The sequence below is a fragment of the Argiope bruennichi genome, chromosome X2 (genome assembly GCF_947563725.1).
Source record: "Argiope bruennichi chromosome X2, qqArgBrue1.1, whole genome shotgun sequence".
Classification (NCBI taxonomy): Eukaryota; Metazoa; Arthropoda; class Arachnida; order Araneae; family Araneidae; genus Argiope; species Argiope bruennichi.
The window spans coordinates 73,560,528-73,632,616 of NC_079163.1; the positions used below are offsets into that span (position 1 = coordinate 73,560,528).

A 72,089-nucleotide genomic window follows, 5' to 3' on the forward strand; every position below is an offset into this window, starting at 1 on the left:
AAAAGAGAAGTCGAGACCCAAACAAAGAACATGTTGATCTTTTGAAACTTATTGTCCCAATCATAACAAATGCAAAGAACTTTCTTCAGTCTGACTTTGACAGCAAAGCCTAAATTGGAATGATATAATTCCTGCAAACGGTTAAGTTAATAACAAAAAAATTATTGGTTAAAGTTTCTGAACGACTTACCAGCAGTAAAACGCCTAGAAATTACCGGCTGTGTGATAATCGTCCATCCCATAACCATTGATTTGTATTGTATTCGAGATGTATCTGAGAATGCCAATAATAAATTACTATCTCCATGAGAAAAAATTAGTCTTTTACGCAGCAAATCAGAAATTGTTGAATTAAGGCATTATGTATATTTCTTCTGGAATTATCTGCAACATTTCCATTGGCTCATCTTGCATCAAAGGTGATTTCTGTTATGCAAGTAATTTTCAATCACATGTACATGTGAACTAATTCTATTATCACCTTGGGCCCCGGTGGTCTGGTGGTAAGATCTCGGCTTCGGAGCCAGAGTTTTTCGGGTTCGAAACCCGATTCCACCGAAGAACCATCGTGTAAGTGTGTCTGGTGCACTTTAAATCCGTCGGTCCCCCCGCTGGTGTGATGTGGAAGTTTGGAGAGGAGGGTGCCAGCTCAGGTGTCATCCTCGTCATCTGACCGCTACTCAAAATTACGAGGTCCGTCCCCAAAATAGCAAAAGAGTTACTTTAAAACGGGACCTTAATGTAACTAAACTCTACCATCACTTTAGTATGAATGAAAACCCTTCATAAGCAGTGGACAACGGAGCCACAAGTGCAGAACTATTTTCTAGGCGACAATAACGAAGCAACATAAACATTTTTTTGGATGAAGCAACGTAACTATTCCCTATATACATAAATATTTATCCGCTATTGATTGGTCGGATTCCCTTATCTTGAATACATATATATAATCGAATAGATAAAAAAAAAATTGTATATTTTTGCTGACTTTTTTTTATTCTATAAAATTTTTTTAATATATTGAGTGTTAGGGATTTTATCGACTATTGCGTCTAAATCTTGTTAATGTAATAATGTTCAGTCAATCAAATTTTATATTAAATAAGAATGAAAATATATTTTAAAAAGATATATCATTTTTCTTTTTTTCTTAAAGTTTAGAAAAATGAAACTTTTTCAATAAAATGCAAAAATGGTCTCAACAAAACTCTGTAATAATATCTCAAACTCTCTAATAAAGGAGTTATCCCCCCTTCATAAAAATGTAAATCTTGGGAAAAGCGGTCAACGCCACGAGTACACAGATTTTTATTTTCAGAGACCCGCACATGAGAATTCTGTACTTCGAATGTAAAGTATGCATTTTAAACCGGAAATTTGACACACAAACTACAATTTGATTATCAAGATCACATACAAAATTTCATAGTGCAGACCGACAGACGGCCATCCCCTTGACGGATTCAAAATTTGATAGGGATTTATATTTCAAATGTTTCGATTGATTTTGTCAAAGTGGCACTAGTCAGAATTTCGGATTGTGGTGTTGGAAGAGGAATTAGCCAATTTTAATTATCACTAATAAATTAAAATAATAGGCAAAAATTAATACAAATAAAAATCTGTGTAGAATTTGGATAATTGTATATCGTTGTTGTTTTTACTTATGGCACTTAACCAAGATTTTAAGCCGAGTTTGTGCTTCCGAGGGTAAAGACCCTTGAGCACCCAAGGGCAGAAATCTGACTTCTAGCTCATATGAAGACACAAACATTCGCTTGCAAAATCCCTTTTTAGAGGGGAGCTCTTTCATACACCTCATAGATAGAACACAGGATAAAGAACAACCAGGACTCGACCCCGGGACGCCAAAATCACGGGGAAGCGCTCCACCCCTAGGCCTGGATGATGGTGGATAATTATGTATAGTTTAAGTGTTTCATATAGTTTGTCGTTAATTTGAATTCGTGTTTTTTTTTTTTTTTTTTTTTTGTATTTCATAATTTGAACTATGATTTTTATATTGCCTTTTTATTATAATTAGTAATTGTTAAATTTAATAATGCTTAAGAATGGTTGAAACATGAAATTTCAAGGCGGGAGTAAATTACACTTGCATGTAAGACCACTCACCGTCAAACAGCCAAATGTAAGAAAGGCCAGTTTCAAGCAGAAACTCATGCATGCATCGTCAGTTAAAAGTGATGTGTTCCTCCTCTACGCCAGAGAACCCAAGAATAAAAACTTAATTTATTTTTAAGACGTCCTTTTAATACCTCTCTAGTTCTACACTACAGACATAATGTTTTGCAATAAGATTTTTTGAGGGGTTCAAAATTGTTTCATTACTAGAGTGAAATTCATCTTTGCAGAATTAATTGCTATCATACGAAACCTTAAAAGGACTTTTAAAATATTATTTTTGGAAATGTAAAAACATTTTCAGTAAGAAGTTTGATTTAAAACCAAGCAGAACAAACTAAGGAGAAAAGAAATTAGATTTGAAATTTAAGTAATGTAGTGTATTTCACCCATTTTACTACATTTATAATAAATTCATATAAACAAAATATTTTTCCACATGAATTAACAATTCCTGTGTGTTTTACTTTCATTCATCTATGTATTGCAGAATTTAATTATGAATGTGCTATTTCTAATGTGTTAAGTCTTATTTTGCTATTATCAAGTTGATAATTACTTAATATACAGTCCTCGGTGGGTTGGCTCTTTTTGGGTGGAGTTTTCAGCAAACAAAATTAAATGTATCTCAAGAACTACTGCGAATTTGAGAACGAAATTTAATACACATTTTTTTCATTTGAAATTTGATGCACACAAGACTTGCTGAATCGAATTATTAAAAAATCTCGATTTTGGTAATGGAAAAACTGCAAGATAGTAATTAATTAACCATGCTAATTAGTTTGCCTATCTCAACAAACCTATCCCTTTAGGCTATTTCCATCAAAACCAATTTTGTGAAGATGCGATAATAAATAAAGTTATAGAGGTGTATTTTTTTTCTTTTTTTTTTTCGTTGACGACTATGAGAAACTGATCAAACATAAGGCTATCAAAACTTTTAGAAAAACTTATGTAGGTATATTATGTATGTTATTTAGTATATTATAGAGTTAGGTTATTTAGATATATTATGTAACAGAGGAAAGTATGCCTTGTCTGCAGACTCACAGGTCGTAGGAACGCGGCTTGAGAGATAGCCTGCTTACTTCACCAAAAGAAAGCTACAAGAACGTTTCAAAGAATAAATTTTGAACTTCAGTAGGATGGCCACATAAAGAGATTTATTATTTTTTAAAAAACAACTTGTTTAAATTATTAATTAATATCATCTAAATCATTTGTTTATTTAAAAAAATTACAACATTTAAATATTCAATGAATGAAAGCTAAGTGAATCAGTGGTATTTGTTGTATTCCAGAAATTAAAATTGAATTTAAAATACTATGGATGTTCAAAAAACAAAAAAAAGGTACAAAACGACACTGTGGGTATAAATGAAGACTTTATTCAAAGTATACACCAAAGGCCTAAGCACAACGATCCCATTGATTAATGAATCGAAGGATTCCTTGTTCCCAGAATTCCTGTGGCTGTGACGAGACCCAGTGCTTCACAGCGTCCTTGAGTTCACCGTCCAAGGTCCGCTACTTGAATTCCTCGACCACAGAAGGACCATTAACTCCGATGTGTACTGTGAGACACTCCGAAGATTACGCAGGTCCATCAAGAACAAAAGACCGGGCTACTCACGGATGGTGTGGTTGTGCTCCATGATAACGCGCGTCCACATGCCTCCAGGGTCACACATGTGGAATTGGCCAAGTTCAAGTGGGGGCAGCTCAACCATCCTCCCTACAGCCCGAACATGTCTCCCTGCGATTTTCATGTGTTTGGTCCCCTGATAAAACATCTGGAAGGGACGGACGGCGAACGCAAAGCCGCTGTGAAGGGCTGGGTCTCGTCATGGTCACAGGAATTCTGGGAACAAGGAATCCTTCGGCTCGTTAATCAATGGGATCGTTGTGCTCAGACCTATGGTGATACTTTGAATAAGTCTTCATTTTATACCCACAGTGTTTCGTACCTTTTCCAATTGAAACCCCTTGCAAATATATTCGATTCAGAAGACTGAAAATTAGTTGAAATATTTAAGATATAAAGAACCCAATACAAATTTATTTTTTGTTGAGAAAAATCAGTATGAGTTGAAATGTAATCAAACAGGCATCAAGTAGTTTGGTTGTAGTTAGTAGTACCAAGGATGATCTGCACTTATTTGGTGTTGGAAATGAAAAAGTATTTTAATTGGTTCATTTATTTAGATGGCATTAGAATTATTAGATGGAATTATTTATTTAGAAGCATTTAATGTCTTCTAAATAGACAATTTTATTCGGACCATTATCCGATTATTTGAAGGAGTCCGTATTGCTGCAAGATTTACAAAATTGCGTTGTCTTCATTGTGCGAAATGTTGGAATACTGAATATGATTGGCATGTCTTTTCCCTCGCATAAAAACAACAAATTTTAAAAACACAATAACTCTCTAGTACAACTTTTCCTTTCTTAATTTCAGTACAGTAAGAAAAATTTGCCAGCACTGTTCACTTCTGACATAGTCAGTGAAAAAAGCACAACTTTTACAAACGAATGTACAACGAAAAAGTACAAACGAATTTGAGCAGATGAAAAAAAATCTTAAGAATAATATTTTGACATTAAATCGATACTTGATTTTAATTCGTATGAGTATGTTTCTTTTTACACTTTAATGCAAGGTCCTACTGAAAGCAAATGGCGCATTCGAATAAAAGAAACTGTCGGTAACAAATATGATTAATGAGAAATTTCGTGTATCTCACTACTATTATGCATCTCAAAATTATTATCCAAAGTATAAAACCGAAACAGAGCAGAATGAAACCTTCAATTGACCTTAAATTTAAGAAGCAAACTACTACACATGTCATTTTATTAAAAATTAGTTGTCAAAAGCTAAAGCTAAGGCAATATAGCATATGTTTTTTTTAAGTATTTATTCTGGTGAAGTAAACAATATAATTCTATGGCATCATGGGAAGAACAATTATAAATAACTTTTTCAATTTAAACTAAAATTTGCACAATTAATGAGTACACATGTACCAAAGAAAATCGACGTCACTGCTTATGACAATTTGGAATTTTGTGCGTTGAAAGAACGAAAAGATTTTTTTTTTTAATTACATATTTCATCTCAAAGGTCATATTTGCAAACAGAAGCGTATTGAAGTTAAGAGACGAATTCCTGCAATATTTTGCCACTATCTTCCGAAATTTATGATCATTAATAAATGTATAATATTCGTAAATGTGAAAGTTGTGCTGCCCCTTCTTGTTGCAAAAGGAAATGAATTACTCAAACTTGGAATTTCCCAAAATCTACTAATAGTTTTCTGAATCAATATTAAACATTTATCACACAACAGAATTCAATTAACTCAATATCCGTTATGGATTGGTCGAGTTTTGTTATTTTAGTTAACAGAATTCTACAAGCCCAAATATAACTCCATATGAACTGGGTTTCAATAGAAAACAAAAGAAATTTTTAAAAAATCCCATGCTTCCTATCAGAGAAATACTAAAATACAATTTTATTTACAAAATACAAGACATGGTAAAAACTATTTAGAGATAATGTATAATGAGCATAATACAATAAAAATATACATCAAGGATGATCATGTATAATGAGCACAGTATTAAAATTATATTCAATTCTTTCAGTGTTTCCTAATGTCCATTTCCAGATGGAGTTCTTTTCTTTCCTCTCGTATCATTTTTGTACCGGGTACGTAAAACGAATTTAAGTTCATGATTTCTATTAACTGCATAATACACATTTGCTGAATCAGGGAAAACAATTTCTAAAAAAAAAAATTTAAAAAAAAAATGAGCACATAATTGATATATGTATTATTTTAAATTTTGTAACAAACTTATTTCATCAATGAGAATGGTTTCTAAAAAAAGGGAAAAAAGTTTTTAAGATTAAAGACAAAATTAGTCAAATGTGAAAATTCAGTGAATGATATTTCAATTATAACACCTGATTTTTAAACATATTTTTTCAACATTTTCTCAAAGATATGAAATAAAAACAAAACATATTTTCACTTCTCTATAAACAAAATAATTACACTTTTTAAGAAATTATGCATATTAAAGTTCAATTACAATAGAAGATCGGTTGAATTAAATGGAAAAAGAAGAAGAAATAAAGATCGAATGAATCTAATTCTACTTAAGTGAATAAAACTTTATGAAAATATATCTTAGAATAGAAGATACTAACCCCCTCCAGGTACCAATTGAACTAGCATATATTCTTCAGGATCTCCCTCAATTCCATGCTTAAGCATAGCATTGGTTATCACAGTACGGGTGCGATCACTATTATTGAGCTGCAATGAAAAATGCACAAATTAAATAAAATATTTAAATTACTCAAAATCAGCAATTCTAATGTATATCTTGTCTCATTTTTAAGGATTTCTTCAAAGAATTATTTTATAAGAAATAAATAATTTGCTAAAAAAAATAAATTTGAAAACTGATATATTCAAAAGCACCAAATTAGATAAATTAAAAAGGAAACATTCTAATTCAAAATTATGTTGCATTACCATAATACTTTTGTACATGTTTACTCCTCCCATATCACAGCTTTTCTGTTCTAATGAAACTTTAATAATATAAAAATCTTGCAAAGATCCATTCTTTCCATTGCATATGTTAGAATTATGATGCGTAATCGATAAACTTGAGCATGACTTGGACATCTAAAAAAAAATTGGTAAAAATAAATTGCAAAAATATAAAAAATAAAAAAAACGTGCCCCGATTTTTATTAAAAATAAAGAGAACACTAGCAACAAAGAAAGACAACTAAAACTAATTTAATATGAGAATTATCATAGCATAAAATATTACTGTTTCACATTTAATAAAATAAAAATTATGAAGCATTTCAGTTTCGAAATTTATTAGTTAAAAGATTAAACGTTAACAAGAGAGAAAAAACATGTCATTGTTATCTCTATTTTCAAAAATTAAAAAATTTATTTACACTTATCAAAAAGCAGAAGCATTTTCAAATGGAAACAATTATATATCCTGTTGAGAATCATAGTGGAAAAAATTCAAAATTCATCACCTGGACAAATAACGTTTCAACGTCCTTTTATTCCCTCCATATGGTGTATCATTCTCTACAGGCAAGGAGCTGAGATATTTTTTTCCACCTCTTTTGCATGCAAAAAGGATTAATTTAGAAACTATTTGATAATCTTGACTCAAAAACCGATTTGTTTTGGAGTCCCATCACTGTGATTCTCAACAAGTGATATGCTTAAACAATAATGCAAGTGATTGCTGATTAGTAAATGAACTTTTTTTATTCGCCAATTTTCTTCACAAAATAGAATTGAATTTCCGAAACTATACAGGATATCCCAATAAAATGGAACAAGCATATTTTTCATTAATTATTGCAATTAGACATATACTTTCCAATTGCAATGTTTCAACGACGATGGACGATTAATACGACGAATGGACTTTAAGCAATTCAAAAATGCTCTTTTTAAAGATTTATGTTTCTTTCTCATTAAAGCGACATCCGATTGTCCAATTTACTATTCTCAGAAAAGAAGAATTCATTTTACCTGATGTAGGCCCCGATTATAAAATTCTAGACATCCAGCGTGTAGTTATCTAAATAACTGTTATAATAATTCATGGACTTCACAAATGCTGTTCGGGTACGAATTACCAAGTCAAAATATTCTCAGTCGTTTTTAAAATGTGGAGCTGTGAACTGACTATTCGTACACCAGCATGAGGGTGACTTGAAAATATAAGCACAAATGTTGATTTCTGCAACATTTACATAACGCTTTATCTTCCCCGTTCATAAAATACATCATTCTTTCAGAAAGCGTACATTTATGGGGAAATAAATTTATTTTCCTATTCGGCAATTCAGTACTTTTCCGAGATAATTTAAATGTTCAGTTTCCCAAGTTTCTCTTCCCATCCTTATAAAATCGAATTTGCAACTGTGTTCTAATCAAAGTGAGCAATATTATGAGTGATCAACAAATTTCTTTCAAATCATGTGATGTACTATTAGCTAAATATTTGCTTATGGAAAATTTGCTATATTGAATAAACTTTTATTTCTTAAATAAATGGAATATTCGTGATCAGTACTTTTAAATTTAAAAATAAGCATTGTTTATCTGTTTCTATCTATGCAAAATTTGTAGATAGAAACTTGAAACTTTGTGTGTGCATAGACGAATATAAGAGAAACATTTTACTAATTAAAACTTTTTTTTCTGTGGGGGACTTATAAAATTAAAAACTTTTTCGCTTCTGTGGACGTTGATGATAAAATCTTTCCCAAGAATTTTCCACCTTATTTAATGAAACTTTGTAATTGAAAATATATGCCTATGTACAACATTTACAAAAATAAAAGCTTGCTCCACTTTTTGGGAACACTTAGTATATTAGTTAATTAATAACCATTAGATGAAATCTAGCCGAAAATTATACCTTTATTCCATTTTCTTTAACAATAGCAGCTACATTTATTTCATTACTATTTTTATCACAAAGGAATCCATTAGATGATGTTGATGGAGTTGAATCACTTTTCTGATGAGACCATTTGAATACAGAACTAAAAACAATAACCCAACAATTAAATAATTTTACAAAAAGTTAGTTTCTAAAAATTAAGAAATTGAAAGCAATCAGAAATAGGAATATTTTTGTCAATAAATGAACCAATAAAATTCAGGTGACAGCTATTCTCAGAATTCTCTCAATACGATGAAATTATAAAAGGAAATATATAATTGAAAATTAAAATGTTTACATTTTTTTCCGCAATGCAAAAATGAAAAGAGACCTAATTTTCGAAAGCATTTACAAATCCTGAAATCCACTGTATACATAAGGAATTTTTGATATATCCATATTGATACAAATTTTATTCCATCATGAATTTAAAAGAGGAAAAGTGAACTTTAAAACTCAAGATAATTTAAATAAAGTCAAGAAAATATGTTTGAGTTTTAGAAATCAAAGTTTTACAAGGAAATTTTAAGATTAAATTCTAATGATAGATATTATGAAACCAAATTAAATCTCCTTATTAATAGAAATTACAAAAAAATAAGGTAACTATAAATTATTAATATTGCAATATCACACAAAATAAAGTAAACAAATAACAAAGTTAAGGTTACATTTATACTGATCCTGTTTCGAAATAAGAGAATAAAAGCAAAGAAAAATGTTAAATAACAAAGATTTCAAAACATTAATCATTTTACGCTCGAGTCACGGCTGATCATTTGATTTTATAATAAAATAAAATCAGCGGGAGTAGTTCCCTCAACTTTCTCGCATGTTCTCTAATAAATGTAAATTTGTGTTTTAGAGGCGTTTTCTCTCAACCGATTGAAACTAAAATTTGATAAAGAAATACAATCTTTTTAAACATAAAAAGTATATATATCCTGGTATTACGAGGTAATATTAGTGAAGTTTTATACGTCTACGTTGCGTATGATCATGTTTGTCTCCTTCCAGTTGTCAGGTATGGATCTGTTATGATATGGGCAGCTGTATGGTGGTTTTCTGATGGCCCAACTGTAACCCTGAAAGGATGGATCATTGGGTAAAAGTACAGAGAATTTTTAGCTTCCGTGATCCATCTTGTGATGCAAACTTTGTTTCCTGCAGGAGGTGGAATTTTTCAGAATGATAATACTCCAATTCATGCAGCGGGATTTCTCAGTTGTAATTTGATGAACATAAGGATGAACTGAAACACGTACCTTGGCCCACACAGTCCCCCCCCAAACAATCGCAATGAATTATTATGGTCTATTTTTGAGTATTCCATCCGAAATTGATATCCTCAACCGGCATCTATTCCGAAATTTTCAAAATATCTCCCTGAAGAACGGTCCAATAATCCTTTTAACATTATTCAGCACTTGTTTGATTAGATTCCCATGCGAATCCATGCTATATTACTTACAAAAAGGTGGCCCATACGCCTTAATAAATATTTTTGCATTCGTCTGTTTCCAATATTTTAATAATCGCCTACATATGTATATTTCAACAATATACAAAAATATACAGATATAATTAAAATAATAAACGTTTTTTTCCCTCACGAAAATTTTTTTTGGGTCCTTTAAACCACTTTTGAAAAGACCATGGGCATTTTTGAAAAATTTCAATGTCCGAAATGGAAGTGTACCACTACAGAATCAATTTTCAAAAATTAGGTTGTAATGTTTAAAGATTTGGGAACCCCTGAGACAGACTATTTCCTATAGCACACCAGTTCTTGCAATTACCGCTAGGAGAAAAATAGCTGCACTGGTTCAAGACCAATGTGGACGCAACCGCAAAGCAGAAAAGTGGAATCAGGGTTGATATATCGACCTTCTTTTCAATGAGTTAGTCTACAGAATTTTTATTTTGTAATAAATTCATGTGTATTTCAATCCACATACAGGTGAAAGATCAGCATTATTTAATGCAGAAATGATATCTTTATATATATGAACGAGATCTTTTTTGAGATAAACTTTTGTGAAATCGAGAATATAGATGAATCGCGTAATCTTTTCACAGATGTGAATTGAGGTCAATTTCAATCCTTGATTTGAAAAAAAGGATATGTTTTAACATTTCTCTTGTATATATCAAGTGAAATTTATTCGTCTTCAACTTCTTCTAGAACATTAAATACTAAAACATGCTTACTCATCTTTATCTACTTTCAGTACTGGACAAGAAGATTGACTGATGCTATAAGCTTGTTACTCATCTACCATATTAATACTTAAGAGATAGACAAAAATTTTCAAAAATAATATTTGGAATGAGATAGCGCATTGTATTTGGAAGCTTTTATGATATTTTGAGAATTCTTAGCTATTTATTATGAGTCTGAAATAAGTTTTATTTATATTAAAAGAAATCTGTAATGATAGTTTGGATCTTGCAGCCCTAATGGACACAGAAATGGTAAGGAATTGGCTAGCCCTACCAATGAAAGGAAGTGTCCCTTTAAGAAAGGGTTTGCACTGTGGCCAATGACGAAAAATCAATTATTGTATGACAATTCATTTAAATTAATAATGATAGGTTTCTTTTAAACTTTTAGCTAGTCGCAATCCTCTGTATCATTAAATGTTTGCAATATACCTCGCAGAAACAAAATCCATTCTTTGATAAGTTCTTTTAATTCTAATAATATAACTTTTAAAATTACAATGCATAATGCGAATGCAAATGAGTATTCTACAAATGACTATAGAAAATTCTGAAATACATTAAATCAAATAATTCCGATTGCATTTAATCTTTATCTAAATTATAATACATTCAGATCTCCAAATGACCGAGAAGAGAGTCCATGTTGTTCCGAAAGGCAAATTTTAAATTATTACACGACTAAAATCTTATAGGAAACAACACCAATGCATTTGAAACATTACACAACACTCAAAATCTCAAACAAGTAAAGCAGTCACAACATAGCAATTACTTCATTACATGCTAAATTTACAGATCTCAGCAACGCGCTAGCTTGTAATACCCCAACTTTTTTTTCTAGCTAATTTTGATGCAGATTTAACGGTAATCACAATAAAATGTATGAAAACTAATCTGACCAACATATTATTTTATGAAGCCACTAAACTTTGAATTGGAGAAATATTTAAAATTAACCAACACACTGCCAAAAATATACAGATTCTATTATTAGAGTTCAGTTCAAAAATGCTATAATTTATTTCACTAAATTGGACATAAAACAAGTAAACAAACACTGAAAAGTGTGGCATTGCATTACCCTACATTAATTCAGCAAAAATATAAATACTTACTTTTTTACATTATCAAATACATGTTTTTTACTGTGAAAGGTAGTATCTTGAGGTTCAATGGAGCAAGAAAGTTCATAACTGTAAAATACCAGGACTCATATTTAGAACAGTGTACTCATAATTCTTTAAGAAACTACAAACAACATAATTGTAAACGCAACTTTTACTTTGATGTATAATTTTTATATTAAGAATTTGCATTAATTTTATTGATTTTTTTTACAAAACAATGTAAGGTAATAAAATATTAAACAGACAATCGCATCTCAAAGGATAAAGTCACATCAACTGTTTCTAACAACGATAAACTAAAAAAAATAAAAAATTATTAGATCCATAAAGAAACCCCAACTATTTCTCCCAGCACTAGGAACTTTATTTCAAGACAATTTTTAAAAAGTAAGCTTTATTTTAGATCTTTCCTTACCCTGAAATAGTGTACAAGTATATTAAATTTGTTATAAATCTACAATTAGATACAAATTGACCCTTTGCACTCAGTAAAGTAATGAAACGCTTTATTATAATACATGTGATTATAAAGATTCTCTTTAGTTCTTAGAAATTTCAGAAATAGTAGTAGGTTTGTTATAATTTCTAAAAATTATTGTGAAACCTTTTATTATTATATAGCTTTTATAACAACCATTATCAACAAAAAGGTGAAAACGATGCATCCTGCATAATAGTAGTCAGACCAGACATAGGAGAGTAAAGGATTAAATAAAAGTTTTATACTGGCTTGTTCAAATTTCCAATAGATAAATACTTCTGCAGTAATAAAATATGGAAATATATACAGTCTGCATATTATAATCAATGAAATATGTGAATGACCAATTCTTTTTCTTTTTTTATATTTAGATATTGAATCTGATGGGGAGAAATAATTATTAAACTGTACTTATTTAACAAACAAATATTCAAAAAGTTCAAATTTTGGGTAGATATATATCTACAAAATCAGATATAAATCTACAGAAGAAAAAAAAATTATTCTCAAATGAAATTAGAGGATACTTATTCAAAAAAACAATATTGAAGTCTCATCAATATATAGCCATCACAATTTGGTACATACGGCTTACAATGAATCCTTAAAATTAACACAATAAGAATGCCCCTAATTTGAAAAGCTACAAATTCAGAACTTGTTATGCACAAATTAACTTTCATTTCAACTAAATATATTTGGTGTATAAAGGGTGTTAATTCTACAATTTAATTGAAAGAAAATCAACAAAATTGTAAACATTTATTGACATGTTAATAAGGTATAACGAAATATTTCCATGCGAAATGAGTTGAATATAAGTTAATTCCCCGGTTAACAGGTTCATATAAATATTTCACTGGCCATACACTTCGTTATGCCCAATATTCCTTTAAAACGCCAAAAACAGCAGCCCTACCACAAAATGGGATGTTGGAAAGATGCCTTTTTACATATTTTCTTAATATGAAAATTACCAAAATTATGGTTTCATAAATCGAATTCTGAGACCTTTAATAAATTTTAAAAGCTTATGATTTCTTCTTAAAAAAAGAATATTTTAAATTACCTGATGAATTAAAAACGGTTTCAATAATATCAGACACATCACATAACTTTTAAAAGGCGTAAAAAATATTAATTTGACACATAGTAAAAAACATATAACATTTATACCAAGCAATTTTAAAATCCACCATGTACAAATATTAAAGAATATAATATCGATTTATGTTCAATTTTTCACAAAATGTAAATTTCAGGGTATTTTTGAACGTAATTACCTTTCTTTTTCATCAAATATTGGAATAGAGTTGAACAAAAATTGAAATTCTTCGTTTATCTGAATATCATAGCTGTTTGCTGCACTCTGGAGAAGCTTGATTTGAGCTAAAGTTTCGAATTCTTTTCGCTTCTTGTCAAAATTAATCAAACCGTTAGGCAGATAGTCAGGAATAGCAGCATCAATCATAGTCAAATCAGTTAAAAAAGTTCCTAAATATGGGATTGTTCCTTGCATAGTACAAGCCTATACCAGAAAAAAAAATTCAACATATAATAAAACATAATATTTTATACCCACTGAATGCATGGTTTATAAACACTGCAAAAGAAGAAGATTTTTTCTTTGTAAATTATAATAATGCTATTTAACATTATAGAAAATGCAAAGTCAACATAAAAGATCATTTATCGATTTTACTTTTAAGTTTCAGTAAGCAAAAAAGGGCGTTTTGATGCACAATAAAATAGAAAACACTTACATGATCACTTGCCATTTTTTCTGAATTCTTTAAGAACTGTTTACCATTTAACCAAACTGCATTGACGAATTTGGCAGACCCTTCCTAAATGTCAAATTATATTACAAGTATTTTTACTCATTTTAGGCAAAAAAAAAAAAAAATTATACATTGTAAGAAATATAAGAAAGGTATAAAGACAGATATACATCAAACCTGCTTAAGAACATGAAAATTATCATAGCCTGTGCATGAACAGAAAACTGTCTACCTATTTAAAAATTTTATCCCCAAAAATAAGCATCTCTAATTTAAGATTTACAAACCGATTCTTTCATATGAACCTTTAATAATTTCCGATTATGAAATGTGATGAATGATTCCTAAAGGAATACCCCTCAGATTTACTAATACAATATAAACTATGTAATTGAACAAGTAAATAAAATTTACAACAATATACAAAAGATGCATATATTAATTCATTTGACTGCATAAGCAAATGTCTTCAATATTCATTACAAAATGTAAACAACTGTCATTATCTGGCATAATGCTAAATACATTTTTTTTTAAAAACTACCCGTATAAATACATTTCAATATAAAAAAGTCTAATTTTACAAAAGCTTCAAATTCTTATGCTATAAACATTTTTTTTTTTTTTTTTTTGCTTGAGTATAATTCATTTATAAAGCTGGTTTTAGTAAAGAAAAAATTAAATGCAATAACTAAAAATGTTAAATTAGAAAAATATTCCCAAATGAGATTTAATTCAATAACTTTTTCTTTACAAAATGCTCATAAAACAATAACAATTTCTTTCATTTTTTAATCATTTTGTATTATTTATCATAAAAATGAACTTTACCACAGCATTAAAGGAGTTTAAAATGTTATTATATAAATAATATCGCATATACATGATGTGCATTCTAATCATGATTCAATAATCAATTTCTAAGTCCTTAGAGATAAGCATATACTTCAAAGGAATGAATACTATATTTTGCGAAATACTATATTTTGTTTGAATCAATAAATGAAAAGCTGAAAAGACAATAAAAATAATTTAGATCTTGGTCCAATTTAGTAAATTATTCTCGATAAAAAAAAAAAAAAGAGTTTTAAGTTCCTCTTTACTACGATTAAAACTGGACAAGTTGTGAAACTTTGAATATCAACACTTTTAGATGATTTTAAGTGCCACATTCTGCAATGTCAAAAAAGTTCTCACATTGTCACATACAGAGAGAAATTATATAATAATATGCTATTAGACTTAAATTTTTTTTGATTAACTAATACAAGAAAATATTACAAATGCTTTAAAACGACTTAATATTAAAGTGATTGCTTAGAAAAGATATGCATTATTTTATGTAATCCTTTGCAGGGCATAACTTCATGACATTTCCAAATCTTTTTACAGTTTTATTATGATAAACTGATTTTGTAAAATAAGAAAACCTAAAATCTTGCCAGTTAATTAATTAATTTATGAAATTAAGAGATTTAAACCTACATATCAGTAAAGCTAAGTCGGAAATGCTAAGAACATTTACCGTTCAGCATTAAGAGTTAAAATTTCTTAAAACGTTCATAGATAAGTATACTAATCACTTAATCAGAAGGAATTTGTCAATTTTCTTGCTCTTCCTTAACAGAGAGTAATCGGATTTCTAAGAATTAAAAATAAATGCTTAATTAAACTAACTTTTGAACTCCAGTTTGCATTCAATATAATGGCAACATTAAAGGTTACAATAGTAAAAAAAAAAAAAAAAAAATGTTGCTACCTTTTATAATTTAATTAATAACACCATATTCATTTTTCTACAGGGAATAAATTAAAAATCAAAACTACAATCTACAAAATTATTAATAGGAAAATCTTGAATTTCAAGGAAGTCTCAATATAATCAATCAATTGTCGTGTTCCAGAAATTAGATTTGAATTTTAATTAATTGTATACCTTTTAAAAATGCAGAAAATTTAATGTAAACCTTTTCAGTTATAAAGAATCTAAAATAATTTACTTCAAAATACAAAAATTCTCATGAATCGTAATTTACAACCAAATTATTATCATTTTCGATCACTAGGAAACCCTCATGATATTTGTACAAACAGGCACCAAATGCATTGGTTTGTGGATATTTCGTATGCAACATGAAAGAATAATTTTATAGAACTTTGAGATCAACAAAATATGGGGCTATTTTATCAGGGTCATTATTTGATTATTTGGAAGGAATCTGTTCCATTACAGAAATTTAATAAAGTAGTTTTCAGCATGAAGGGCTTCCAGCTTCAGCCATGCAATTTCTCGACCAAAACATTTGAAAACAATATCATTGGATGTCACAGATTGGATATAAATATCTATCATATTTATGCTATCATATTTTTTTAGGGTTATATAAAAATAAAATATATTTGATAAACATATTTTTATAGTATGTAAATTTGATGCGTCAAGTTACAAATGTGCAAGAATTTGTTTTATGGAATTGTTTCTATATTTCAGCCAGGGGAAGTCATTTCGAGTCAATTATAACAAATATCTTCATTCCATAAAGATATTTGTTATAATCATATTTGTAAGTAATATTACTTTTATCATGTTTACCCCACATTTTTTTTTTTTTTTTTTGCATACAAGCTGAATTTTGTTTTACGTTTTTCTGCTGAATATAAACTTGTAAAAAAAAATTCTTAAACATTTTACTTTTGCAAAAGTTATAATTGTTCCTTGAAATAATTTTATACATTATTCCTATTTACACTAAGCAGCTAATTATTCACAGTCAGATTTAGTCATAAAGCAATGGGACTTTTTCTGTTGTATGTGTTATGGTATTGTTTGTGGGCTTTTTTAAAATTGAAAATGACCACATAAAAATTCAGATTTTGTAACTTTTTGAGGATTATATTTACTGATTAAAATAATATAAAATATAATTTTTTTACTTCATATAAAGCCCTTTTCCATTTGGAAATATATGCTTATATCTATTTCCAAACTGCCTAGGAATCAGCTATTAGGCCCTGATTAGAGTGGACACCCTGTATTGCAAACTTAAAAAAAAATTATAAAGAGCATTCTTGGAATATTATTCTGCACTGGATTTTCCATTTCTTAAGATGCACCATTTTGTCAATATCTGCATATTATAAAAATATTCCCTTTTAAATGTGGGAAGAGGCTTTGAATCTAAATTTAAAAAACACATAAAAGTATTTTCATTTTAGTCTTATCAGTCATTGTTAGCAACAAATTTTTAAAAATGGAGGAACTTGCGAAAGGAAAATTTTAATAAGAACCCCCCCCCCCCTTGTTTCTACTTATTCTACTTACAAACATTGATTTCAGTAATCAGAGACAGTAGAAGGTATGCAATCGTTCTTGTTTTCGAAACAATCTGTGCTTGTTTCTTTCGCTAGGCTCTTCCATTTGTATCAAAAATTTATTGTAACTATTCTGAAGAAATAACGCTTTTATCCTTCCTTCATGTATAATTGTTAAAACATTAATAATAATAATAATAATAAATGTTAAAACATTGAGGAAATAAACGATAAATTAATACACATAAGGCATATTTGAAAGATTCATCACTTCTCATTTTCAATGAAAATTAAGTCTAGCATTATATATGAACAATACTTTTTCTACTGCTAATGAAGAGTTAATAGAAAGTAACTTCATTTAAGCAGTTTTTAAATGCATATGCTACAGAATGTGTTATAATAGTTTTACAGAGTGTTTACCAAATAGGGAAAAATCAAGATTCACAGACGTTTTAGTGACCTCATTAAATATTTAATTCGTTACATTCCTAGTAAATTCAATGGCATATTTTATTCAATTAACTGAAACATCATTATAAGAATGTAATTTAAATTTAAAATTACTACAATAGAAAAAAGATGCTTTTCGTAAATGCCAGGCAATTGACCTTAGACTCTTTGTTCATAAGCTATAATATTTTGCAGCTTAATGCAGTTAATTCGAAATCAGAAATCTATATCTAATACTTAAAATCAATTTGAATATCTCTGAATGAGAATCTGCTAAAAACAAACATCCGTTTAAAAATAAGAAATTCGAATGGATTGAAAGTAGGTTATCTCACAATTAATAGTAATGAAGCAATGCACTAGAATGTACAAACAATATACATTTAACCTTTTTTGGCCTTATGGTGCCATTTGGCATTGCCGGAGTAATGTGCTTTAAAGATTTGGATTACAGATTATTTGATGGGTCTTAGATGGCGCCATGTTCTGGATACAAATTAATAAAGAATTAATAATATTAATTAATGATTTAAAAGATTATTTTTTCATTTACGGCATATTGATTACGATTTTTTATATACAAATAATAAATTTGATTTGGGAAGGATTAAAGAAAATAGCCTTCTTTGAAAATCCAAATTATGTTTCAATGGCTTAATTATCAGTTTTCCTATTAGACAAAAGATAAAATTTAAAAACTAAGAAGCATGGTATATTAGTTAAAAATAATAATAATTTGAAACACAAATTTGTAACATTCAAGATTGATTGATAGCCCATATGAAATTTTTAATCTGTAGCAAACGTAAATATTGAAATTTCCGCTTTTTCAGAAGTGTGTAGATCATAGATAATAAGATCAAAGATTTTTTAGTTTCTGGTAATAAGCACAGTATCATGATGATTCGTTCAAAACTAACTTTAAAGAGTAGTTTATGCAACGAGAAATAAAGTTCATTTCTACATTAACATTTTGGTTGACAACTGAAGTTTTAAAAATATCTTTCATTTATCATGAGACAACTAGCAACAAAATAAAAAGAATAGCATTTCAAACAATATTTAAAATGCCACATAAATTAAATGTAAGAATTAGTATCTAATAACAAAACAAGGTAAAGTACCTTGTCTAATGTACAAGGTACTTTAAGACATTTCTGCTAATAAAATGAGAGAAGTTTTCAAAGAATTTTTTTTCGATCATAAAAATTAACAAATTTTTGCAGTACTAAAAGAAAATTTAAAAGCTAGAAATCTAACTTTCAGCATTCCAACTCATTTAGGGTATGTTGTTAAGTTAGTGAACAAAGAAAGCTCTTGTTTTAATGAAGAGACAAATTTTTCATTGCAGTTTAAAGTAAGCAAGCTTGATCTTTTCAAATACATTGCTCGTAAAAATAAAAAGCTTCAGGCCTGTGATTCTTACAGATCATTATTGAATTTTAAGAACTTGAGAATAATTTTCAATATAAAACATACTCAAAGAAATAAACATTTAAACAAATACCTTTATCAAAAGTTCTCTACAATTTGTCTGGTTGTTTTCTTCCGAAAAAATTTTGGCTAATTCAGAAAATATTTCAATTTTCTCCCTGTTGAAGGAAAAAAAGAAAAAATTTTCACATAAGATTGAAAATAAAATAATGATAATTGTTACACATCTGATTCTTCCTGGTGATTTGATATTAACAATCAGAAGTAAATCTTTAAATTTACATCATGAGAAAAAAAAATTCAATAAGAAAATTTATTTCTCAATATACAGAACAAATACAAATCTTTGAATAATAATGCATTTTAAACAGGACTACAGCAAAAATAACTTTGCAGGCATAAGAATTTCAAAAGAATGTAACAGAACAATATTTAAGAATTTACAGAATAACTTATCAGATAGTACATATAAATACTTTAAAACTTATTCAGTCTATAATTCTTTTCAACAAATAACAATATATTAACAATGCTAAAAATCATACCTTGGCACAGAGAGCCAAACTTTTGAGAGTCTATGGATTGAATTACTCTGAAGAGCAGCAGTTATTGCTTTCAAAGACGAAAAGTTTTTTAAAAGCCTAAGTTCCTATAAATAAATAGTAAAAAAAAACAATTTAATAACTGTACTAAGGAAGCAACTTAACAAAGAGCAACTTAATTACAGAATAATAATAAGAAGAAGACTCAAAGACAGAAATTCTATAAATGCCCATGAAAGATATATCATGATTCTATTTCATACACCTTATAAAAATAAAAGTTTCCGTTTTAGATAAAATATTACAGCTAATTACTTAAAGGAAAGGATGTAAATATTCAAACTGAGTTTAATTGACATAATATGACTGAACATTCTCATTTAATACAAAATTTTTAACCATAGTTTTATATTTTTTTCACATACAATAAGTATAATTCTAGCTATCATTTGATAAATATTGAAATATTTTTACTTTATTCCATAAACAAAATAGTTTTTAAGAACAGATAACTGACACAAGATATATTCAAGAATAAAGTTTTCCCGGTTTTTGAGGTACAAAGAAATACAGTTTTATAAAAAGAGAGCAAACAAATTTCATTGGTTCTATCATCAACAAAGTGGATTTTAAATGCATATTACTAAATTACAATTAGATATATATAATTTAATTTTTTAAATTATATCTTTCATCCTTCTGGAAATAAACCCCACAAACTTTATAATTATCTTCCAATGGTCTATGACAAAGTTATCTTTGACTAAAACAAGCGGAATAAATTATTCATTTGTGTTTATATTCTAATGATAGAAATGCAAGAATTTCTAAATAAAGGAATGAAAACTTTATAATTTATCTTCAGAGAAAAATAAAATACAAATAAGAAACTGATTTCTTGCATAAATATTTTCACTAAACAAATACAACTTCTTGACACTAAAACATTACAAACATAACAAAGAATATATTGAGGAAAGAGTCATACTTGAGCAATATTTATCCATTTTGTAACAATTCTGGCACGCATCGTTGGTTTTAAAAGAGGATCTGACAATATCGTACTGATAACCCGCAAGGAAACTGCATTAAATTGATTGATAGTAGCTGTTACAGAAGAAGGTGAAATATTCCATCCAGATAATTTATCTCGTCGGGACCAGAATGCCCCTAAACACTGATATGGTATTAGTTTCTTGAATAGCTCCTATAATTTCAAATATGGGATAATATTAATATCGGTATCAATCCAAGATTAATTTGCATTTTGTGTTTTCAAATATTATTAGATCAAAAACTTTATATCTATATATCAATGTAATATTACATATAATTGAATAATATTATCTAAATATATATAAAAAATTAGAAAAGATTCAAACACAAGTTTTAAAGAATATTTAATGCTACATTCTTAAAATTCATATAATTCTTATTGTATATATGCAAATTATATTTTTTTAAACATTGCTATAAAAATGAAACATTTCAACACAAAACGAATTATTTATAGTTTAAAATATACCACTTTATTGTTTTCAGGTCTCAAAATAAACCATTAGAACGTTTGATATAAGCATGCATGAATTTCTCAAATTTCAACTGATTCTATGCATTAAAATGGTTAATATAAGCATTTTTTCAAGTTAAACAAGAAAAATTTGTAATTAAAAATGTAAATATGTTTGTGATTTTTTTTTTTTTCATATAAGGGTGATTATATAACTCATTTAAAGAAAACGTGTGAAAATCATATAATGAAACTGAATACATTTTATACAATTTTCTTTTCTATACCACACCCATAATTTTATTTTACCATTATTAAATGTAAATCATATGGCAATACACAATGCAATACTCTGTTGGCTCATTAATCCATATATTATATATAAAAGATTGAATTACAATTTTCAACTTGCATACTGTATATGGAAATAAGTTAATTAATGTTAAGATAAGAAAAATAATTTGACTAAAAGGCAAATATGAGAGTATCTTTCTATACAAGCTCAAAACTAGATTTAACAAAATTAAACTAAATCGCATGGTGGGGGATTTTCAGACCCAAATGATATCTATTGTCACTGAGAGCACACGCATATTTATAATATTACAGAGGGAAAGTGATGCCCACCAATTTAGCTGCTGTGAGTAAAGCAACCTATATAGCATTGTGGCATATATTTAAAATTGTATTTTATGGCCTTATATTAATTTTTTACAGAATATTTACTCAAAACAAACACTTCTGGATTCTACAGATAATTTTACTTCCATTAAATCTTCCATAAATCAGTTATTATTAACAATAATAAATCCACATCTTCATAGAAAAATAAAAATATCATTTGAAACATTTTCACGCCTGCACTCAAAAACTATTTTAAGAGTTTCAAATGAGAGTACAGATACATTTATTTCATCAGCTCTTACCTGAAGCTAATTTTCAATTTATATTACTACAACATCTATTAATTGCTAAGCTTTTACATTACAAATGCTGTTTATTCAACTCATCTTAAAATGAGGAAAGCTTAACACTTAGTACTAAATGTGAGATTAAAAAAAAAAAAGTAAATGGAATTTTGTGTTTGCATTTCAGCAGTGAGAGATTTTGTGAGAAAATGCTAATTTCTGGGATGATAAAGAACAAATTTCACTAGTTAATTCTTAATACTGATTTTATTATAACCACAAATATAATAAAAATAAAATAACTGTCTAACTTTGACACATCCACGTCTTTGTGATTTTGTTACACTATTAACTATTACCTTGATATAACTACTTTTCATATATGATTTAAATATTAATCCATTTTTTCAGCGGTAGAACTAAAACAGATTAAATACATATATCATTCTATAATTCTGACTAGGCGCCTAATGAATAGTAAACAAATGAAATTAAGAATTTCTAATTTTAAATGAGGATTCCTAATTTTTCAACATAATTCACGATTTTTGACAATAATCCTTATATCACATTAAAATACTTAATACACAAAAATTATAAATTACTAAAAATATGAAAATATATTTTATAATTTATAGATTTGTAAGTAAACAAATTTTGAATAAACAAAGTTTAATGCCAATCAAAAGAGCATGATCTAAAACATCACTGTTCCAATTTTTTTCTTCCTTTTTCTATTTCCGTAAATTAAGAGACAATACAAAGTTAAGACATGTAGTAATAGCCAGAAAAGTTTCAATTTCGAGAATGAATAATCACCAAGATGGAACGGAAAACACAGCATGTGTTTCAACGTTGGTTTAAATAAAGAGTTTTTATATTTAAAATGAAGTTGAAGGGAAAAGTATAAAAAAAATTATATATATAATAGATTTTATAACTTTTGCAGGTAAAGTTATATTTTAATCACTAGCATTACAAATGGTTTGTCATAACGGTTATAGAAATGTTTTGAGAGATTTTTAATTAACAATAATAATACCACAAGAGTAAAATTCTGTATAATTTATGAACTAATGTAAGAATAAATATAAAACATCATAGCATATCGTTTTATGTGGGTGTTGCGTGTCACCAGACTGAGAAAAAAATCTTTTTTAAAAATGAAATAAAGGCAAAGATGCTTTGATGCATTAATTTCTGTCACTTAATACACTTTCTGCTAAAAAGAAATTACATACAAAAAGTTAAAATTAAAAAAGTACTTGAAAATGATTAAAGTATCTTTTGGTAGAAATTTGAACATGCACATCAATAACTATGCTATTTTTATTTCAATTATAAAGAAATATTCCAGAAAATAATAATCTGTCTTATTTTTCTATTGCAACAAAAATTTTTTGTTTGTAATTGTAAAACTTATCTGGAATTTTTGAATACATTAAAAAATATGCCTCGAGATTACAATTTAATAATTATTATTCATGGAATAAAACGTAATAAAAGTATGCATTTTGAATTATTTATAGTGTTTCGAATTATTCAATTATATTTCATTGCTCCAAACAACAAGCTTTAAAAAGAACACTAACCTTTTTCAGAAGACAGTTACCATATTAATGACTGATATAAAAACTGGAATAATGGAAATAAAAACTTCTTTTATTCGAGTTTTCATTTCTCTCACCTATTTAATATATTTGCATATACTGAAGCAGCCTTTTTCGCTTTTTCACCTATTTTGAACCCTTTTGCTACAACCTTTACACTTAGGGGAAAATTTTAAAGACTAAAAATAGATGATTGTAATTGGAAAATTCGAAAATAAGGCAAATATAAATATCTAGACAATAATATAAATGTAGTTTACATATTTTTAAACAGGAATACCTGAATAACATTTTCCTTGAAATTTTAATTTTTATAAATCACAAACAATAAAGAGAGTTCAGATACTTTCTGGGCAGATAGTAACAAAATCACATATCGAAATTCATTTATTCAAGTCATCGCGTTTTTGAGATATTATGTTTATATACATTCGAATATGCAGACCAACAAAAGGTAAACCCATTGATGGATTTGAGTCCTATACAGATTACAGATGATAAAACTGGGTACTGAATTTTATCCATCTAGCTCTTTACACTTATTATCATTTGTACTCAACATACAAACTTTCTGTCAATGGATTTCGTCCAAATTAGATGAAAATCTACAAATATAAGGGACAGCAAGTAAAACTTCATTTTCAAGCGTTTCTGAGTTATCATTTCACAAATATAATTACAAAAGTGTGTTTTTCAGACTCAGACAGACATGAAACATGGAGATACATCAAAACTCGGGAAAGAATTTTTTTATCACAATAATTTCGATAGCTTTGTATACGAGAAAATAAAAAGACAGGTGTTAACTAAACCTTTTAGAGGGAAAAGTATAAAATTGTCCTTTTGGTAAGGCTGCAAAGAACCAATGAAGGAAAATATTTTTTAAAAATTATAATTCCTGGAAGTGAAATTAGGATAAACTTTAAATAGTGGTTCATAAGCTTCAAGGGAAAATAGGAAGAACCTAATTGTATGAGTTATGCAAGCAGCATGCAGGAGAAATATAAAAATTTATAATATACATTGAGTCTAATAATACATGCACTTCATAAACATTTAGATTACTTTCCAGAAATGATTAATGAACAAAGAAAAATGTCCACTGAAGTATAAAAAAAAATAGAAATGCAATTCCACTCTGTGATGTGACAATGAAGGAAAACAACATCTCTTTCACTCTTGTTAATTATATGACCTATGTGCATGGAAGGATTTTAATACATTTTCAATTCATCTTTATGATAGACATGTAATTTTCAACGAAATCTTTTTAACAAATAAAAATAAAATTTATATAAAAAAATTTACATATCTTAAACATGCAAATCATTTAGCAGATCTAAAAGAGCTCTATGTCTTTTGTTTGAACAAAAAAGCTTACATAATTAGGAAAGTAAATTTATAAACTCAAGTCAATGAGATTTAAAAACAAAACTGATTTTAAAATTGAAAAATTACTTACATTATCAGTATATGTTAACTGCAAAGCAAACTCTTTATCAGGTATGTCAAGGATACTAATATAATTTAATGACAAGTACTTGAATTTAATGTCACTGGTAAAATCTACAGTCTGACTACCAGAAAATCCTAAAAAAGAAGAAAATAATTGTCAATATACCTAAACGCTTTTCAAGAATAAAATTGCAGAAAATGCATAAATTAGACCAAAATTATTCATTCAAAGCATCTTATTTAACTGCACATAAATAAAACAGGCTGATAATTACCTCCACATTCACCTCTCTTGTACTTCACTAATCTATGCTTTGCTCTGAGTTCCAGAGCTCCCCCAGGTACATATTTAGCAGCAATGTCTTTAATTTTTAGAAGACTCAAATACTGAGGAGGTTCATAAAAATCTTCAGGGTACATGTCAAGCCACACCAATAAAACTTTTTCAAGAGTTCTATAAACCATATTCAAGTAAATAATTTGAAATCAGGTGAAATCAAGTGAATAATTTTAAATATACATTGAAATAAAAAATATCAATAATGGAAGTAAGGTTAGAAAAATACGAAACTGTCCATTTTTAAAAATTAATTTATCATATAAAATATTATTGCATAGAGCAAGAGTCAGTTTTACTTCTGATTGCTTAAATTATGTGTAGCAATATGCAATGTTGTGACGGCATAAAATTTTCGCGTAATACTGAATATAGTTAAAATACATTTTGAAAAGCAACATACAGCATTACAGTCATTATTGCAAAGTTGAAAAATATATGTTACAGATTTTATGATTAATCCAATACAGAAAATTCTGAAAATCTACAACTTTATAAGATAAATTTTAATAATTTTGTACTATGAATAAACTGCAACTCAGTAAGCACCAATAATGAGATCACCATATTATATATAATGCAAAGCCTTTCTGACACTTAGTAGTAAGATCTGTCTCATAAATCCTCTAAATTCTGCACTGTTTTTTTCATAAATTAAAGACTTTTCAGCTACTTGCAAACCATATTAGAAAAAAAAAGTGATTTAAAAAACTTTCTAAATTCTTTTATATGATTAATCACATTTACAGACTAATTCATTTAATTTAAATTCACCCAGAAATAAGGACATTTATTATGTATTAACAATATAAATTTACGAAAAGTAAAAGGGTAAAAATTATCAGGCATCTATCAAAAAATTTAATTGCTTTTATGCTACTTAATTATAATAATTATTAATCAAACAACATCTAAGCAGTTGTTATATTGAATGGAAATAATCAAAATATGTTTTAAAACATCACAGAATCCCATCAGCATAGACTAAATTTATACCATATACAAAGACAATTTAAGTCATCGTTCCTATTTGGATTTTAATTTTGGAAAACGTTCCTAACCCTACAAACCATTGATACTCGTTTCTAATTAGAAATCTGCTATTATTTATTAATTTTAAAGGAATAATTGAAGTCAGTATAAAAATGTTATAAAACATTACCATAAAAACTATTTTTAAAAAAACAAATCAAGTAGCAAATCAAAACACGAATTAGCATTATATGAAAATGAGGAATTAACCAATTTTAAACATCAAAAGAAAAAAAATTATTACCAATTTTTTGTGCTAATTTCCTAACAAATAACTAAATAAATATAATTCCTAATTTTATACCTTTTGTGTTGGTCTTTGGTTTCTGAAGAGAGCTCTAAGGTTTCATTGTGCATTTGTTCATACCTAAAATAAAATAAACTTAATTACAAATATCAAACAAGATTTTAATATAATTTTTAGAACAAAACATTTTTTTTTTTTTACTAAGTAGCAAAGTAATTTTGAATAATATCTAAGAAAAAAATATAAATAGATAAATAACAGTGGTTGGAATGCATTTTAAACACTTTTGCCAACTATAGAAATCCTAAGATTCCATAAATTTCATCATTTTAGTTGCTTTAACTCTTTTGATTTAGTGACATTGGGGAAAAAAATAACTTTAAATATTCTCAAAAAGAAATCAAATGATATTAACATCAGATTTAGTTCGTTTAGCTAGTTTGATTCAGAATTCAAACATTGAATCAATTTTCATAATGTAGTACAATTTACATAACAAAATAAACAAAAGAATGTAGAATATTTCCATTTCATTGTTTACATTTATTAAGTAAAAAAAAAGATCACAAGTTTAAAAACATAATTTATACAATTTGCTATCATTTTTAATATCACAGTATTAAATATTACAATACAAAAATGTTTAAATTTATGAGAAAAACAATAAACAGGAAACAAACCTATTTAAAAGAATAGATAATACTTGATTTGGTGATGCAAAGGTCCTGTATGTTGACAAAAATATATTCATATAAGTGGAGTCAAGTTCACCAGTATCAGTTGCAAGACTTTCAACCAATTTTTCAAGGGTTCCAGCCTTGATCATCTTCACACGTATAGTTTCCCATTCTAAATGAGATACTTGTTCGGAGGAATCCTAAAATAAAAACATTGCGACACATTATGTAACTAAATGAATTATTAATGTACCTATTTAAAAAAACTCCAATTTATAAGCTGTAGTCAAAGAAAAAACACAAATCTATGTTAAATATATCTGTGTCTATAATTCCGAGGAATTAAACCTACTGTGTCTTTTTCAGTGGCAGCTTGTCCATCAAACTGAAAAGTAGCAACACTCCTTAAAATTATTTTTAAAAATTACATTTTTATTTCTTATCAAATTTGCTTGATATTCTTTGTATACTTCTTTACTATAATAATTTAATAATTCACAAAAATGTAAAAAAAAAGCAAATAAATAAAAGTATAAAATAAGCAATGAGAAGAATCAACAAGCAAGAGAAACATAGGTTGGGACTGTTCAGTGAGTATCCCATACAAGCAACCAAATCACCCACAGCTAAGAGATTTTATATGAAGACCAAAAGCAGAACTTTCTCCCTTTCAATTTAGAGGCACTAGAATTGCAAAAAGATTAAAACTGGCTTGAAGTGTGGCCAAATAAACACCCCTCCCCCCCCCTTTTTTTTTCTTTTTCATTCACAAAGTTTGCCTTTGTTCTCTCAGTGATATTTTTTTTCCTTCCTCTCAAAGGCTATTTTTGAATTTTGATTTAAATTCTCATTACATCAACAGAAAGAAATCTGGCTTATTAAATTTTCATTTTCTTTTGTTAGAAAATTATTCAGTGAAAAAAAAGTATGCAGGTAATTTTCTAAAATGTCTTGCATACCTTTATTATAGAAATAAAAATTTTATTGACCAATAATTATTGATTCTTAAAGGTAAAATAAAATTAACCATTGCAAATCATTTATTGTTCATTTTATTTTGATAATAATTTTTAAATAAGCCTTATCATGGCGACTGGATGCAGATGAAAATGTGTATAGAAAGGAAAGCTCAGATTCTTTTATTGGCTGAATCATCACTTCAACATGCATATAATTTTCTACTGATAAAACTTCAAGATATTTATATCATATACTGATTATTTAACCTGTTTGAAATGCAAAAAAATTCTTATTTGACTTTGAAATATAAAAAAAGTTTAGGCTACTAATGGCTGAAGCATTTTTTTTAAATTATAGTCTCCTGACAAATATTTTTTTAAGTCATAATATTCAAGCTGGTCATGTTACATATTCTACTATAAAAAGGAAATTACATATTTCATCGCTATTTACAAATTTAACACTTCTTCAAAAGCAACAATACAGATATTGATATAGCTGAAAATGCCTCATTTGCATCAATGCTAAATTTTAAGTAGCTAACTTTTGAAATCCATGAAGTATGGAGGGCAATAATTCAATTTATAATTTATGCTATATTCATCTAAAAAAATCAAAATTAAAAAAACAAAATTAGGTAATTAACAAGAATTATAAACTTCAGAAAATCATAATTTGCAAATAATTTAGAATATAACAAATGCAACATTTACATATCAAATGGTAGAACCAATGAATAAAAAAGATAGGCTCAACTAAAAAATTTTAAAAATTGTGGAATGCAAGAGCCCCCATTTCCTTTGAGGATTACTCTTATGATTGAACACTCAACCAATTGCTAAATCATAATCAAACAGGGCCAAAATGAAAACTTGGAGCGTCAAGAAAAATTTTTAAACCCAACAAAACTAGAATACATTACAATGCAAGAAACCATTATTAAAATAAATAAAATATTTAAATGTAAAACAATACACTCTCTTTGTAATCAGATTCTAAAATAAACTTACTATGTTTGTATGGTGATAACGAACCTTCTTTAAATAAACAGTGAATATGGCTCCATCAATTTCTTCTTCACCCCATAATTTTAAAGATGGTTGCTAAAAAATATATAGAGAATTAAATGATGAATTGTCATCATGAAAATGAGATAACGTATTTTCAGTATATATCCAATTTTATTTCACCAATGTGCAGGATGCACTTTGGTTTATGAGTAACTTCAGAAAAATAATTCAAAATCACATTTTCTAAACATTATATTAACTGATAATTTTCCAACATCACTATAATATAGCTTTAAAAAAAAAGGGAGAAGAAAGGGAGTTACATATTATTTTTGATATTATTACATTCATTATAATGGTTCCTTTGTTTTATATATGCAAATGTGCTTTAGGATAATTTCAGAATTTTTGTTTTACATAAATAGATAAACTTAAGATTTCAAAAACTTAAGTTAAAGCAAAAAAAAAAAAAAAAAAAAAAAAAGAGTGCATTAAAAAAGATTGCATTGTAAATATTTAAAATTTCAGCAATATTAAATATAAAAATAATACAATCAAAAATAATTACATTTAGAAATAATATTTATAACATTAAATAAAGAACTTCAGCTATTTGAAGTAAAATGCAATCAGCCATTATGAAGAGATCCGATTTGATCAGCTCATGTCGGCTATTAGAGAAAAATATTTCCAAATTGTCATTGTGATATCTATTTTAGCAGTCTAGTTTCCACACCACAGAAATATGAAGATATAAGACCTATGATAGATTTATAATTCATCAGGCCTACATGCATGGCTAGATATTCAGTTAAATTCAACTCAAATTTATATTTGTATGAATATTAAACTGATATTCATTCTCAGGCCACTGCAGTTTCTATATGTGAGAATTAAAACAGAGTCTTAAGCAAGTTTTAATACAGTTGCTTTTCTTTAAAAAGAGTTTGATAACACTTTATTTTAAGCAGGAAAATCCTCCTCACTCCCTCTTCTTTATACATTCAAAGAAAGTAAATTGGTGTAAATCTTGAGCTATTATTCTTAAAGAAGAAGCCATATTGAAATTTGACTTTCTAAATGCAGGACTTTCAAAAGGAGGATATAACTACAATAAGCCCAAACAAACTTAGGATTTATGTAGATTAGTTTCAGAAATATGAATATTAACCACTCTATAATATTTTACATGATATAAGAATATTCTCTATTCTTATTAAAAGGGCTTAGAAAAATTACTGTAATTTTATTCCACACAAAAATTTCTTACAAAATGCATAATTTAGGAATATTCTGTCTCATAGTTGTTCTTGAAACACAGAAAGGTATTTAGCATTAAGCCTCAAATACTATTATTATTTTTTTGGTGAAACTTTACAGAAGCAAATACATTCAAAGATACAAATAAGTGGAAGGGGGGGGGGTATGGCAAACCACACTGTTTTTAACCATGGCCGAATACTTCCATAAATATAGAAAGTTAAAGAAATGAAATGGTGATTAAAAAAGAAACTAATAAAGTTAGGCAGATTTTAATAAAATCCTTCAAACAAGATGTTTAAAATTATATCTTAAGATGTTTGAATTCCTTATTAATCAGCATTGAAAAACCCAGCTTCTTAATACAACCTTTTACTGTTTAATGAAACCTAATCTATACATAATGAGAATGAAAATTTTCTAATCTATATATCCAGTAGGAAGAAATTATTCAAACCATTTCAGGTAAAATAGACTTTTGTAAAATATTTGGAACAATTCTGGATATTTTTTTAATAAATGTAACAAATGAAACTAAAAAAGAAATCAGTATAGATTCTTCACTAGTTCTGAAAAAAAAAAAAAAAAAAAACACCCTAGAAAGGTGATATAAGTTCACAATTCATCAATATTAATAAAAGGGATTCAATGTTTCTTAGAATAAGTTAGTAATTGTACAAATATTACAAAGATCTATGGAAGATTATATAAAATTAACTGTATGCCATTTGTTCCAGCAAAACATTCTTTGAATAAAATGCTTTAGATGAAGTAAATAATGATTATATCATAGCAGAAACTTTCAGTTATAGCATGGGAACATTTCAGTTATAGCAGAGCATTTGTTAAAAAGACTTCTTCAAAACTATCAAAACAAGGTGGTTATAGAATTCTATACTTCAAGAAATGACCCTCAATTTTTAATTTTTCAGAAAATCTTGAAAAGTAAAAAAGAAAATAATAAGTTGAAGATTGTCAAAATATATATTTATGTTTTATCTATAATGTAACAGATTAACAATACTATTAAATTGTGGACTGTTTTTCATTCTAACTTGGAATCACACATTTTCTCAAAATGTTGTCCATTTCTTAGAATGTATGAAAATCTTTTATGTTATAACTATTTAAGTTCATTTTGCTTCAATTAGAATAGCCTTAAATACAATGAAAACTGTCGTCTTTGTAAATGTTTATTTTAATGGTTACAATAATTAATGTTTTCTCCCCTTCTTTTTACTTTAATTATACTGACTGGATTTTTTAATATTGAAGCTCATAAGAAATGAAATAATATTAAAGTATGAGCAAAAGTTGCAGTTTCATAACTAAAAGAAAAAACTGTAAAAAATCGGAAACAGCAAACATATGAATCTATATAGTTTTAAAATTATTTCAGCTGCACATTGCTGTTATTATTTGAAATATGCCAGAAGAATTAAAATGTACTCATAGAGAGCTTTCATAATACAAAATAAACATGTAATGTTATAAAATATGTATAGAATTCATAACTCTTAAGATAAATATCAAATTTCAAAGTGAATTGAATGCTGTAACATCAGATGAATAAAAATAAAACATTCCTTTTACTACAACAGGGAAAAAAAAAAATGTCTTAAAAGCAATATGTATGACTAATGAACCAAAAAAAAGAAAAAATATATATTTAAAATTCAGTTGAAAAAAGTAAAGGAGAATTTATATTATTTTCAGAAATAAATTTGAAAATTGGTTGTAGAATTATAAACAACTTATAAATAAAGATACAATTACAAAAGAAGATACTTGTAGTGAGACAATTTTTTTCCCCTACTTTTAGCCAGCACCACTCTCTTGAGTTTGAGATTTAGGTTCTATTCCATATTTGAGCCCACAGTAAATATATAAAAATATTTAATTTTCAACATAAGAAATCATGCAACATTTATTCTTATCATAATACTTAACCTGCATAAACTAATAATAATAAAATATTAATATAACCATTATTTCAACTTTCACTTGCAGCAAATTTTTCTATTATTTTGCAAAAATGTAAAACTTTAAATAACTTATTTTTATACAAAGCGACATTAGATTGAATAATCTTTCTAGAAGCTTGTATATTAGTTTTTATTAATATAAACTTTTATAAACAATATTTGAACTCAGCAGTAATAGTCAGTTTAATTGAATTCTTAATATTATATATATATCTCCTATCAGACTTGAAGACTGTTGTGTAATGACTAACTTCATTGTCTATACGTTCAATGCAGACAATTACAATTTTTTATTATTTCTTCTCTGAGTTTTTCTTTTGCGTAAAAGTGGAAAGAGAGGGAAGATTAAAGAATACAAAAAATAAATGTAATATTTCACAATCTTATAACGGTTTCCGATTTTCACACAAAATAGCTAAATGTGAAGTCCTTGTTGACCAAATTTAAGGATATTACTGATCTCAGTAAAATTTTTCAAATGATCAAAACATAATACAAAGAGTTTTTTTTCCCCTAAATCTGTAAAAAATAAATTACAAATTCGTTATTAAAAATTGCATGCTATTAAAATGTTATTCTTACACATACACCACATTCTTTTCTTCTAAGAAATTTATTTTACAATTGCCAAACTTTTGTTTAACACAATATTATCAACATACCATAAAATATTCTTATTATCAGTTATAAGATGATCTGAGTCCAAGATTGTACATTATGCTTATAAGTCAATGAAATTAATTTTTAAAAAGGAAAAGGTGACAAACAAAAAATGAAATTTCTAACAAACAGTTTTTGTTCATATAACTGAAACAATGTTTAATTTATAAAAAATATAAATGCAACATTAATAAAATAAAAAAGAAAAAAATATTTTTTAAAGAGGGGGGGGGGGGAATTGTCTCACACAAGAAAAAATTTCAAGACAACAAGCAGTTGGAGGTTCTCAGCAAAACTATAAAAGATAAAATGAGAACAGAAAAAAAAAAAAAAAAAATCAAGCAATGGATTACAAACACTCTTACATTAGTAAAATTTGAAATAAAATCTAACAGTTTACATTTACAGAGAGTTATTTCCTCTCTCTAAATGTAATCTGTCAATCTAATGAAATATTATAAAAGTCTTATAAAAATGATAAGAGACCAAGAATGGACCTCACTTTAAAAGTATATCAGATATAGCTAACTACAAACTTAAAAAGAATAGATGATAAAATATCTTTCTTGGACAGCTACAGTATATTTATAAATGATAAGCTTTGAAAATATCTTATCAAAGGTAAATATATTATAACAGTTCTCTGTTTGCAGAAAAATTTGATAAAAAGGCCAATGCTTACACAGACTTCTTAAAAAACAATATAGGAAGAAATATTAAAAGATTCTATGAGCAGATAATTTTATAAAAGCATCTTTTTATTAACAATTATTATCGTCATATTGTGTTAAAAATTTAAATAACAGTGTGAATGCTGAAGAAAAGTCCTCACTTCAACTATAAAGTGATCCTTGAATAGTATTTTTACCTGGAAGCATCTAAAGGGAACTGTAGAACATCTTTTTTATATAGATCAAGAAAAGCATACCAAAATAATATTTTCCTCAAACAGAATCAAGAATTGTATATTAAATTGAATTCTCTAAATTATTTACTTTCCATCCTTAAGTAATTTTTCAGATTAATTAAAACATGCAAACAATTAAAGAATGCTTCATAGAATAAAAGACATAAAAGATATTGGAAAACCAATAATTCACTAATTCCCAACAAAATTTAAAATTCAATGCAAATAAATATGAATAAATTTTTGAAGATTTGCAGGAACAATAACACTGTTATAGCTAAAAAAATAACTTTCATTTAAATAATAACAACACCAGATATTCATTTTTGATACAAAAATCAGTATTTTTCTTCATTTTTAATCAAGTCATACTTTTATTTCAAGTAAATCCTGACCATCATTAAAATCACTTGGAAATAATGAAATAAAAATAAGTAAAAAATTCATATAAAAAGTTTAATATATAATAAACAATATAATATATTGCAAAAGTTTAATAAACAATATAATATATTGTAGTAAATACATAAGGTTACATTCTACCCCTATAAATTCGATGCAATCAAAGAAACAATTCAATTACATCAACAACATCAATGACAACCATTCATCAACCATTTACAAAAATAACATAATTTTATAAAATTTAATCTGCAAAAGATTTTAATAGCATATGATATAAAACAAAATAGATGTTTTAAATTTATTAAATTCTAAAAACTATTAAACCTTCAAAGATTTTTCAAAAATTTCATTATTATATAAACAATATTTTCAAGTACATCATAAAAATTAAAAAAATATACACATGGGATGGAAAATTCATAAAACAATGTATACCTCATGCATGACTGTAATTCGATAATTAAGTAGCATTAATATTGTAGACCTGAAAACAGTTTCTTAAACATATAAAAAAATCTCACAAATTTTAAAAGATATTTTTTAATGGTTTACAGTTCTATTAGCATATTCACTGATCATTTATATTATATTACTTCCAGAATAATGATGCAATCTTTGAACATTTTACCTTGCCTTACTGCTCACCATTAGAATAAGACAGTATGAAAAATATTCAAATGAATATGTAACAACAATCTTGCGTCTTAGATCCCCAGTTGTTCTTAATTCTGAGTTTGAGAAAAATTGGAAGCAAGATCAAATGACATTTTCTTTAAAAGATCTACAATTAACCTTTGAAATGCTATGAAAAACCGTTACCATCTGAATTCTAAGACTTCAGCGAAGTAAGGGCAAAGTTCACAATTACTATTTTGAAATCAAGATGCTTCTAATTTGGTTTATAAAAAAGCTTATTCTTCAAAGAATTTTTAATCATATCCATCAAATTATGATGTATGTGCTAAACAAGAGACTGCATAATTCGAAATGCATAATACAACTAAATTTTAACCATATAGTACTCTTTGGATTTAAAAAGATTACCACAAAAGTTATTTAGAAAATTATAAAATTAAGTAATTTAATAATAATTATTTAGAAAATCAGAATTCTGAAAGACCCATATTTCAAATCATCTACTGTAAATAAATAAAATTTAAAGTAAATAAATCACACATTTTAATACTTTTCATAAAAATATACTTTCAAATATGCATTTTGCAAAATAAAATTCTAAAGCAATAAAATATTAAAAGTAAAAAAAAGAAAAAAAAAAGAAAGAAAGAAAAGAGAATATATTTCAATCATTCAATTTTTTTTTAAATCGTACATAATCGGGCTTTATTTACGAGGCTAATTCTCAATGCAATAATTCCTACTAAAACAATTGCAAAAAAATAAGCAACCAATAACTTCAGTGACACAAACGCGCATTAATTTTGACATGAGAATGAAGACGAGACAAAAACAAAAAACATCGTAACGTCAACATATAACGAAATATTACTTAGAATGCATATGCATTATTTCAATTAAATATGCATTGTTTTTCACTGACACGATTTTATTCTTCATTAGAACATATAGAGTAAAAAAAATTTTTTAATGTACACTTATATGGATAGAGATTTCCGCTAACGCAGATCCGATAAAGAAAACACGGATGAAAGAGTAACATTTACGACGAATTACGAGATTTCGACGAGAATGCTAAAACTAGTACATTAAATAATATTTTTATAACATATTGTATAGTTTGTCATTAAACAGAATAACTCACCAAACCGTCTGTAATGGGGTTCATGTTAAAAGTAAATTACATTGCTGTAACGTCTGTCTCACATTGTTAACAGAAGTTGACAACTGTGATACTGTTTATTGACAAGTTTCGTTTCAGAAATTGAAATCGATGTTGCCATAAAAGCTTATTAATTTCTCAGTACAGTTTCCCTTCTGTCATACTAGAGTTTGGTCTTTAATTACTTCATGATGAACGGAATTGACCTCGCACGTTGTTTTGGTTCGAGCTATCAAAAACAGCTGTTGTGTGTTAACATCGGATGACAAATTTTATGCAATTTTATGCAAAAATATAACACACCTTCAGATTAACAGGTCTCCTTATTTTATGATTATGATTATTGTTTTCTATTAAAAGTATTCGTAAATAGCCTTAAAAAGTTGACGCTTGTAATTTCGTATGTATATTATACAACATATAAATTTTTAAAGCATTTGCAGAGACGAGGGGGAAAACGTCTAGTTCTTAGTACATCTATGAACAGCTCCCCCCCCCTTTTCCCCCAGAATTGGCATAGTAGTTAACAGTCGACGAAATATGAAAACATAATCGAAAGTAGCATTTTATGCTAAGCGTCGACGTCATTTAGATAAATATAATTGGACTATTAAAAAAGCTATATTCTATTTCTCAAGTTGTAAGTTGGGAAATATTTACAGATATTTAGGTGAAATAGTTTAGTTATCAAAAAGAAAGGCTTGTTGTTTCTCTGAAATTAGCTCAGCTATGTTTGTTGCTCAGAAAAAATGTGGCTTCTGCTTCATAAGAATAAATTACTTAGTTGTTGCTCATGCCATCCCCTAGCCAGCCAATAGAGCTAACCAGAACTGACGTCAGATATTCTGTTTTTCACTTTCATAGATGTACTAAGAAACTTCTTGATTTAACATTGTGTTTTGTGTATGTAGTGATTAAATGTTTTATATGCCATATCCTTGTTTATTCAGTATATTTTTAAATCACTCATCCAAAACAGACATCGGCTAGATGTCAGTCCAGCATAATTATTTGAAATACTGTGTAGCATAAATAAACATCGGTCGTTCTTACTGCCAAAATCTTTATTCAAAACAAATTGTCTTTCATTTAAAACATTTATCTTTTAATAGATGGGCAGAATAATTCATATTACTGTTTAAAAGATCGATTGACTCTTTTGTGCCGATTTTTATCAGATCATATAATCAATACTTTTAATCAGGAAATGACAATAATGCAAGTGATACACAATTAATAGAAATTAATTGCATGAAAATTAATAATCGTACAGAGAAAAAATATTTACCGAGAAATTAAATACATAATATTTGATTTTCAGAAAATAAATTTTGTTTTCATTGCCTTTAAACTATAGTGTAAAATCCATTTTTTATAACTATTCAACTAGTAAATGTGTTTTCTGAAATCCAATCTGAAGCTTACTATACTATTCAAACTGTGGCTTTCAGAATTTCCCATGGTCTTCCTAAATGGATTCCAAATGCTATCTAAACTGAAATTTCTTGTTAGGACAGGATGTCCTTTCGAAACGAAGAATCAAAAGATTAGCTATATAGTTCTATATTCCAAGTTATATGTACGATTTTTAAAAGTCCGCTGTAAAGTTGAGCCCAGTCACCTATCTATTCTCAAAACTCTAATCCCAGCACGAATTGATTTAAAAGGATTAGATAGCTGTTTTCAACATGCTTACAAAACTGGATATTTTATCAAAGTAAATTATAGCACTATTTATTTCTCCCATCTATTTGGACAAGTTTTCTGTCAATACCGCACAGTTCAACTATGGCAGGTTGGTCGACTGCATATGATGTCTGGACAAATTTTGCAAAATAACTTTTTCAGCTTCCAAAATAAGGCATAGCCTACTTGTGTAATCAAAGACTTCTTTGATTTCAATAATCTTTAAATGAAGAATTTCTAATTTTTTATCTAAATATAGATACAAAAACTGTTTTATACAATTACTCAAAAAAGTATTGGGATACTTTGCCTGTATAACATGTAAAGCTGTTTATAAAAATATTAATCACATTGAAACAAAAACAAAATTAATCAAAAAATGCTTTAACACTTGATATATAGTATAATCTTTAATTAATTATTTAGTGACGAGGGAAAAAAACTGAATTATTTGGTGCACAGAAGCTTGCAAAAATATGGAAACCAAAAAATGAAGAATCCAGTTATAAGTATTCAGTTAAGACAATTAAACATGGGGGTGTATCCGTTAAGATCTGGGGGTGTTTGGTGGAAACAGGGGTCTGTAATTTAGTATTTGCCGAATCTACAATGAACAAAATGGACAATATAAATATTGTAAAAGATAATGTTGCTCCTTGTGTTCTGAATTTGGGATTGTCACAAAGATAGAACTTCCAACATTATAACGATCTCGAACACACATCAAAGATTTTGAAAGAATAGTAACTCTATCCTGTTGGAAAGACTTTTAATCTTCTTCCACAGTCACCTGATCTATATCCCATTTAAAATTTATGGACATATCTTTAAGTAAATGTACGCCAAAGAACCATTTCTAATAAGGAAAAGTTGAAACAAATTGTCATTGAAAAATGGCAGAATTCCCTCACGAGCTAACAACAACAAAAAAAAAAAAAAAAAAAAAAATGTCACAGATACGCTTAGACAATTAAAGGCAGGGATAAAATCTAAAAGATTTCGGACAAAATATTAATATTACAGCTTGTTTTTTTCGGTTTCAATGTTCTCTGTTTACTTTTTTTTGACGCATGAAATCTGATGCTTTTCTATTTTAGTTGAATTATTTCATTTTGCAATTTGATTTAATTAAACGTTTACAAGTTGTTACATCCTACATGAATAAGTAAACAATTGTATACATCTATTTTATATTATAAATCAATAATACATTTGAAATAAAATGTTTACAATAACAATTATGGATGTTTACTTACTTTTTTTTTACTATCACTGTAGACACAAATCTCTCACTTCGGAATTAATCAAAATAACAGGAAAAATGATATGTCGTCGATTGATCGATTTGTTTTTAAAACAAAATACTTTGCATTCTCATCATTTTGGTTTTAAACCATTTAAAAGCTGTAAAAGCCTTTAAACCGTTTTTTTTTTTTTTTTGCACACTACTCTTGACCCGCTTCAACAAATAATTTATTACTGCAGTATCGCCTGCCATTTCCTCAGCATACGACTTTGTATACCGAGATAGAGTGATCTACAAAGTCTTACAGGCCGGTATCTATCCATACAGCTTACTGGATTCGAGAATTCTTGTCGAATCGTACTCTTTAAGTCAGATGAAATGGAAAACACACACACACACACACACACACACACACACACACACACACACACACACACACACACACACACACACACACACACACACACACACACACACACACACACACACACACACACACACACACACACACACACACATTTGCATCCTTTTCAAGCAACAGAGGCGTCTCACAGAGATGCATTTCGCCATTACTTTTCACAATTTATCGTCTTAATGTATTTGAAGTTATTCCATCGAGTGTAACATATTTTGTTTACGAGAATATTTTCGTCTACTGCTGTGACTCGTCCATTCTTAAAAGTATTCAAAATAAGTTATGATACAGAAAATTAAATATTGGTGCCAGACTTGAACCAGCTAAATCTACTGTAGTAAATTTCTCATTAAAAAAGGACAATCTCTAATTTTATATCTAGTATACAGATAACGTTAACATTCACAGGTCAAATACCATTAAAACTCTGTGTTTTTTTTTTCTCTGCAAACTTTTCCTTTCATTTTCATTTCAACTGCGTGACGAAGAAAGACCTGCAGAAACTTGGTTACTATCTTGTAGGCGTTGTCACCAATTTATTTTAACTATTTATTTGTTCAAAGGATCACTGTCAAAGGTTGTTTTATCTTGTAACGTAAGCCAGTAAAAACACTCTTTAACTTCTTGGAGTTATGGAATGATAGCCTTTGTTGCTAAAGATACCAAATAACAAATTTCATTCATTCAGCCTTTACCATCTAATTTTTAGATAAATACTTTTGATGAAATTAGATAAATAAAAATTGAACATAATTTTAAAAAAAGCAAATTATTAACAAATTATTATTTTTTCTGATTTTTTTCTCCGAAAATATCGCACTTTTTCCAACATTCATTCCATTCCATACACTATTGCTATTTATGGACTCTTTAAAAGATTTGTAATGGTGCAACTAAGGTGGGATAGGAGAACATTTATTCCAACTTGCCATTATCTGGGAGAACAAAACTAGGGAATAAATTATTTGTATTTATAAAAAAAGTATTTTTTAATTACATTCCCAGATTTATAAAAATTAAAATGGCTCCAATCAAGTGAAGGAGAGTATACAAAACACAGTCCTTTTTACTATCTGGGCACCGATTCAAACTAGGATTCTCAAAATTAAATAATAAATATCTATGACTTATATTGATGACTAAAAGTCCTTCTCTGAAACTCTAGTGTAAATGAGAGAATTAAACATGAAAACCCTCAAACTTTCTTATTTTCTCGCATACATACACTGGTGTGCAAAACTTCAGCAACGGATGCTTTTTTTGACATAACTCCAAGAGAAATCCTCTGAGAGACATGAAATTCAGAAATGACAGACAGCATTTTGTACTTAAACGATGACGAAAGTTTAGTAGCACAAAAATGAATACAATGTATATAGTATGGAATCACACAAAAAAGGGTTTTTTTTGAACTCGTAGTATCGCTACACATGATTGTCTGTCCAAGAGGAAGAACAACAAGCAGATGTTCAGTAGTATGGGATATTGATTCCCCTTATTGCAATTGTTGCTTCGCACCGTCTCTCCATATTCAGTACCAGATTGTCCAACAGTTCTTGAGCAAGAGTGCTCATTCCTCAATCAGCATTAATTTCAGTTGTTGGGTGTTCCCAGGAGGATGTAATCTGGCCTCAAGGCATCTCCCCAAAGCATCCCACACATGTTCTATGGGATTTAAATCAGGAGAGAATACTGGCCAATCCATTCCAGTGATAACTTCACTTTCCAGTTGCTGCTGAACATCAGCAGTCCGGTGTGACCGTGCATTGTCATCCATAAAAACGAAATCTGGTCCAATAGCACCTCGAAACATATGCACATGGGGAATCATCTCCTTACAATAGCGATATCCGATTACAAAATCTCTATCGAAAACGTGGAGCTCAGCCTGCCTGTTCAACATAATGCCTTCCCGACGACAATTCCAGGACCACCGTAACGGTCTCTTTCCGTGATGTTACTGGGATTAAACCGTGTCCCGACCTCTCTCAAGATCAACTGGAACTGAGAATCACTTGTGGCACTGAAACGACTCTCATCCGTAAAGAGGACACGACTCCATTGATGAGATGTCCACTTTTTGTGCTCCTTACACAACTTTAAACGGTGCCATCTATGGCCAAGTTTCAAAGGGATGCAGCATTCAGGACGGTGGGCGAATAGACCATCTTTGTGAAGACGTCTGGTCACAGTAAACTTCGACACTTGTTGCACTGTTGCTGTACACAGTTGCTGAGCAGTGGCTCTTGCTGACAGCTGTTTTCGCCTGCAGGACAATATATCGGTCATCCACTGCAGTTGTTTTCCTAGGGTGGCCACTACCAACCTTTCTAACAACTGTACCTATGGTTTGGAAGGCTTTCCAAGCTAGCTAAATGACACTTTTGTTCATTCCGAACTCTTCAGCTACACTGGTCAAACTACGCCCCTCCTCCAGCTTTCCAATCTTTCTACAAGTGAAGTCGTCCAGGTGATTTTTTCTAGCCGTATTTCACAAAAGAAATCACTTACACTTGCAGCGAATGTCTTTAATTGTACTATCGTTCTTCCTTTCCTTGTAGTCTTGATCTGTGGGCTCCGACTGTATACGTGTTTTGCGTACACTCACGTCGCCTATGATATTTTGTTCCTGACATTTGCATGCGCATCACCTTTCTACTGAATTTCGTGTTCATTGTACTGATCACAATAACCCCTTTTCTACAGTTTCATGGCTACCTGCTTAAAATTTACATCGTTGTTTAAGTTTTGAACACCAGTGTAGTATGGAGAAAGTATAGTAATCGTGAAAAAATTCGAACTCGAGTCGAAAAATTCGAACTCGAGCCTAAAGGTAGCTTGAATTTGAAAAAATTGGAACTCAAAAATTCGAAAATTCGATTTAGACGAATTTCCACGTTTTAGACCTCCGTGAATTCGAAAAACACATTTTTTGGAAATGTCCGTCTGTCTATCTGTGACAAAGATAACTCATAAACGCTTTGAGCTACACGTTTAAAATTTGGTATACGATCTTAAGAGCAAATTTGAGATTTCTTTCAAAGTTTGAGTAAATAAGAAGTTCGTCTGTCCGGCTCTTCGAAAATAATTAAACATGATAACTACAAAACGAAGATAGCTAGGTATAGAAGATTCGGTACACAGTGTAATATTTTGACCCAGAATGATCAAATAAGGGAGTAGCATAACAAAACAATTCTTTTATTTACAGCCTTATATATGTACACAAAAACAACTTGTTCTCATGTAGGTTAATATTATTTGCAAAATCACATAACAGTTGAAGGTTTAATCACGAAATAGTTCCTTTATCCGTCACATCTCCGCCACCGATTATCTCATTGCTGAACTTGAGTTCCCTGTCACCCAATATCTTCTCAGCAATGCTGCCTCAAAGGTCTCCAGTTGATCGTGGGGATATTTGTTAAGGATCCATTTTTGTAGCTGACCCCTCCCGAACACATGTTAATTTTAATCAATTCACAGCTAATATCCGGCTGAATTCCACCTGAGTTCGACATTTAATGACAACGGTTGCTGATGATTGATCATTTCTTGAATATTTAAGGAGACTCTTCATAAGGGAAAAAGTTTAACATCTAGATGTTTTAACGTTCTTCTCCCTTGAAGACATGATGGGTCTATTTGAAACAACGAGACACACATCTGTGGCCCTTCACATGAATACAACAAATGACCAGACACAATGACTCTACTAGTGAAAAGGATCCACATCTGGTGGTCCGTAAGCACTTAACTATGTGGGGGAAAACGGGTGACGTTACATCTGTCAGAAATGCCAATTACAATGTGAGGGAAAAGGGGAAACGTTACAACAGATTTAACATCTATAGAGTAGACACCTGTCAAATTTTGACCAAATACAACAAAGAGTTGATTGTCGGTCTGTTCTTTCAGAAACAAGTAAACGCGATAACTTAAAAACGCAATAGCAATATATCAAAATTGGTATGGGATTTTGGGACTGCAAAAGCAGTTTTGTGTCAAATTTTTGTTTCAATCGGTTGAGAGAAGCGTGCCTAAAGAACAAATTCGATTTTCGTATACTATTAACTGCAAACCAGACATTAATCACCAAAAAATACTCGCCAAAGATGACATGATAGATTCAATGAAAATGCCAAATTGAGCCAAAAGTTATTATTTAACTATTACGTAACTATTGTAATCCAGTGCCATGCAAGGCGTTCTTTGGCTTTCCAAGTTTATTAGAAAGTATGCGAGAAAATTTTGGAGAGAGCCCTTCTGCTGGTTAGGCACGGGAAAATAGCTTTTCATTTAGCTCCATACAGTTTCAGAATTTAGAGCGGTATCTATGGAGATAAAATATTACACCGACCATATTTATAAAGACCGAAGATCCGCTTCTTCTGAATCTTGTGACAAATTTGGAATAAAGAATATCTTATACTTACCGAATTATATTATTATCTATTTCCCAATTTTATTTTTGCGTCACAAGATAAGTTTTGGTGCAGAATAACTTCTGGAAAGAGGGGAACTTTTTAAAAATTAATTAAAATTATTAATTACTGCAATTAATAAATAAAGATTTATATTTTCTGTTTATGTATTTTCTGCTGATATTTATTTTTTGCTGTCAGAGCTCCGATCTTCGAGTTCTTTTGAAAACAGCCAGAAAAAGTATTACTATTACGAAAATAGCAGCATGATTTTAACGGTACGGTTATAAAAGCATGATTTAAACGGTACTTCTGAATACCGTTGAGATATAAAGGGTTAAAGAACACAAAATGAATGTAACATTAATACGTAAAATGGTAATTGCAAAAATATGTAATGCGTTTCTATGGATAAAAAAGTAACGTATAAATTTTTCTGCATAAATATATAATGCGTTTCTATGGATAAAAAAGTAATGAATAAATTTTTTTAACTTATATTCGTATAAGTGAAGTTTTGTATGCTGAAACAAATGTATTATATGCATTTTATCTTTAGTATTTTTATATATGAGTTCAAAGAAACGTATATTTGTTTTACATTTATCCAATGTATGAAAATTTTCACAAAAACAGATGTAAGAATTTCGTATTTAAATCCCTTTTAAATGGTTAAAATTAGAATGTATTAGATGACCTGAACTAATTTAATAAAATTTCATTAAAAATTTTCAAAACGATTTTATAATTTTCACTTAAAAATCTTTAAACATGTCCTTAAGTTGCCTTTTAGATCAAAGAGACAACTAGGGCTGGGCGATGACCGAACTTCATCATCACGATATATCGTCCAACACATATCAATATTTTTCGATATATCGTGATATCATTATTTACTTATAGCTATTATAAGTTATAAGTAGTATCTCTTAACATACTGAATAATCAGAACGACTCCAAATCAAAGGAAGTTTCATTTTATATAATAAAAATATTCGTGCTCTTTTCAATAAAAATAGTTAGAAAATAATTGTGTTAACAGCCTTTAAATAAAGTGTCTCAATGCCAAAGTAATATCTGCATATCATTTGCCCCATGTTGGAACAAGTGCATAACGTATGTAATATGTGTAGCAAGCATTTTATGGCAGAAAATTAAGCTTTCGCATTGTAATTTTGTCGAATTAAAAACGCTGATACTAAACTCTTTTAAATGTATTACTGTAGGGAAATCTGTTGTTGTTTCTCATGGCACTTGCCATAGACAAACCCGCTGTTACTAAGTCAGCGATTTTAAGCCGGTGGGGAGGGGGGGGGCGTGTCTTGTTTATTTAGTAGCGCCAACTAGGGCCAAGGGTACGACTTTGCTACTCACACATCACTCATTCGCTTGCACAACCCCTTTTTACAGGAGGGCGCATTCACACATCTCACAGATAGAACAACGGAAGAACAACCATGCCCAAACCGAAACTCGAACCCAGGACGGCTAGATCACAGGGAAGACGCACTACCTCTATGCCAGGACGCCGGCGTAAGGAAATCTGGGAGATTTCAAAGGCTGATATATTTTTGAGATCACATATAGCTTCATACTTAAACTAAATTTTTAACTTCTGTGCTCAACTGAAAATTTCAATTTCCCGTTGCTCTTTTATGTTTGTTTATATTCTGAAACATAGAATCTGAAAGTTATCTTCTATACTAATTTTGAGCAAAGCTTTTTTTTTTCTCGTGGAACAATCACTCTGCATATCTCGGCCCCCTCAGGGGCTCACCTTCTTTAGGTGAGTACGGGTGTCCCAATCCCGAGGTACCCAGGGATCTTTACTTCCCTTATGGTTTATTCTCCCCTATGCCTTCTGCTGTTTACTGTCGTTCTTCCTTCCCTCGACGGCAAGCGAGGAAGCTCTCCATGAGAAGCTGTCGCCGCTCTGTTTGCTTCTTGCTTCTCATGGACAGCCGAAACCCGTGCCGTGTTGGCCGTGCGTGGCAATCCATTAGAAAGACGGGTGGTGCACTGTGGTCCCCTGTGCATCAATCGGCTGGTAGGTAGTCATCTTAGTGGCTAGTCTGCTAGGGATCAAGCGAAGGGGTTACTCCTTGGGCTTGGCGTTAAGGGTGGTCACTGTCCCCGGGGGTAACTCCGAGCGTATAGGTACCGATTAGCACTAGGGTGGATGCCGAGGCTGGGCATGACCAGAGCCGGTAATTGCCTTCCCTTGTTGGGCTCCGTGGTGGGCGGTGCCGTCGGACCCGAATCTTTTCTAATATCGTATGGGCTCCTCCAAACGTGGTCCCTTCAGTGGGCGTAAAGTACATAAACCTTTTACTAATGTTGATCATTTTGACAAATTTTTTGTAATTAAACGAAAATCAGAAAAACAAGATACTTTTAACTCCGTTTCACCTTTTTTAGTTCAGAAAGCCGTCTCTGCTACCGTCGGTGAGGTGCAGTCTATTAAAAAAATGCGTTCTGGTGACTTATTAGTTGAAGTCGATTCCAAAAAACAATCGCAGCAAATCATGAAACTGAAAGCTCTAGCTTCTATACCCATTTCTGTTAGTCCGCACACATCCTTAAACTTCTCCAAAGGTGTAATAACTTGCGGAGAATTATTTAATGTCTCTCTGGAAGAAATAACTTCAGAATTGAAACCTCAAGGAGTGACGCATGTTCGCCAGATTGCCATTCGGCGGGATGGTCAACTCCTTCCAACAAAGCATTATGTGCTAACCTTCCATAGCCCCAAGCTACCTGAATTTATATATGCCGGTTATATTAAGTTACCTGTGCGTCATTATATACCAAATCCATTGAGGTGTTTCCAATGCCAGCGCTTTGGCCACTCGAAGATTAATTGCCGCGGGACACTCACTTGTGACCGCTGTGCTGATAAAGGGCATGATAGCCAGCAGTGTTCCGCAACAGAAAAGTGCGTAAACTCTGGTGGCGATCATCCCTCTTATTCCCGAAATTGCCCCCGCTGGAAACTGGAAAAAGAAGTCACTGTTATCAAAATAAAAGAAAATATAACATACCCAGAAGCTAGACGTAGAGTTCAAATTCAGACACCTACGCCAGGCATTAGCTATGCCTCCGTTGTCCAGAAACCATTTTGTTCAAATTGTTCCTGTGAAAACTGCATAAAACAAACTCCAAAACCAAAGCTTCTTATAAAAACATCAGAATCTGATTCTGATAATTCAGTTAAAAGTATTTCAGAATCTCCTAAACCGGATCTGTCAGCATCTAAAAAAACTCGTAAGAAAAAACCTCAGTCCTCACTGACATTGAAACTTGCAAAACGTGGCATATCACATAAAGATCTTTCTGTCAGGTTACAAAAATCTACTTCTCGGAATTCCGTCGCTTTGGGATTAGCAAGAGATGGTGTAGCCCATAAGGATTTAACGTCTATCTTTGGAGGCACACCAACTATCCCTGATTTTAAGCTCCATCCGTCTGAGGATGAAGATGCACTTTCTATGAGTTGCGAAGATCAGGCAACTCCTACAGCTGCTCACTCACACTCCCCTTCTAAATCTCTCTCTTAATGAGTACCTTCGTTTCTTGGAATTGTCACGGCATTCGTTCCAAACTTCATGACGGGAAATCAATTATTAACAAATTTCATCCTATCTGTTTTGGTCTTCAAGAAACCTTCTTGACACCCAACATTCCCATCAAGTTACGCGGATATAGCTGTGTTCGAAAAGATACAGACACTGGATCTCATGGTTCCAGAGGTGTCTGTATTTTGACTTCAAATTTTTATCCGAGCACACCTCTTATTTTACATACATCTCTTCAGGCTGTGGCTGTGCAGGTCCATATACGATCTTTGGTCACAGTCTACTGTATTTATCTTCCGCCTCACGGCGTCATCCGTCAGCAAGACCTGGACAATCTAGTAGACCAACTTCCATCACCCTTCATTTTATTTGGCGATTTCAACGGCCATAGTACGTTGTGGGGCTCGGATAGTACAAACTCTCGAGGGCAGCAGATTGAACAGTTTATAGCTAATAACTGTCTCTGTCTGCTCAATAATGACGAGGTAACGTACTTCCATACGCCCACACGTAGCTTCCACTGTCTTGACCTAGCCATATGCACTCCTGAACTACTACCGTTGATGAATTTGAGAATTGAAGATGATCTGCACAATAGCGATCACTTTCCCCTAATTATCTCCCACGTTGATGGTCGAGGTGCGACTATTTGTCCTCCGCGTTTTCTGTTCCAGCGGGCAGACTGGACTACATTCTCCCAACTAGCAGTTATCAATGAGGCTATGGTCAGCGATGCAGATATTTCGAAATCAGTACAAAATGTCATTGATACAATAATGAACGCCGCGAACACCACCATTCCAAAAACATCCCCACGTCTAAGAAAATTCCGTAGGCCGTGGTGGAATAAAGCTTGTCGCGACAGTCATAAGAACCAAAAGAAACTCTTGAATCGTTTTAGAAGGTACCCTACGACTGAGAATTTGATCGCTTTTAAAAGAGCCAAAGCGCTAGCTCGCCGCATACGGCGTCGTAGTCATAGAGAGTCATGGATTAAATTTGTTTCATCCATCACATCCTCTACTTCGAGTAAACTTTTATGGAAAAAGGTTAAGGCTGCTAATGGGATCTATAATGAAACTTCTATTCCTGTTTTAAAAACCAGTAATATGAAGTATTCAAACCCATTAGACGTTGTTAACATTCTCGGCCAAGCGTTTGCACAAGTTTCCGCAACAGATTCTTACAGCCCTGAATTTCTGGCAATTAAGAATCGCGCGGAACGGTTGCCTTTGCGCTTCAATGCCCGAAGTACTCTTCCATATAATTGTGACTTCAGGATGATTGAATTGGTAATGGCCTTGTCTCAAGTCCATGATACCAGTCCCGGGCCAGATGGGATCACATATAATATGCTCCGCCATTTGAATGCAACTTCCCTTTCGAATCTGTTATTACTATTTAACAGAATATGGATTGAACAGAAGTACCCTTCACAATGGCACGAAGCTATTGTGATCCCAATATTAAAACCTGGCAAGGAAGCCTCAATTCCTCTGAACTACAGACCGATTGCTCTTACAAATTGCCTCTGTAAGACCTTCGAGCGCATGGTCAATTCTCGTCTAATTTTCGAACTAGAGAAACAAGGATGCCTCTCCCCGTTGCAGAGTGGTTTCCGTAGAGGTCGGTCTACCTTTGACAACCTCGTATTACTGGAAACCCAAATACGCAATGCCTTTGTGAGGAGGAACCACCTAGTTTCCATATTTTTCGACATTGAGAAAGCATACGACCGTACATGGCGCTACGGCATACTTTCAACACTTTTTAATCTAAGTTTTAGGGTAACTTACCCATATTTTTACAAAACTTTTTATCAAGACGTACTTTTCGTGTTCGAATTGGCAACTTTTACTCTAATCATTTTATTCAAGCTGAGGGAGTTCCGCAAGGAAGTGTCCTCAGCGTTACACTTTTTATAGTTCACCTGAGCCAAATTTTAAATCATTTGCCTCCATCTATTAATGGAACTCTTTATGTTGACGATCTGCAGATCTCATGTCAAGGTAGCAACATGAATTTCATAGAACGACAATTGCAAAACGCAGTAAATAAGGTGGTAGCTTGGTGCAACAACAATGGGCACGCAATCTCACCTGAGAAGAGTAGATGCGTTCACTTCTGCCGGAAGAGAATAATTCACCCGGATCCGAATATTTATATTCTAAATATACCTATCCCAGTGGTGAGCGAAATACGGTTTTTAGGAGTGATATTCGATCGGAAGCTCACCTTCCTTCCGCATATTTTGCATTTGCGAATGAAGTGTGAGAAAATGTTAAATATTTTGAAAGTACTCTCCAGAACATCCTGGCGTGCCGATCGGACCTCTCTACTCCGTATTTATGATGCAATCATCCTTTCGCGCATTGACTACGGGTGTATGGTATATGGTTCGGCGCGATCATCTGTTTTACGTCGGCTGGATACTGTACACCATTCTGCTTTAAGGATCTGCTCCGGTGCGTTCCGTACTTCTCCTATTGAAAGCCTTTATGTTATTTGTCACCAGTTGCCCCTTTATTTAAGACGCCAGAAAATTTCTGTTTCATATTATTTCAAAACAAAATCTATTTTGAAACACCCCTTAAGTCAAATGACATTCCCGAGTGGTCTTCGTAGATTGTATAATGCCCGTCCGTCTCACATTCTACCATTCTGTGAGAGAGCCAAAATGCTCATAAGTGACTCGGACCTCAATGCTGTTAGTGTTAAAACTGTTGACTCCTTTATTTTTCCACCTTGGTATGCCCCGAAATTCTCTTTTGTGAATCCATTCAAAGGCTTCGATAAATCCTCAACTGCACCTGTTGTCTTCCAACAGCTATTTTTCTATCATCGCAATCGGTATTCCTCTTTTGATCCAATTTTCACGGATGGCTCAAAATCAGATGGTCATGTTCGGTTATGGCATAGTATTTCCATCTGATATAGTGAGCTATCGGGTTCATAATTGTTGTTCAGTATTTACTGCTGAGTTGCTTGCTATATTGTGCGCTCTACAAAAGATCTCATCTTTGCCACATCGAAAATTCATAATTTACACCGATAGCATGAGTGCACTGGAAACACTTTCTCACTATCATAATCGTATGCATCCAACAGCAATAGAAATGTTATCCCTTTTGCGCCTCTTGCAGAATGAGGATTTTGAAATTATTTTTTGTTGGGTTCCGAGTCATGTCGGCATACATGGAAATGAAATGGCTGATTCTGCTGCAAAATCTGCATTGTCTTGTTTGAACCAAGGACTTCCTTATAACGATATTAGGCGGTATATAATTAATTACATCTGTTCTACCTGGCAAAATAAATGGGATCTGCAGATCCATAACAAACTGCATGAAGTGAAGAGTAACATTGGCCCGTGGCCGGTCCTCCCTGTACGTTGGGTGGATGTCAGGTTGACTCGCCTCCGTATAGGACATACACGTTTCACGCACAAACACCTTATTTTTGGCGAAAGGGCGCCAAATTGCCCGACATGCCATGTAGATTTTAGTGTAAAACACATCTTGATTGAATGCCCTGCTTTTAATTCACATCGTCTCCAATATTTTCATACATCATCAGTAATTTTGAAGGACTTGGTGGGTGAGAAATACCACCCAAATATTTTTAACTTTCTGAGAGCCACAGGCTTTTTAAATCACATTTAATGTTTCCAGAAATTTCTTTTGCCTTATCACTTTAAGATTTTAACAAATTTCCATCATTCGTTTCTTTTTTACTTTTTTTTCTTCTAAATGATTGTTTGCGTTTTCTTTTTTACATTTTTAAATGCTATATATTTATGTTTTATGAAACTTTCATCATAGGCTGGTGCTGTAGATATTTTTAATTATTAATAAAGTCTACTTTAAATTTTGCTTGGCGCAGTATGGCCAGATATGGCTCTTGCGCCATAAAACTTGAAGCAACCTAACCTAACCTGCATATCTCGGCTATATTTTGTTGTTAATAGTGTATTTTCTTACAGTAAGATATAATATTTGTATTATTTACTAAAAGAAGTTGCACTTTAATTTCATGTTTATTTAATAAGAATATTTACATATTAAGTTTCAACCTCTGTGCCCATGGCTACATAGAACAATAATATAAACTTTTCAAAAAATGCAATTCTGACAATAAAAATGTTTTCAAAATTTATTATAGTAAATTAAAAGCGGATTTTTAAAAGTCATTAGATCAAAAATTAAAAAAAAAAAAAAAAAAAAAAAAAAAAAAAACGAAAAAAAAAAAAAAAAAAAAAAAAGACTTTCGTTTAAATCGAATTTATAAAAAATTTAGTTTTTTGCTTTACAATGTATATACCATAGTAAATTTTTGAAATGCTTTACAAAATGCAAACTTATTAAAAATTTGTGGAGAAAGAATTAAATAAAAAAAAGTTTATGAAATGATGGAAACCCTCGAATTAAACATATTTACTTTGAGTTTTAAATTTAAATTAATGTATTTTTAATGAAATAATAATAAATATCTTATCTATAATTTTCATATAACATGTACTAGAGTTTTTTTTTCCCTTCAAATTTTGTTTTTATCTAGTATTTATCACAGTTTAGAATTTGAATATCGAAACATATAAGGTGAATGTGGGACTAGATTAAGTCCTCTAGGGGCCCTTAGGTGATGCAAGTCTCTTGGCCTTTTTTTCCTACGTTCTAATTTGTTACTCCAAATTTTTATCGTTTTAAATTTTTATATAAGCAGCTTCATATGGCAATTTCTGATAAACTGACAAAATATTTAAATACGGGTCTCTTTCGAGAGAGCTGGTTTCATCATTTCACAAATAAAAATATTAAGATTCAGTTTTAAAAGCAATTTAAAAAATAGTTTTTGAAAAGTCTTGAAGATAATTTAAATATTGTTTGATTATAGAATCAGGCATTTTTTTAAGTTATAAAGCAACCTATTTTCTAGAGTTTTCATAGAGTTTTTAATCAACGTAATATAAAACTAAAAGAAAATTAAGATAAAGTAAAAAGATAAAGACTAAATAATAATGAAAAGGTAACGAAATAAAATAAAATAATAAAGAAATTGAAAGCTGCTATCTCAAATTTCAAGTTATCATGTGAGAACATTGATTTTTTAACTCACGTGGTATCAATCCAACAAGAAAACATCATATTCTCACATGACTCATATTTCGCAATCACCAACATTTAGAAAAGCATGGTTTTTGGCCTTCTCAAAACCAATCGAGTTCTAAATTTTTTTTTCTCAAGGCTAAGATTTGGTTTCATGAAAAACCAGTTTAAACCCTTTTTAAACAATCACGTGACTATCATATTACGCATGCATCGATATTTAGAAAATGATTTTTTTTCCATCTCAACATCGTTCAAGCATCAAAACTTTATCACAAGACCATATATATATATATATATATGGTCTTGTGATAAAGTTTTGATGCTTGAACGATATATATATATATAGCGAAACTTTTGGAAAGTGATTTTTTTCCCCATCTGAAAATCATTCGAGCACCAAATTGTTTTTTACCAGTTAGAAAAATTGAAAATTTTGAAAAAGTTATCTATAACTTTTGATATCCTCCTTGCTGTTTCGCGTTCATTCCCATTTAATTCTGTGGGATTCTGTGGGCGATAACTTCTTACGACTCGACCCTTTATTCACCAAACACGAGAACGAGTACATGATAGACATTCTCGTCAAGTTGTATGTTTTTTTGGAGATACGTCGCCAAATGTGACAATGTTCTTTATTATTTTATAATAACCCTAAAAGGGTAACATTTATGCCTCAAAAGCGATAAATCGCCAATTTTCTGCCCTTGAATTTTGAGGCTTCAAAAACTCCAAATAAAAAAATAAAAACATTTTTTTTCACGTGATAAAAGATTATTGAACATATTAGTTCGACAATTAAAACCTTCGACAGGAGTTTCTTTATCTCCCAATAAGACGGCGTTCTGCTTTAGGCATTTATTTTGATTCACGTAATAACTTCAGAAACATTCGAAATGTTTCAGAAAGTTTTTGCAATTTTTGTAATCTGAATTAAATGCTGTTTTTAATTTAAAGCAGCTTTCGGTATCGAAAATTCTACATTTCATGAGTCAGACTAGGTAATGCAAAATAAGCGATTGAATAATTTATGGTAATTAGAAAAAACAAACAAACATGTAATCAAAGCAGGTTTACTAATCATTTTTAAAAAACAGGAATTTTAACTGGAATCTTTGATTCTAACTGGAACCTATGATTTCTAAATGTCGATTTCAGTTGGAAAAAGTGAATCTATCTTTTCTACTGGTGGAGCTTACACAAACAACTGAAGACGATCCTAATTATCAAAAAACCCGTTAAAATAGCCAGATAAAAATAATTATGGAAATGAAGGTCAGACGAAGCGTAAAGCGATGTTGAAAGAATGTGGCTTTTAAAATTGCTAAGTTTAAAGAGTGCAGACGCACCGAGATTTTACATGGGCTGGGCTACTGTAACAAGTCGCTTTTTAAAGGGCGTTGTTCTACGAACGGAAGAGGAAATGACCGGAAAAAGATATCCGAAGTGTGAACGAAAAAGGAAAGGCAAAGAAAGTAAAAGATAAAATGAAAGCGTTAAATCCGCATATTTTAACAGTCAAGGCAAACGACACATATTAAAATAATAGGTAAAATGTAATGCAACAAAAAAAGAAAGAAGATACTGTGCCTTGTTGTTGGAATCATCTAATCACCTTGATTTGTTAAATAACTCATTTGGGAGCAGAATAAGAAATAGCAGAAACCACAATATTTGTCTTTGAGTCAAACAAATAAAAAGTTACGAGTTGAACCTATTAGCTGCAATAACGTTGCTCGATTGCTAATATCATTATTAACTGCAATGAGATTATTGAGGCTTTCATCAATCATCCATTGTGATGGCAGATATCTTCTGTTTCAGCAACCGGGGGGGGGGGGGGCATGACAACTACATGAATAAGAAGCCGATGATTCAATTACATGGTCTTCTTTTCCTTGTCGGAAATAGTACTGTTGCAGGGAAGAATTCCTCTACACCACTGACAGGACATACATCCTGTGGGAGAAGTTGCACCGTGGCTGGTGATGGTCCTTGGGAATCGACTCGGTTTTCAACCTTCCAATGTCGCGATGACGATTATTCAATTCTTGTAGTTAACAACTTACCAGATTCATCGTGGAGTCGAGTACGAGGATGAGAAGTTACCGTATTAGTAAGTAGGTCCGTAGGTTCACAGTTCCCCTTGTGGTAAAGAAATGATTTTGCAGCTAATTTTCAAACCCATCGCAGATGAAGAGGCATACCTCCTTTTGATATTTTATACATGAGACGCTTGTAATTGGGTCTTTTTTTGATGTTCGTGTTGCTATTTACTAGATTCGATCAGTCAATTAAACCAGATATCCAAATAATGAAAAAGGGTTTGCCTTACGGTTAAAAGATTTTACTCCACGACTTTAGCCAGAGAGGCGTATGTTTTGATTATGATTAACAGATGATCCCACCGGGGGTACCTCAGATGATAAGTTGCCTTAAAAGTAAGCAGGATGCTGCTTCGCTAGTGGATGTAATAAGAGTGTGGAGTCGAATTACCACCATTACGATGATAAGTCGTATCTCTTAAAGGATGAATGAATGCATGTGCAACGTAGCATTTAAAAGTAAAATAGAATATTTAAAATTGATTATCCTTATAATTATAGAGGAAAGCTAATAAAAAAAACAGAAAAGTATTGATAATTTCGCCAGCTTATTTGAACTGAATAAAAGCAGTTTCTATTTATTCATGTAGTTGAAGCTGATGTTATCGAATGTAAGAATGGTTGAGATATGAAGTCATATTGATAGACACATTAACAAGGTCCCTGCCCTTTTCTATAGTTTTACTTTCTTTTTTTACTAGTAAGCCGCCAAATTTTTTATCTTGAAGTAAACCAAATACTGTCCTGAAAGTATTATTGTTTACTCATTGTTTTTTTTAAATTTTGATTAAGCCGCCAGTGTTAATTTCTTTCCATTAATTTTGAACCATTTTTGAAAAAAAAAAAAAAGATATTTAAAAAAAAATTCCAACACCATTAAATGCCTATTTTAATTCTGATAGATTTGGAATGCTGCTAGTGAACAGGAAGATACATTGGTTTATCACGAATGGTTTTATTATGAAGAGTTTTAAGGCTTACAAATCGAATTTTCAAATAAAACGATTTTGAATTTGATTGTCAAATTTATTAGAAAGATTAAAATTAATGACTCTGTATTTGCTTTCTAGAACATTTCAGTTTTAACGCGAAATTTCCAACTGATTTATGCCACAAAGTTTCGTTTCTTATAAATTTATTGTGATTTAGAATTTGTTTAGATGTTTTAAAACAAATTTTGATGCAATTCATTTTTCTAGGAACCTCGTATATTTCGATTCAAAAGCTGTACAATTAATTCTGAATATAAATAAGCATCTGATGAAAAGAATTAACAAGGATTTCCGAATTATCTTGACTATAAAAATATTAATAAATTTAAAAACTAATTTTTAAATTTTTCTTCAGTGTTTTCTAATTACGCTTGAATTAAACTAGAGTTGCTTTTAAATATGGAAACGAAAATTTTTATTTTATTGTCAATTTCTCACCTATATATGATTAATTACTGTTAAGAAAAACAATTGATTAATATAAGATGGTTTTGTAGTATTGTTTCTGCATGTACATCTTTAAACCCATTTTTATCACTTTGCTTTCTACGCAATCTCATACCCTACTAACCTGCGGAAAAAATGCATCTGCATACAGGAAACCAGCATTTATAATATTAGTATTTAAACTAACAAGTTTCAATTTAAATTAAAAATATCTAAGTGTAGAGGAAATTTTCCAATACCAGTGGAACATAGTGATTTATTTGGCAGTCAAATTGTCAGTTTTGAACCACTCCATCCTTTTCTAAGTTATAGGGGTGTGTCTTTATCTTCCTTTTTTTGAATGAGCGGAATAAAGAATTTTTATCTATAATATTAACTTTTCTGTCATAGTCTGCTAGTAGGATTAACTTCACTAATAATAACTTCACTAAAGGATATGCAGAGCTACCATACCAACCGGAAATTTTAAATGAAAAAATTATATTTTCATATCTACTACAATCGCCGATGGCGGGGAAAAAAGCTAATCGATAATTTTGATTTTTTTTGTTGCCATATTTCATAAAAAGATACCATTTAAAAGGAAATAATATTACAACAGTACTCAAGCCAGAATATTTTTGAGCGCATGGGCAAAACTGGTTGAAAATTAAGACGAGAATATTGAATTCCATCAAGGTAAGTATAATTATTTAAAATATGTGAAGACACAAAGTATTAAGTCGGTGTATAAAATACTTTTGCACAGGTCTGAAACATTAAAACTTATTCATCTTAAATTACATAATATGATACATTTTACACATTAATCTATTTACCATTAAAAGTAATTAAAATGATACATAATTTACCAAATGGAGAAGTTATTTGGAGTTTAACTAATAGTAAATCTAATCTTTCAAGAAAGTCGTCCGAAAGGGACGGCTGACAAAGAAATGTAGTTTTGGTGTCAGTAACCATAATTTCTTGTGTATCTCACAGTGGTAAATGAATTTAAAATTTTGCAGGCAGTTATTAATGATAGTCACCAGGTGTTGTTGAAAGATCAGTTTTATTTTTTAATCTATGTTATGTACATTACATTTATTGTAAAAAATGGAGGCAGAACAAGCGCGTGAAAAGGTAAGACAGTTTGAATTAGAAAAATCAAAACTAACTTTAGCTCATGAAGAAAGTATGAGAAACTTTCAAGCAACCGGGGTAACGAACGTCCTCTAGAACGAACGTCCGAAGGTCCTAACGAACATCCTCCAGAAAATCTTATGGAGTTCATCGAGCAAAGAATTAAAAACTTCCGCTCATTGACAATGCCAATACCAACTAAATCAGAAAATTTCAATTTGTTTTTTAATAATTTGGAACGCGCTTTAGAAACAAAACAGGTTAAAACTGAATACAAAGCCGAAGTCCTTCTAAATGTGTTAGGTGAGAAATGCCTTCATGTTTTGTTATATGCGAACGAAAGCGAAATAAAAGATTATGAAGAAATCCAAATAAATAAATAAAAAAAATAAAATAAAATAGTGTTAAGAAAATTCCAACCATATGCTAAAGAATATTGGGATAACTTTCAAGCCGCCAACAGATTTTAAAGTAGAAAATCACGTGCAATTCGTTCTCAAGACTAAAAGCGAATTTAGAATATAGAACTAAGAAAGGTAAAAGATTTTGTGACTATTTGTGGACTAATTGTAAACGATAAATTAACCAGCACTCTGACAAGGACACATTCAAGCATATTTTGATCAAACAAGGCTCAGATTGGTTAAAACCGCTAACGTTAGCAAAAGAATTAGACATTTACTTCCTCGCAAGAAGCAAAAGTTTGTTTTGGGAAGAGAGCAGAAACACACATGACTTCATCTCAAGGTCGCGGGTCAATAATTCTCGCCAGAATAATGGTCATGCACACGATGGAAATACTGTCAGGAAAACTTGTTTAAAATGTAATTCTACATCACATTTAATAAAATAATGTCCTCAAAATGTTGATGCTATACACCATAACAATCAGGGAAGATCCCATAACTCAAATCCTATAAACTCCATGTATAAATCCAATGAAATCCCACAAGAATTAATAATCGTTGAATTGGAATACGTAAGTATAATTGTAAACGACGTTCCTGTTAAAACTTTGGTTGGTAGCGAAAGCGTGTTAATGAGTATTAAACCTAATTATGTAAAGAAATTAAATTACATGGGCCTTAGCACAAAAATTAAATTAGCGAGCAGTTCAATTGTCAATATTCCGTTAGTAACTTTAGAATATAAGTCATGTTGATAAAAAAAATCAGAAGTGAAAAGAGTTCTAGCAGCTGCAGATACAAATATTTCTTCTGAATTTATTATACCAGCTAATAGCTATTTAGATCTTAAAAATACTTTTTCCATTAAAAATCCTACAACAGAATGCGTTTCTGAAAATAAATCTGAGAGTGGGCCATCGAGTGGAAAAGAACATCAACGGTGCTTAACTCCTTCTGTTGATACTGGAAGCGAATCGGATAAATTAATCTATGAAAATAAAAAAGAAACAAAGCATGTTTCTTCTTACAGAGTGATGATATATCTTTGAATAAGGATAAATTTATTGATGTTAATTTAGTAAATGATATTTGTTTTGAAAAGATTTTTCCTGATGTAAATTCTGAATGGTTAGTGAGGGAAGTGGGCACAAACGTTTTAAACGTTTATTCTGAAAATGATCTTGATTTAGGATGTTTATCTGATAAAAATGAACTGAAAATGAAATTACGTTTATCAAATAAAATCCGTATTACGGATTTGCAGATGTCTATTATTTTACCTGATGACATCCCTGAGACCTCACCAGTTCGTAGACCTGCCCCCATAGAAAAACAAGAAGTTACAAAACAAATCGAAGAATGGCTAACATGAATGGGAACATGGGTGTCATTGAAAAATGTTATTCTGATTATGTGTCTCCAATTGTTTTAGGTGAAGCGTAAAATCACAAAATCATAAATCAGAGGGCAAAATCCACTGGAAAAAAAATTGTGAAATCTGACTTCGCAATAAAGAGAAGGGGGAAAAAAAATAGACAGAAATTACAAATTAGGACAGAAGGTCTCCATTAAAATTTATGAAAATTTTTTCTAATTTTTAACGTAATAATATATATAAAATTAACATAACACTATTCAAGAAGAAAATATCTTATCAACAAAAATATACAGACCATGTAAATGTGAGAAGTTTATTATTTTTTTCATCTCAGTAAAACATCATTCATTATTTTTGATGCCTATAAAGAGAAAACGCGGTAATGAGTACAAATTTATTAGAGTAATTTTACGGAAACTCTTATGGATAAATAAATATTAAAAATAAAATCAAAACATTTGATATATATATATATATTAATCAAAAACACAAACATTATGAAATTTTAATTAAAAAATTATTTCTGAATCAAACTAAAAAACTAAAAAATTTAAAAAAAGATGCAATGTATTTAGAGAGCGCTAATGCTACGACTATTAAAATGATAAACTTAACGAAATACGGATGAACTTAACGAAAATTAGTAAAAATATTAAGTTATAAACAAAAAGAATAAAAAAAAAGGAAAAGAAATGACGAATCCGGCCTGAATACTTTCTCAAGGGTCACCCTCAGGCAGGGATTCAAACGAGGGATTTTTTTCTGTGAGGGGTCTGACTTTCGTCCAAAAATATTGAATATATGAACTAGTTTATTTCTAAGGCCTCAATTTCAGGGGATTTTCGGGTCACGAGGAGTCAATATTTTTCTTTTTGGTTTTATATATATATATATATATATATATATATATATATATATATATATATATATATATATATATATATATTAAACTCTAATTTCAATTTAATTAATTTCCATGGTTTTATCTTAATTTAGCCCAGAGTAACTTCATTCTAAAATATTCTCTTATTTCCTGATCCAATTCCACTGTCTCTACTTAATTAATTCATGAGAGCTTCGTAAAATTTCTGAATCATCTAAAACCCTAACTTTCCCACACTCCGCGTGAAAGGCTAGAAAAATGTCCAATAAGCACATTCTTTTTTAAAAGATCCCTGTGCTTCCCCTGACTCTTCGGCGCGTGTAGCGAAAATCCCTATCGAAATCTCATTGTAAATAAGTACTGTGGAGAAATATTTTCCCTATCAATATCTCAGTTTATATAAGACCAGGGATAAAATGTTCAAGAGCTTTTTCCTCATTTCTTTCTGTGTTGTGTGTGTTGTTCATCGCTCCTGTTTGTAAATAATGCGTGCTTCTCCAAGATGAAATAAAACGACGTCACGAAATCGAAAATCTCTTCACTGTCTTCGAAACTCTATTTTCTGCTTCACATAAAATAATGCTTACATATATATATATACTGTTCATATGCTGAAGGGTGAGACAATACTTTATATATATATATTATTAGTTTTTAAATATTTTTCCAGTTTTCAATTTAAAAAAATTTCAGAAAAGTGAATTATTCAAATGTGAAACAAATCCAGTTTTAATATCATATTGAAATTATTTAAAATTTATATTAAATTAACACAAATATAATATTAAGAAATTAAAGGTAAATAAACAATGGTTTTAAAAAATATATTGCAATTACTCTAAGAAACAGAAATAATTTTATTGAAAGTTCTCTTAAATTAAACAGAATCAATTGAAAAAAAAATAAATACATCAAATAAAATACCCAGCTTAGAAAAGCCAATGAAGAAGCTTCCACGAAGTTTCCAAGATAAGAAAACTAGAGAGAGAAATGATAGTTAAGAATAGGTGGCTTAATTTAAAATTCATCTATTCTGATCATATGATGCTTATTCTAAAATTTATTATTTCTGATCTTCGGTATCAAATCGCATATAACAAATAAATCAAATTTCTTATCCAAGTCAAGAAACCTTACAAAATAATTATTTAAGCAAAAAGAAACAAACCTAAAGTTTAAACCTAATATATTTTCAGTATTTATTAAATGGAAGAAATAATGCATCAAACAAACACTCTCAGTTCAAAATAGCATGCATAGACATGTATTAATGGGGGGCAAACACCCAAAATGAATTCATTGTCACGAGTCGGAGACTGTGATATGTCTTGCACTCCATCTACCTCCGTCCCCCTCCATCACTGGAGTGAAAGATTCAACCAAATGAAAAGATACTTTTACATTTATTCAAAAATTTCAATTTCAAACCATATGAGAATAAAAAAAAATTTATTCGTTGATTTACAGATAATTCTTAAAATTATAGAAAAATCTTTCTAGAAAAATTGTTACATTTCGAGAAAAAAAGGTTTCTTTTTTCGGCAAAATCAAATTAAATTCTAGTATTTTTGAACCTATAAAAAATAACTAAAGTGGAATTCAAACTGCATTGTTAAACATAACACAAAAATTTTCTAGAAATAAATAGTTAAGGATTAATATTACCAGGGAAAATGTAGAAAAATAAACATGTATATCGTCCTTAATTTCTGATACTTCTATTTTTTTTTTAAAGATTAATTAGATTATCTATTGCTACCTCCTCTTTTTGATATAGATTCATTATTTTGTCCCCTGTTTATCAGCTTAAATGGATTCTTCCGTCAACGTCCCAAAAATCGATCAATTCCGCTAGGAATCATTGTGCGTGCGCTTAGCTTCGTTGTAAAGGCGCCACTTGTTGGAAGAGATTCCAAAAGCTGTTTTGCGCATTGCGGGAATTGTTGCATTACTGGCTAACTCCGGGACTTTCCAGTTTCTTCGGTGACTTGGAAGCATCTCAGATTCTTGTTCGTAAATTGTTTCTTTTGCAGAGAAATCATTATCTATTTATCACAACGGTAATGGTGGAATTTCCGAGCAATAACATTTCTTTACACGTTAAAATGAAATTAAATATTGAACAAAAGCAACTGAAAAAAAGATTTATCGAACATACGTACAGTAAGTATTTTTGCATACATTTCCTACTGTTTTTTTGCTTTTACTTGCCTTGTTTCATGTTTATAAAGAAGGGATTTTGTAATAGACTTCCACTCACATGATGTATTAAATTTCCGAAATTTTATATATATATATATATATATATATATATATATATATATATATATATATATATATATATATATATATATATATATATATATATATATATATATATATATATATAACTCGAGATTTAAGAGAAAAACTTCGAAGCAATTTTTATTAAGAAAAATTTTGATTAAGTTATTCTTCTTTTATTAATGAAAAATTTATAATTTAATCAATTGTCTATCAAAATATTCTTAAAAATATTTTCTTATTCTTCAGCATTTGGGAACAAAATTGCAGTTCTAAGACAACAAATATTTCTAACTTATGGACAAAATTAAATATCGGTGGTTTGTAAAATCGTCTTCTTCAAATTATAATAAATTTTTTAAAAAACATTTCAGCCGATATAAGAATTTTATGTTATAAAATTTATTCAAAAGTATATTTTACGTTAAAAATATAATATTTGGAAGAGTTTTTATTCCTGCAGTTTTAGTTTAAAGTAATAAGGAAAAATCAAGGAACCAGTTGCCTGACCAGTTTCAGTTACTGGTTCAATTTTTATATATATATATATATATATATATATATATATATATATATAACGCTTTTGAAAGCTCAATACACTTGGATATAACATCAAGTATCTTCCTAGCTCCTCCACGCTCCCTTTCTGGTATTTTTTATTGATTTTAATTTTATATATCAGTAGTTTTATGAAGAAAATCCCAATGAACTGACAAATTGACAATTAATTGTAGTTCCTTTCGAGAGAGGTGATTTTGGTATTTCGCCTATGAAAAAAAGATTCAAAATTCAAATTTAAAAGCAATTCTAAATAAGATAGTTAAAAAACCTGTAGAACAAAATCTAAATATGGTTTAATTATAGAATTGAATGTTTTTTTAATTAGGAAGTAACAATTTTTTTATAATTTCTAAATGACTCAATATAAGATTTGAAAAAGATAATTAATTAGAATATTAAAATAAGGTTCTAACGTTAAGCGATGCCTAGTATTAATTTGAATCAGTTTGAATCATTGGACCTTGTTAATTATCAAATTATTAAAATTTATGTATTTAGAAAATATCGCAACAAATATCGAAATTTTGGAGGCCCTCAAAGTTGCGGGACACTTAAGAAGTTGCCTACTTTAACTATTTGATAATCCGGTTCTGGAAAGTGAATACGCATTTTTTGACATGCATCTTAATTGAATCCGCTACAGTCATTCATTTTAGAGAGTCAAGAGACGACAACTAATGAATCCTTCCTTTCCAGAGACATTGGCTATGGAGGACACCAGTCGAAGCATTTTATCCGTGGTTATCCTTGGATTCTTCGCCTGCTGTCGATCTTCCACTACCATTAGTAAACTTTGTCCGGAATTTCCTTTTCAAGAAAAAATCAACCTGATTTCCATTTCCTCATTAATTTTCTTTTCAAGAAAAATCAATCATTTTTCCCTTCCTATCCTCATTAATTTCCTTTCCTCAAATCCTTAATTTCTTTTCTTCTCTCATTAATTTCCTTTCCTTCAATCATTAATTTCCTCTCCTCCGGTCATTAATTCCGTCCTTTCCTCATTAATTTTCTTTCCTTTCCTCATTTTCTTTCTTTTTCTTTTCTTTTTTTCCCTCCTCATTAATTTCCTCTCCTCCGGTCATTAATTCCGTCCTTTCCTCATTAATTTTCTTTCCTTTCCTCATTTTCTTTCTTTTCGTTTCTTTTTCTTTTCTTTCCTCCTCATTAATTTCCTCTCCTCCGGTCATTAATTCCGTCCTTTCCTCATTAATTTTCTTTCCTTTCCTCTTTTTCTTTCTTTTTCTTTTCTTTTTTTTTCCTCCTCATTAATTTCCTCTCCTCCGGTCATTAATTCCGTCCTTTCCTCATTAATTTTCTTTCCTTTCCTCATTTTCTTTCTTTTCGTTTCTTTTTCTTTTCTTTTTTTTCCTCCTCATTAATTTCCTCTCCTGAGGTCATTAATTCCGTCCTTTCCTCATTAATTTTCTTTCCTTTCCTCATTAATTTTCTTTCGTTTCCTCATTTTCTTTCTTTTCGTTTCTTTTTCTTTTCTTTCCTCCTCATTAATTTCCTCTCCTCCGGTCATTAATTCCGTCCTTTCCTCATTAATTTTCTTTTCTTTCCTCATTTTCTTTCTTTTTCTTTTCTTTTTTTTCCTCCTCATTAATTTCCGTTCCTCAAATCATTAACACCTCTTCTGAATTTTCTGATTTAATGAATTTTAAAAGTACTTTTGGCATGAAGAATGTTTCCATTGATATATGACAATTTGCTAATGATTATATTTGCCTCCGCACACCCATAACCCATAATTTTCGAAGCTCAACGTTTCTGCTTCTGGGGTGCAATGTAGCAGGCCTCCACGTGGTGCACCCTGGTTAGTACTAAATCTGCTACTGCTTTGCCTCCTTCCAGTTCAGAATTGGAAGGCTAGAAATCTAATGGCGTCATAGCCAATCTTCTGAACATTTGTAATAAATATATAAATACATTTCTGCTCCTTTTAATTTGTCGCAATATGTTTCTATGAATTAATGAAAACAAAATAAATTATTTGTATTCTGCTATTCCTTATTATAAGTTATGACGTGAGAACATTTTAATGCCGGCGTCCTGGCATAGGGGTAGCGCGTCTTCCCCGTGATCTGGGCGTCCCGGGTTCGAGTCCCGGTTTGGGCATGGTTGTTCTTCTGTTGTTCTATCTGTGAGATGTGTGAATGTGCCCTCCTGTAAAAAGGGATTGTGCAAGCGAATGAGTGATGCGTGAGTAGCAAAGTCGTACTCTTGGCCCTAGTTGGCGCTGCTATAAAAAATAAGAGACGTTCTCCTCAGGCTTAAATCGCTGTCTTCGTAACAGCGGGCTTGTCAGTGGCAAGTGCCATAAGAAACAAACAACATTTTAATTTTGCAATATAAATTTGGATTAATGAAAGTTGGATTATTAAACCACAGTTGGTTACACAAAATGCCTTGATGAATTGAAGTATCAGAAATGTTTTGAAAAAAATATGCATGTAATCAGATTTCTGCTATAATCTATCTGAAGAAGTATTTTTAATAATGTGATTAGAGTTAAAATTTAATGGCAGTAATTCAGAATCTAAACTGAAATATTTTGTATTTATCTAAACTGAATTATATTGTAATTATTTCTGATAATTTGCATTTTCTTCTGTCCTGATTTAAAGATAGTACTTATACCTGGCCAGTGTTTTCTACATCAAATTCCAATTCCTAAAACAACATCATATTCTCATATGATAAAGACTCATTCATTTAAGACACTTTTGGGACTCTTCATATGTTTTGTACCTATTTTCTTTTAGATTATTGAAATTCTAAAAATAATTCAATGGAAGGTTCTTTGGAAAAGGAAGAAGAAAATTACTATATGAAACGTTCTAATATTGCTCACAAATCTGTATAACAGCTATTTCACAATGTATTAATTGTTTAAAAAATGATTTTTCAAAAACATTTACAGTATTGGCAGTTTGAATCTTGAGCATTCTTTAATCATAAAAGGTAACATATATGATTTAAGGGAAGATATGTTGGTATTTAAACTACCTAGATAAATAATTTCTTTTGTAACTTTCCTTGTTTTATTGATTTTTATAGTGCTCTCAAATTATAACTATGACTTCCATATTTTTTAATGGTCATATCTTTTATATTATACTTTGTATCGTTCTTCATATGTACAAATATATAATTCTTGGTTACTATTTAATATGTATTTTACTTTTAATACATGACTTTATTTATTGCAAAACCCTCTTGATGTCACTGTTAATTTCCTTAATTAAAATTTTATACTGTATACTGTATTAAAATTTTATACTGTATTATACTTTATACTGTAAGATTTATCAATCCAAAAGGAGGGTGACCAGTTGCCCGGATATTGTCAGGAAATTTCAGGTACATCAGGAAAGTCGGGGAAATTTATTCTAAATCTAAATTTTTTATTTTATTAATTTTTAACGGATTCGGCGATTCTCAGGTCTTTTTTCATTAGTAGAGTGAAACATCATTGGTACTTAAAGGAAATCGAGTATTTCTTGACAGTTTATTAAAATATTGTTTAATAAATCTGCTGCTTTAACCGCGATTTCTTGCATAATTTATGGTAAAACAAAGCTATTTAAATCGTATTATAATTTATTAATTCATCATTTTTAGCTCATTTAGCAATTGAGCGATGAAGCATTCAAGCTTTTAGTCAAAACTTTTTAGAAACATTAAACTTGGTGATATTAATATTTGAAACTACTGTGAAAAACAAAGATTATTCATTGTATATAATTAATTACACACCTATATATAAACTCCTTAGAACATTCTGTTTGCTTTATTTTTAGAACATCAAGATAATCGCACAATTAGTTAAAATAGTTTTGCTTTTGGATTTTAAGGGTAAGGCAGTGGACCCTACTCCCATTACTGTTGTCAGCTTTAATGGCTCTCTTTCATAAAAAGAAAATAAATCGATATATTTTTTTTTTATTCCTTTGAACGTGTTATAAAAATGAAAGTATGAATTTTGCTATTAATATTTAAAGTTATTCTAAACTAGATGTAAAACATTGTCTCTATAATATAAAAAAGAATTAATTTATTGTAAATAATTATTATGCCTGCATTAATTAAATGTTTTGCTCCTTAGAGATCTGTTTTGTTAAATCAGGAAATACTGCAAATATTTTCCTCAATTTTTTTTTTTTTTTTTTTTGCCAAATTTCTTTTTGCTAAATTATAGAATCTTCAAAATATCGGACGGATATTATTGCTAATATTTTCTTCCGACATTTTTTTTTTTTTAATTTTTAAGTATCTTAAAACGTTCCTGGACATTGAACAAAATGTTTCTAAATTTTAAAATAATGTTAAACCCATGAAATTAAACTTGTAATTTGATACATTATAAGTGCATATTTCTTCTGCAATTTTCTTCACAAATAATTTTTAAAAAATGTAACATTTTACTTTTTAACATTTATGCAACATTTTCATGTACAGTGGACGTCGCTTAATGTGATCGCGGTTAATATTATTATTTCTAGTACATTATCAAAGTCTACGGGTTCCTTGCCGATGTATTCAAATGCTATAAAAATATTCATTTAGTATGAAGAATACATCATTTAATGTTATCAAGTATAAAGTAGATAAATAAGCAATCATTCATTTTCAACCAACGTTAAAGATTGGAATTAGTGGAAATTCTCTTTCCCTTTGTAAGGAAACATCTGGGAACTATCATTCCCATGCCATAGAGTTCATATTTTTTAGACTAGACTAGACTCTCTAGATTGGTTTAAGCTAATAGCTACATGTTATCAGATTTGGCTTGAAATCTGTAGAACAAGTATAAACTGTTGTTGCTTGTGACTGAATAATGATAGCAAAATATATATAAATAAATAAAAAGGAATTGATGGGCGGTATAAAGGCAAAGCTTTTAAGTCTTAAAATGCATATAAGTTTATCTAAAATAATTCAACGTACGCTGTGGCGCAATTCTCAAATTCTTTGACAAAAAATTTCACAAACTCTTCTTTGTAAAATTTTGAAAAATCGTGAGCTTTTTGTTAGCAATATCATATAGTAAATGTTGATGATTCCGAATAACAGAATGTGTTGAAAGAAACCTTTCAACAAACACCAGAATGAGTCAAGCACTTCATATTTTGAAACCTAATGTCTAGCGTCATTCAGAAATATTACAAAAAAAAGTTACAAATGCTAACAATATATAAGTGAACAGTTAAGGAATAATTGCCAAAAAGCAACCATTACAAGATATTTTTTATGGACATTTTTTAAAAATGAAGTTTATTAGTAGCTCAGAAGTAAGTGCATATTTTTTCTTTTCCTTTGATATGATGAACATATATTTGATTTTATTTATTCGGTTATTGCTATCAATCAGTTAATGTTATCAAAGTTCTTAAGCCCCGAAATGATCACATTAAGTAACATCTACTTTATAAAACCGATCGCCATAAAATTTTATAAAACTCATTAACGTCATCACTTTTTTTAAAAAATTTATATTTCAAAAATATTTTTATTTTATTAAAAATATGTGATAAGGATCAAATTTCACTTTCCCCCACTGTGTTATACAAATAAGTAATGCATTCTGCAAATGCGCAGATGCTTTTTTTTTTTTTTGCTGTTGTTGGTGGGCTAAATTCTGCTATTAGTGAAAAACTTCTTTCATTTTGATACGGTACTCCTTTCAGTTTAAAAATGCGTGCTATTATTGCTAATATTTTCTTTCAGCCCCTTTTTCATTTTGAATTTCTTTTTAATTGGAATTATTGTTAAGTTTTGTTTTGGGTGTTGTTAAACATTATGAATAAGGAACTTCACACTAGAATGGAACAGATTATTTCAGTCTTAAGCACTTGATCAATACGCATGATGTAAATATGTGAGAATCAGTTCTGAGATATATGTCTAGACAGCATATATCTTCTAATGTTGAATATATTGATTAGTATATTTGCAATAAATAAGGAAATGTTTACTTTTATAAATGCTAATATAAAAATTTTTTATATTAGTAATTAAATTGTTACATGCCAAGCAATTTGCTCTTTCATAATTTGATCTTTGAATATTGTATAGCAAAATATTCTAATTCCAGTGCCTTTCATATTATGCAATGGCAATGTTTGTTTGACTAGCTCAGTCAAATATTAATCAAAAAATGCCTTTCTTTATTATTCTTACATATTGTGAGACAATAACATTTATAATTCATTAAATAATTAGCAGACTGTAATTGATACTTTTCAATTACTACAATTACCAAAATTACCATTCAGCTGAGTAAATTCCTATGGATTCCAATTTGGAAATATTTTTATTCTATACTTCAATACTGTAAGTAACGTCCCTGTATTTTATTTGAATAACTGAGGGGCCCTATGCTCAGCAGTCATTTGGTTTCTTTAATGATTTTTAAGGAAATGATATGTTAGCAAACATATCATTTCCTTAACCACCCCACAAAATTCATCTGGTATGTAAATATTTAAAACAAATTTTAGTAGAAGTAATTACATTCATATTTAAAGTATGTTTCCTTGATTTTTTCAGACTTATTTCTAGAGTGTTCAACTAATGTTATTATGTAATAATTGTCATTATTTGTATGAAAATAATATAAAGTTACAGAAATGTAATATTTTCTTCCTATTGAAAAGAACAGAATTTTGTATAAATGATTAATAAAAATTGAAAATGTAACTTTTTTTCTTGTTTTCCTTTAATATACTTGGTTATGTAAGTTTATTCCAACTCTTAAAGTCAAACAACACCAATTAACTTTTTAAAATGATGTAATATCGTACATGCATCTACAAAATAACTTCTTTCTTTCTTTTTTTTTTTTTTAACAAAGTTTCATTTCTTTTAATAATTAAGTACCGCCAACCAATGGAGAAACCTGTACAGAAAAAAAATTAAGATTTGTTTGTAAATTAAGTTCAAAAAGTTCTTTTATTTCATAAAATATTTTCCGTAATGAAACTAAAAAATATGTTAATTGCAATAGATATTCGGTAGAATTTTAATATTATGAAAACTTATTGAAGTAAAACATTTATATATTTCATTTAGCAATCACCCAGTTCTTAATTCTCAATTCTTGAAAACTGTACTTTTACAGATTCAGTGGATTAGTTAGGATAATTATAATATATGAAACAAAATGAGTATATGTAACACTTAATCAAATAATGCACAGAATCGAAATTTATCTGTAGTATTTATGTAAATAACTTTGTTTCCATTAACTCATAAATATAAAACACATCTATTACATTATTTAAATAAAAAAATTATAAAACTATAAACAGATTTAAATCTAATCTGAATTAAAATAAATATACTTAAACATGGAAAGGAAATTCTTTCACTCAATAAAATCATTATTTCAAAAATTGCTACTAAATTATACTGAAATTCTTTTTATACGCCTTCTAATGCACTGATGCATACTTGCCTTTAAGAAATTTATTTATTTTTCTGAATTCATGCAAGAATTATGTTCACATGAATTTTCATTTGAACATATTTAAAATAGAGGAATACTCATGCATGGCATTTTTCAATGTACTGCCCTTTTCTTTGTACAGTATATTTAATACAGTATTAGCAAATTTCGGTACTTTTTTTGTGCGAAATTTATTTTCCTATGCCTCACGTAGTCTGTATATGTATTTTGGCTTCATTCCATTCATTTGTCAGAGTTGCTCCAAACAGAGAAAGTTAATTTATGGCCTTTCTGTATTTCGTTTAACTGCTGATATATTGGCAATCTAAAAAATCTTTATTACTTACTATAATTTTTTTGGAATTAATTGATGTGACCGCTATATTTGGCTATACCGCACCAAATAAATCATTCAACTAAAAATTGGAAGTTCTTATATATATTGATACTATGATATGCTTAACATCCAAACCAAGTTTAAATTGTTATATGCTGTGACTTATTTTCAAATAACATAAATGGGCTGTTGAATAAATTTATCAAGTAAAAACATTTTGAATAAATTGCAATTATGTCGTATTTTATGTATGATTAATTTGTTGCAAAAGACTATATTTATCAATAAGAGATGGAATGTTGAAATATGATTTTATTTCATGCATTAAATACTCATCATATTTATATAGATAATTTCCTTTATCGACTAACTAATAAAATTTTATTTTTTTTCATCCATCTAGAAGAACAGGATAATTTGCAGTAACAAAAAAAATTAAGCAATGTAATTCACGATCCAGGAAGTAATAAAGAATTGAGTAATGTATAATAAATTTTTTGAAGCTTTAAATTATTCAGTTTTCGGATCTTTAAATTGTCATAAATCCAAAATGAAGGTCACAGACATGTTTTTCAAAATAATTCGAAATTGCTATAAGTAAAATTTATAGAATTTGTATTTTATATATTTTGAAGAATGGATAATACAATTTCAACCTTCGGTTTAGGGAAAGAAGTTTAGCGTTAGTTTTTGAAGCACTACGGGAATTACACTTCTATGCATATTATATTTAAGAATCTGGGACTTTAACGAGCAGTTTTGTGAATATTGCATTAAAACAAACTATTTGCTGTGAGAATGAATTTTCCTAACAGTTTAGGTTATTCCTTGAGATGGTGAGCTTTTGGTAGGCTTCAAGCTGGCCAATCACAAGCGGAAATAATTCGATGGT

The 72,089-nt window shown here is 29.7% G+C and overlaps 2 protein-coding genes across 2 annotated transcripts; one reads left to right on the top strand and one right to left on the bottom strand.

The window, feature by feature from the left end:
• Window positions 1-5,651: 5,651 nt before the first annotated feature.
• LOC129960622 (ral guanine nucleotide dissociation stimulator-like 1) lies at window positions 5,652-36,875 on the bottom strand. Its single transcript, XM_056074163.1, has 16 exons — window positions 36,764-36,875; window positions 29,767-29,859; window positions 27,800-27,996; window positions 27,177-27,239; window positions 25,779-25,957; window positions 25,511-25,638; window positions 21,009-21,227; window positions 20,024-20,127; window positions 19,552-19,636; window positions 14,262-14,345; window positions 13,782-14,026; window positions 12,006-12,083; window positions 8,638-8,764; window positions 6,702-6,857; window positions 6,371-6,479; window positions 5,652-5,942 (listed from the first exon to the last, which is right to left on the bottom strand). The coding sequence occupies exons 1-16, from the start codon at window positions 36,785-36,787 to the stop codon at window positions 5,809-5,811; spliced, it is 2,025 nt and encodes a 674-aa protein (XP_055930138.1). The 5' UTR covers window positions 36,788-36,875; the 3' UTR covers window positions 5,652-5,808.
• A 10,145-nt stretch (window positions 36,876-47,020) lies between these two features.
• LOC129959799 (uncharacterized) lies at window positions 47,021-48,109 on the top strand. Its single transcript, XM_056072690.1, has 2 exons — window positions 47,021-47,327; window positions 47,454-48,109. Exons 1-2 carry the CDS (start codon window positions 47,021-47,023, stop codon window positions 48,107-48,109), a joined length of 963 nt encoding a protein of 320 aa, XP_055928665.1.
• Window positions 48,110-72,089: the final 23,980 nt, after the last annotated feature.

What these genes read in the sequence shown, in the direction of transcription:
- LOC129960622 (XM_056074163.1), bottom strand. Translation starts at nt 36,787, where the DNA reads ATGAACCCCATTACAGACGGTTTG. An exon ending in GTAGAGAACTTTTGATAAAG is followed by an intron (nt 14,346 to 19,551) that starts GTATTTGTTTAA and finishes TTTGACATTTAG; the next exon opens with GAAGGGTCTGCCAAATTCGT. An exon ending in TCAATTGGTACCTGGAGGGG is followed by an intron (nt 5,943 to 6,370) that starts GTTAGTATCTTC and finishes TTTTTTTTTTAG; the next exon opens with AAATTGTTTTCCCTGATTCA.
- LOC129959799 (XM_056072690.1), top strand. Translation starts at nt 47,021, where the DNA reads ATGCGTTCTGGTGACTTATTAGTTGAAGTCGATTCCAAAAAACAATCG. An exon ending in ACCTGAATTTATATATGCCG is followed by an intron (nt 47,328 to 47,453) that starts GTTATATTAAGT and finishes GTGCTGATAAAG; the next exon opens with GGCATGATAGCCAGCAGTGT.